Raw genomic sequence first — 72,089 nt, 5'->3', positions numbered from 1 at the left:
AAATTTGGTAGTTTTGAATTTTTACTGAAAAAGGAATACTCGGCACGTTTAACTGTGGAACTAGGTGCCTGTATAGAAGCACGTAAATATTGTGGATCTGCAGGTCTTTTCAAGGCATCAAGCTTCACCAAGGTGGTAGCAGAAATATTGATAACGAAAGAATACTAAGCTGCCATTATTTATGTGTTTAAAGCTGGTAGTAGTAAGATCACATGGAAATTATTATATGCTGGAAGAATTTGGCAGGCGATAGAATCCTGTAGTTATTTATACCTGACGTGCTTTCTCCTCAGAAATTTTATGGAATTTGAAGAGCTTAGATTTATTTGTACATACATGTAAATGCCATGACATAACAAGATGGCATTTAATAGACATACTCCAATTATTTGCGTATTACATCATTTATTTTAAACGTCCTTCAAGTTTTCTAGGTTGTGCCTTAGAGAAACAGAGGCAGCCAGTGCACTGTGCGAAGTGGCTAACTGCAGCTTTTCTGTCACAAATTATTTCAAAGCAAAATTTTAGCTAAATGTTATGCTTGGAACTCAGTTTATTCCTTTATTAACTGTTATATTTCTACATCTACTGTACATAAAACACTTAATAGTGATCATTTAAACTGACAGGACATTTAGTAAATTCTTCACTTGAAAATTAACCTCAGAAAAATTGGTTTAAATCAAACAAACTGAAGGAAAATCTGAAATGCACGTGGAAAAAAAAATATTGGTGAAGCACTTGTTGCCAAATTGGTGCTACGCTTTTTGCTCTCCCAGAAGGAGCAGTGATGTTTGCACCAGACAAGCCTCCCTACTGCCTACTTTGTATTTTAGCCACTGAGGAGAGTTTGTAAGAACTTGTAAAAAATATTCTGTGTTTCTTTTTCACTGATCAACCATATGTAGTTGCTAATTGAACCATTAGTTATGGGACTTTAATCACATCTTAGCTCCTAATATTTTCTGAGGTAGGTGATGGAGGGTAAGTCAAGTAGAAGTAAAGCATTTCAGAAAACCTAAAGGAACTGAAACTGAATTGGGACTGGAAAACAGGAATTATGAGAAGCCACTGAGGGAACTGGGGGTATTTAATCTGGAGAAAAGGAGGCTGTGAGGAGACCTCATCACTCTCTACAACTACCTGAAAGGCGGTTGCAGTGAGAATCATAACATCATAGAGTGATTTGGGTTGAGGAGGGTGTCAGTCTCTTTTCTCACGTGATAAGTGATAAGACATGACAAAATAGTCTCAGGTTGTGCCATGAGAGGTTTAGATTGGATATTAGAAAGAATTTCTTTATGAGGAGGGTGGTTAAGCATTGGAACTGGCTGCCCAGGGAAGTGGTGGAGTCCCCATCCCCGGAGGTATTGGAGAGCTGTGGACATGGCATCAGTGATGGGACTAGGTAGGAAGGGTGATGGTTGAACTTGATTATCATGAAGGTCCTTTCCAAATCAAATGATTCTAGGACTGTATGATGAAATGGAATGAACCTCTCCTTAATACTGCACGTTTTTAAAACAGTGAGGTCTATCTTGCATTGCATATGTAAATCAACCACTGTATTGTCTGCAAGCATCAATTTCACTTCCTGTGGTTGTGTAACATGAATGAAATCTTATCTGGCAAGGTTACCAGTTGTTACAAAAGTCCTTGTGGTTGCTTTAACTCACATGGCCTTTCCATCTTCTCTAATGACTTTGGTTTTCAGGAACACTTAGCATTTCAACAAGCCGGCAATTTTCCCTTTTTATTAGTGTAAAAGTTGCCGGAGGCTCAGATCCTCTGAAGCAGACAGACCAGCCTCTTGCGTCACACCAGGCTATGGAGGGCCATCAGCAAAAGCCAGTCAGCCTTATACCAAAAAAACCTCTCCAACTGTGCTGCTGAAACAGCAGGCAGGATAATAGGAAGTATAGAAAAAGTCGTGAAGAGAATCTTACTGACATGGCAACTCCCTGATCCTGCCATCGTGCAACCTGGAGATACACAGCTTCAGTCATTCCAAGACTGATTTCCACCTTTCAGGACTGATGTTCAACTACTTACATATTCAAATAAAGCTTTTAATACTGCAAGCACAATTCTTCCTATCCATGTGTTGTTTCATCCCCAGTTTAAGTGCAGGGACAGTTTCTTACAGACCACTCTTCCCATAGCCATCGCTCTGCCTTTTTTCACGCATGCATGGAATGCCTTCCATAAAGCCTGCATCCCTTTCTTTATAGGGCCCTGCTGATTTATCATTTCTATGAAGCTAATAAAAAATTAAGTAAACTTTCATTGTATTGCTGAGGTCCAAAGGGTTAAAAGTCCCATTTTTAAGAGTCATGGTGTGCTTTACTTGACTGATACTCTTTCTGCAACCTTTCCCTTCCTAAATCTGTCCTCTTCCTCTAGTTTGCTGCCTTTATCACATCTGCAGGCGCATTAGGGCAGGAATGGTGTATTTCTCTGTATTTTCTTTGGGAAGCACTTTTCAGGAATCTGAGCACATACAACAGTATGACAACCCTAGTATTTTCCTACATCGTGCCTCTTCACCGGACAGTTCCAGTAACACTTTTTGCACTGCCTTTTCAGATTATCACTCAGTGATGCTGGTGGATAGATACTGCAATCAAAAAAGAGAATTTTATTGCTTATGGCAGCTCTTCTCCAGACTTCTGAGGCAGACAACTGCCTCAGATATTTTTTCCTGAGCAGCTAGAGAGTGTAACTTAAAACACCGCAAAAGAAACCTTTACCTATAGGTCTTGAGCAAATCCTGGAACCACCTAGTTTCAACCCAGTTCTGTCATGCTTGGCTGTTCTTTGATAGTCTAAGCCACTGTGCCAGCCCTGCAGATCATAAAGGTTTTAATTGATTTAACAAAGGCAAGCTAGGGAGCATGAGGAAAGGGCAGCAATTACAGAGACAGAGAAAACACATCGTGCCTTCCCCAGAAGTGATGTGTATAGCAGGCATTCTGGAAAAGGGTCTTTTTTTTTTTTCTCCCTCTAGCAAAGCATATAAGTGCTCTCTGCAACCAGCTATACCTCACATGAAGCCAAGTGTCTCGTTTTTTTCTCAAAATGTTTTTAGAAGGCTTACAGCAAGGAGTTCATGCTTTGTAAACAGAAAAATCAGGGTAATTATCAAAAGCCAATCAATAAAGCACTGTGCGTAAAACCACATCAGAAGATGCCTTTGCTACCTCTCCTAAGAGCTTCTCGCTTTTCTGAGCCAGACTCTCCAGTCAGTAAATAGAGGTGGCTGTCTATTTATTCTGAGGAAAGACATTCATCATTTAATACTCTGCTTTCCAAATTTCTGGGCCACCTTCTGCACAGCAGCAAAAACGGACTGCTTCAGTACAGTGTGCTTAGTGTCTTTATCTAATATAGTCATCCATTAGTACTTCACCAATCATGGGTATCAACAATTTATTATTATTTTTTTTTGTGGTGGAGGATCACAGGTTTTCTAGAAATGAATCATCTAATCCTTGCACATACTGCCAAAATACATATTAAACTGTGAAACTTCAGAGCAAATCTTTCACCACTGCATGAGTTCATTGCATTTCTACTAAAGAATTGCCTCACTTAGCCTTATTTATTACCGTCAGAGAAAAACATGACCAGAACTCAGACAGGCCCTGCACTCTGCCTGATGTTATCTACTTGATCAAACGTTGGTAGTAAAAGGAAAAGGTAGAAAAAGGGAGGAGATCTTTCCTAAGAGGAAAAAAACTTATACACTGCATGATTTGTAGGGGACAAATTCCACTCCGTACAGCACCTCGGCACCCTGGTGACAGGGACAGGCATTATTACATTTCTAAGCAAACTTAATAGCTGCACAGCTGGCCTGGCAAACCTGGTCTTGTGCTGGTGAGTGGAGCAGTGCTGACTCCTGTCAGCTGCAGAGCTGGCTGTGGCTCTGTTTGACTGAACAGCCTGAAGCTTTGGCAGTTGTTCTTCAGGAAGCATTTCAGTCTAACTGAAGAAGACTGGGGAAGAAAGATAACAGTCCTCAGTTTTTTGGCGATTTGGGAAAAATCCTGAGGCACTGATGGCACATTCTAGACTTTAAGCCTGACTTGGTTGACTTCAGTCACCTGTAAGGGAAGGAAAATAATTTCAGAAGGGACTTTAGGAGAAGATAGGAAAAGAGATAGTTAATCTCAACGTGCAATTAGTGTGTATTGCATCTGGAGTCAGGAAGAGGCTACTGGGGCAGGAGGAACGAGGAGAATTAAATCAGACCATGTTTGGTATAAACGTTGTGGCATGCTTTGAGGTCATCCTTATGGGAGCAAATAACATCATCTTTTAAGATGTTGGCACAAACTTTCAAGTTGTAAAATTCCTTCCTCAGCAATTAATTTGTCCGTTACTACTAAATGTCTTCTTTGTTGTGTGCAATTCATTCACAACTTCTGCGAGCAAAAACAAAACCACTGATCCACTAGAAACACATATAAAATACATAAAAGCAGGGGGTGAAAATTCAGGGTACAGAAGTCACAAAATGCCCCAAAAGCAGGATGACTGAAGCAGCCAGAGACCCTGCAGATTTATCTTGGCACTTTGCAGAAGCAAGAAGCAAGTAATCTCTAACTGAGCCCCAAGTCTTCACCTGATGGCCACCTGGAGACAGACCTGCACCTCTAGTTCGATTCTACAGACCGTGGCCCTCTGTGTTCACTGAAGAGTTTTCACTTGAAATAAGAGCAGTCTGAGAAAGGAGGGGTTTAAGGTATTCTTAAAGGTATTTGGAAGAAAAAGTGCTATCTCCAGCAGTGCATAATGCACCTTGGATGAGAAAAGACTTTGCTGCAAATAGAGCAGTGTTATTCATTTAAATATTGCATTATTGTATTAAAATTAAAAGCAATTCATTATAGAAGCGTTCCCTTAGGGGCTGAGAATCCTGGAGCTGATCCAGTGAAGTACTTCTCTTTGAACACAAGTGGGCTGTTGACTTCATTCATCCAGTTTCTTCTATTGCTTGAAATAAAGCACATCCTTAACGTTTTTGCTTGATGGGGATTACAGTCCACAGCACCTTGTGGGACTGTCTGATGTGGCTTTTCTATTATTACGCCTTATAGAATAGCATGATCATTTTTCCATAGTTAAAACTGAGGAACTGAAGAAACCCCACAATAGTAATGAAATACTGTGACAGAAATGGAGCTAATACCACTGCAGCAGTGTTAAAATGTGTATGCAATATCTGTTTTCAGGTTACCAAGGCAGCTTTCACTCAATACAAAACTGTTTCCACTATGGAGACTGCTACAGAACAATGGACCAGTCTGTCACCAGTGATGTGCTAACAGGGGAATCCCATTGCTTCAATCCGCTGAGACAGAATGGCTATCACATACTCAATGCACCTTTAGCTTCAACAGGTAATTTTTTTCTGCCTATAAAGAATTACCCATATATTTTTAGCAGGAGGGGAAGAGAACACATTTTCAAGTCAGTACTATTAGAATAATATGTTTGCACTAGAAACTAAGTCACTGCAATTCATCTGACTCTATAAAAATCCCACTAGGAAAGCAAATTTTTCTTTAATCCAATATTGGTTTGACAGACAAATTCTCCTTTCATTATGCTGGATATTACAGGGAACGCACAGCTTCAGGAGAGCTGACAAACAGGACATTTCTCACATTCGTTATGGGGGGTATTCATAGTGCGTGTCTTCACATATGCTCAGGCAGGCTTTTATGATCAGACCGTAGTTGAGAAGACAGAAAAATTCTGGAGAAAACAGCAGCTGGAGCTTTGTGTCCATCTAAGAATAAATGGATGGCTTTGCTTTACAATACTGATGTTTACAAAATGGAAAGACATTGCTTTGGGAAATTTGGCTAAAAATATTAGTTAGTTCCTTTTTGTTTGGAAGTTCCTTTTTATTTGTGCTGCTCATTGTGTGTGCTGTGCGCATTCATTGCAGTTGTATTTCCCTATTCAGCTACATATTTGCATAGTGTAAAATTTTCAATAAGTTACAATAGCTGGAAGACTGTAGTACTTCAATACGTAGGCATTCATTTTTATAAAGCATTTTTCTACTTTTAAAACCACAATTAAGAGTTGACAGAATTACTGAAATCAAACAAAATGTGAGTATTGTCAGAGCCATGAAATAGTATCATTTATCCCAATCTTTACTTACATATCTCCAAGAAATTTTTCATGTTTGAATTCAGGAGGGCATCTCAACTAAGGACGATACTGAAAACATATGTTTAAATGCTTTTTGAAATGGGGTCTGAGTCAGACCACAAAATTAGAGTTGACTTTCCTGTTTGTTTTGTATTAAAGGAGACTCTGTTCAGAGAGAGCGTGCATGCATTTGTCTGGTGTTCCGTACTAAAAAGTGTATGCATCAGTGACTAGCACAAGGGAAAAGCTTAAGATGAAGTTTCAACTTCAACTTTGAATTCTTTTGTGTTATTCATAAGTTTGATGTTACTAAAACATAGTTTTTTTTATGTTAACATCAAATTTCAGGTTTAGATTGACAGACTGCAATATTTAAAGAACAGACTAAATAAACTTTCAAAAAGAAATCGTAGGAGCAAAGAATAATACTATGGCAAGACACCAACTTCAACAACAGTTGATTTTTCTGTCTGGGGCTAAACTGTTATGAAATGTTTCTGTGTAATATTTTTGTTTTTAGAGTGGTTATTGAGGTATTCAAATACTTAGAGGCTGAAACACATACATATATATGTGAAATATATAAATCTTATCTCATCATTTTGTGTGTCAAAAAGAACCATTGAGGTTGGCAAGATTCATCAAGGCTGTGTATTAATTTTTTTCAGGCTTTTATAGCACCATTAATATTAAATGAGTTCTCATCTCACAGGAATGCCAAATGTGACTGGCAAACAGCTGTTCCATGAATCACATTAACAGTCAATAAATTTTTATTTTCTGTTCAGGACTTTGGATAGTTTACTCTATCTGGAATCTAATAATGATTTCGGGGGTGTATGGTTATCTTGGGTTTCGTCCATCTGCGGTTGTGCATCCACCCTGTATACAGGCTCATCAAATAGAAATTAGCATAACATAAACACAAAGCTTTTCAACATACTGGTCACTCCGCTTGGACCGACACCCAGCACCGGGCAGATAAACAGGCTGACTTTGTCTTTTGGGGACTTTGGCCATATGCTGCATGCCAGGATTCTGCAAACAGCAGAATTTGATGCGTAAACTAACAGTAAATGAGTACGTCATAGGAAAATGCAGAAATATAAATAAGTAGAGAATTTTGTCTCTAATAACAAAAACAGACCTAACAGTAAGCTACCTGTCGTTATGTTCTAAGGACCAAGCCGACAGGACTCCAAGACTGCCATTCCCAGCAGTACTGCACAGCCTGGAGGCCTCACCTAAAAGCCTGGAGCAGTTAGGTTCTGGCACACCTAGGCACACACGTGTGCAGCGTTAGGCAGGCAGAAGAGATGAGAAACACTGAACAGAAGGAACAGCCTCATTTTCTAGAGGGGGAGATCCTAACAAGAAGGATCTTAACAAGAGAGGTCTTAACAAGAAGGATCATGCTCCATGTGTTTCCTCTGCTGACTTAATGCTGCTGATGATTATTGAAATTGTGATAGGTGGGCTCTGTGGGCTGGGTGCAGGGGTCAGAACCCTGTGCCAAAGCTCATCCAGACACTTCCTTAAAGACCCAACCCAAAGCAGGTGGTACAGGCAAACCTGTTCCTTACCACAGGGATGCACAGCTTGGGGTGGGTTACAACACCTGTGGAGGGTTTTCACTGTGAAAGGAGGACAGAGAAACTCCTTCCCACCACAGTGGCTTTCTGGTAGCCTGGTAAGCACCAGCTATCTCAGGCAGGTGAGGAGCCAGCAGCATGGTGAGCTTTGGTGGGCTGAGGACAACATGGTGCACAGCTCCTTTCACTTGTCCTGTGAGCCTGACCCAACCTAGACACCGATTCCCTGTGCTTGTCCAGACCTTGCCTCTGCAGTACGTAGGGATACAACAAATGTAGGATCCAAATTTCTCCAGGACCTTAAGCTTAAGAGCAGCTGGGAGACACATGGAACATTTTCGTAAGTGCCATTAAAAAGAAAAACATACAAAACAAGAGGACTACATCACTTTTAGCTCACACTTGCTAGGATCCTTGCCCATTCATTGTTTAGACATCCTATTCAGATAATAACTGTAAAGTCCCAAGGGAGCCATGCTCTGATACTTGCACTTCACTTGCAAATGGGTAGCCGTCCGCAGAAATGAATGGGAGCCTCATACACTATGACACAAATGCCCGTGGAGATTAGTTTGTGTATCTCCTGGGTAAGGCTTTGATGGTAAATCCTATTGTCTTGTCATTAGCACTGTGCCATGCTGCATAATCCCAGGCCTCAAACTATGCTTCCTTCCTTATATGTACTGCTGTTAAATCATGTCCATACCACTTGTCACGCTTGCAGGCTATGAGGCAATCTCTGAAGCTCAGTGTGCGTCTGAAGACATGGTGTCCAACGGAACTGACGAGAACGGATTTTTCCAGAACAGCGCCTTTGATCACTGCTTGAATCACATTCCTCCCATCTATACAGATACCTAAGAGCAGTGCTGACCTTCCTTCCTTTATTATACCTATAACTGTGTATGTAATAACAAAGGTGTTGCTCAAGTACTTTTATTTAGTCTGTATCCCTATATGTGCTCATTTAAATAAACACCTCACATTTACCAAAACATTTTATACATGAATAGTCTGTATAAGATAATATTGGAACCTGTTCCTTTGCTGTGGCACTTTGAAATTCATGCTTTAAGGGAATGAGGAGCATTTCAAGCAGCTTGTTTTGTAAGTTCTCGCCATAAAGTGTAAATGTAAGTTATATAATAAACTTGTAAAGATTTTTTTTCCTGAAAGGTATGTTTCAGTTTGAGAATGTTGGTCCCTTTAATCAGTTTTCACTTAACTCTTTGGTCAATTATTTTCTCTTTTTTTTTTTTTTTTTTTTAACTAAAAGGATTTTTTTAATCACAGACCTCATGTATATAAAAATCTTTTGCTCAGCTGGTTTTATATTTTCAGTTTTACAAGAAAGCATTAAAAACTGGAAACGAGTCTACTGTCATTTCTTACAATCATTGGTCTGCCTGATAAATCCTAATATCGCATTCTTAACATGCCCGACATGGATTTAAACCAAGCAGTGACATTTCAGCAAGTGTGAAATTAAAGCAGCTCAGGTGTACATGGGGAAAACCAAGGGGCCTGCAGAACCCCGGTGAAAGGGCCAGAAGCCACCCATGCTGGAAGCACAGCAGCCTGAGGCAGCTGTTCTGTGCCCGTCGGAGCCAGGGGAGCTCACCTGAAATGCTGCTGGTGCCCAGCACCACCAGGTAAATCTTCACAGGTACCATCACCAACTCCTGGACTGAGAATAGGGCACCATAGAAAAGCTCACACTGGGTCGAAACCTCCCAGTGACCGAGGGTGGTGCTTCTCCTCCTTTGCTCTGTCCTCTCCACTACCAGGATCTGCTTGGCAGCCCCGTGCTCGTGCAGTGCTGTCGAGGCCCTTCCCTCGTGCCAGGCATGCTGGTGCTATGCCCCATCCCTTTCGTTTTCAGGCCTGTAAACCAACTAGCTGCTCCCCAGAGGAACAGCATTCACCAAGGAGCAGCTACTAGAAGATGGTATGCCCGCCCCCCCCCCCCCCCAAAGGACTGGCAGAAAAATGTCAAGCACCTGGCTTCAGCAAAGTAGTAAATTCCACAGGGGAAAAAATGTGAAATTCGGTGGCATGTTAAGAAAATACCACATTTTGCAGCTGCATAATTAGAATCCACTGAGCAGCGCCCGAGCTGAATGGGGTGATTCTTTGGCAGCACTTGCAGGAGTGGTGTTAGCAGGTCCACAGAACTGCCGTTCTCCTTACAGTCACAAAGATGTACAACCACAGTGAATATATATATTTTAAAGCACAATTTGGTGGCAACGTGTGAACCCAGCAGCCAAAGTACTGGGGAAAACGCAGTAGCACTGTGAAACCACAGGTCTCCAATGCCCCAACCACGCAGTGTCCTTGTAGCCTCACCATGGGATACCAGCTGGAAATCTTGGCAGTTCCTGGCTTTGGCAAACATCTTGTAAGGAATCAGAAGGGTACCATGAGAGTGTCCCAGGCCTGCAGACAACCCTCAGGCAGCAAGTCTCGAGGGGACCGAGGCCATGCCCTCTGCAAAGGTTTTAGCCATGAGACCAGCCCACAGCCTTTTACCAGCACCATGCCTCTGTTGGGCACTTTGCAAACCCCTGTGAAGCAGTGCCAGAGCAGCAGCTGAGGAGAAATGAGAGAAAAGAAACACAAAAATGACACCGAAGGAGTACAAGCAACATTAAAGGCCCAGAAATGCAGGACGCAGCTCAGGTCCAACACAGCACCCGCTGCTTCAGGGGGCCTCTCCCTCATGAGCATTGAGCGCTCAGGTGCTGCTACAGCTCTCCTCCGCCAAAACAGCCTCTGCAAATGAGGGAAAAACCCTGGATGCCCTCTTATAGCAGCACGTGTAGCACCAGGGCTGGTTGGTGCCAACCACAAAGCCTACATGGATGCATTTTACTTGTTTCCCCAGAGCCTGGTTGCACCTTGTTAGTGTATGTGAGGGTGCCTCTGTGCCCAGTTTAGCTTTCTGTCCTCAAGAAATTTGAATGAAACTTAAGACATTCAGGAAGCCTTAGAGTTAGGCACTAAAGAACAAGGTGCATGGGGGAACCTATTGTAAACAGTTCCTCAAGATCTCTGGCTCTCAAGGACGCCCTGTCCCAGCTGCAAACCCATGAGCTGAGGCTGCCCTGCCTGCCACAAGCCGTCCCTGGCAGCACTGACTCACCATTCCTCTCCTGGAATTAGATGTAAAAAGGCTCCAATTTATGCTTTAAGCCTCTGCACACAGCTTTGCTTCCAGTACCTGCCACATTTGGCTGCCTGTCCCGTTCCTTACCTACTCAGATGCATCAGCATTTTTCATCTCAGACGTAAGCAGCCCAAACTCCCCCCTGCCATGTTAAGCAAGGAGGCAGGTAATAACAACTTAATGACTGCCCAGCAGTACGAACTGCAGAGCTTTCAAAGGAGGACTTAGAAAAATCATATCCAGAGCCCAAGAAAGCTGTAATGGCTGATACAGAAATCAAAGTCATTTCCATGTTCCAATTAGTTGGAGACATTAAAATGAAATTGTGCCTTAAAAACATGATTAATCTCATTTCCTAAAAATTAAAGAAATCCTTCTAAAAATTTAAAGTTAAAAATACAAACCAACCAAACCTAAACATATTTGATCAATTACAAAAATATTTATGTCACAACAACCAGGCTGTTCAAAACCACACAATGATTCACAAAGGTCTGGGAAACTTAAAGCGTAGCAGCTGGAGTGATGATTTAATTCCAGAATCTGTGTGAATCAGGTTTTCTGTAAATTAAAAAGATAGATTCAGAGAAATGCAAAGGCACTCATTTGAGTCCGTATGGTTTGGAAAGTTATCCATAATAAAACCATTAAAATACACAATAGCACAAGTTAATGGTTATTCGTGTGCTTGTGTACTTCATTATTTCCTTTTATTACATGTAAGTAGGGAAGTATCTCATGTAAGCTTTTCCTAAAGACACAAAGAAACCTTTCAATGGAATTTATTGCTTGGCAAGTTCCTCATTGTGGTGCTGTAAAAACCCCACCAACTAATACGTATAATAACTGGAGTTAGGCTTCATAATAGTAGAAAATTATTACTCTGTGGAATTAAAATGGAACTGCTGGTTCCAGTAGGCTGTCAGATACTTTTTCAATCTAGGCAACAGAATTCAAATAATAAATTACAGCACTAATTTATAAATAGCTACAAATCATTTCCCCAGTGAATGAAAACCCCATTTACCCCGTGCATGCACGCTGCATGTGTGCAGTACACTTTAGGAACAACTGAAATAAGATGACCTTCAGTGGCCAAGCAAGCTGGGAGAGAGAAAATGAATTTCAAGTTCATACTGAAGCAGCTAAAGAGCTTCCTTGCACTTTCCACCAGCTGGGATGCGAGCCAAACATTCAGCAGGACCACTACGTTTTTAATAAAATCAAGCTCAAGCTTTTCATTATATAGAAAACCAAACGTGTACTCTTTTCCTGTTTACTAGCTGTGATACTTCACGAGCTCTACGAGTTATCTTCCTTTCGGTGCTGCAGAGGTGCCTTTGCAAGTGAGCATGAGATGTACAGATGCGGCATATCCCAGCAAAATAACATTATTCCAGAATTCTGGTGTGCCTACATGACTCAGGAATGCGCGAGACCAAAGCCTTGGGTCTGCAGAAGGAAAAGTTACAGCCTGTGGCAGGTATCAGACATGTCCCCACAGAAAGAAAAGAGCCAGCGGTTTTCAAACCACATTTTCTGGTTCTGTACAGTGCAAACAGCAGGGACAGCTGCTGCTTGTGGAAGGGCTTCCTCGGTTCTGGGACTGCCCTTTCAGTTGGGTACATTTTCTAAATGGTAAAGGTCCAAAACACCAAGTTCCAGAGTACATTAAGAGCACCAGTTTGATACTGCAATACATGTCAGTTACGCAAGCAGTGCAGAAAAGAACACAGTTCTTAAAACAACAACCAAGGATGTGAAAATAAACAGTGACTGTAAATTGAATTTAAATTGCCTAAGAGTAAAATATTTCAATGGTTCTTGTTCTGATCTTATTAAAACCTTTATCAGTGTGATTCACTTCTCCAATAATGTGCTTGTATTAAATTAGAAGTTCAGCACAACAGAAGATGTAAAAAATAGCCAGCCTGTACCATTTAATTCACTGACAGTAAAAACATCCACTGGATATTCCCTCCTGAGATAAGCCCTTTTGCAATCAGCAATTACACTAAAAGCTCCTCTCTGCTTAAATTTCAAACAAACTGCAAGCTCTCTTAAGTGATTTGGAAGTCAGTAGAAAAAGAGCTGCAGCCTGCTACGTTGTGAAAGCCCGGCAAGGTTGCATACCTTGGCTTGGGGGGCTGTCAGCTGCACACAGCTGCAAAACCACTCAAACCCTGGTAGGCATTTTTCTTTAGTGTCTAAACCATAGAGATCCCCAATCCAGCTAAAGCTCTGATGAGATCAAGCTTTCTACCTGTGTTCTACTCAGATGAAGTTTGTCCGTTCCTTTGGCAAAAAAAGATTTCTGTAGTGGTGGTGAAGCCAGAAAAAAGTCAAATAACAGATTTTCTGGCCGGAGCCAGTAACTCTCACTCAGAACCAAGTGAACCAACTTTAAAAGTGTATTTCTGGCTTTGTGTTATATAGAAGTTCTCTTCAATTAATCAAGGACACCAAGAAAAACATGATTTTAATTTTCAGAACTTGGCCTGCTTGATTTCAACAGTTTTTTTCTCTTCCCTCTGGGAGAGGCCACATCTCTGCCCCCTCGCACTGTGCCCGAGTGGAGCGCAGGGCACCAGGGCTGGCCACAGGGCACAATGATGATACAGGGACATGAAAGGACATAGGGAGACACTGGCCAGGGACTGGGCTAGGGAGGGAGTGGATTAAGCTGGATTACTGGAGGCCCAGCCCCACCTTTCCGTGCTTTCAGCCTTCCTTTATTCAAGGAGGGCAGTGTAATCCCCCTTCCTGTGGCAATGGCAGCCAAGGGAGCCCCTGGGCAGCTCTGCCCCTCCCAGCGCCTGAGCTCAGGATGTGGTTCACACATTGGCTTCCCAGTTTTCCTCTTTAATAAGGGATGGCTTCATTTCACCCTGCTCCAGACATCCGGGAGTTGCCAAACCAGCCCCCTGGCTTCCCTTAGGGCAGTGGGAAGGGAAAGGTGCCGCCTGAGGGGAAGTCAGTCCATGGCAGGAAGGCACTGATGGACATCAAAATCCAGACAGCATAAATCCCTCACAGCACATCTCCTGTAACAAAGAAAGCTGAGCTTGTGCTTTGCCAGTGTCCTACATCCTTTCCCAAGCACCCAGTGCTCCTCTGCAAAACATCACAGCCCCAGCAGTGATCTGCAACACCTCTCTGGGCAAAACCAGGTACCGAGATATCTCTCTGAATGAGAGCTTGCACTGAGTATAACCCAAAGACGTATCATGGAATTATAACAGGCTGAGGGGATGATTTTTCAAAGGTGTCTGAACACCTGAAAATGAAAAAGGGCATTAGGTGGGATTTTTTAGAGCCGTCTTAATTGCTTTAATTTCACCTCCAGGATTTTGCTTCCTCCTGAAAATCCTCTTAGGTGCCTATTTGCATCTTTCAGACTCATTGTGCAAATCCGGGCTATATAGCATAATGAGTTTTCTTTCCTATCTCTTTGGGTTGAGAACCACACATTTGTCTATGGAATTCTCCGTGGAGCTGAAATCCGCTAGGATTATAAATATAGCCTGAGCTGGGAACAGGCACTGGAAACTGCCATGAAGCCCATGTACAGAAAACAGTGATTCTAGTCACACGAGATACCTGATATAGCTGGCAGAAAGGCAAAGCTAAACAAATGCAGGTTTACTTTTTACTATTTAAAGAATAAAATATTCAACTTGAGTTCCATTAACACCTGTCAGGATTTTGGTACATACTCAAATCCACATTTCTAATTTTACTGCTAAATAATCCCAAACTTGGCAGCTGGAAGGTAAAGCAAAATACCCAGGCTAAACATCTGAAGCAAATTGTAGCTCTCTGGAAGAGCCCTTCTGCTGTATAAATGAAGGTCATATGTATAAATGATTAGAAGCTTAAGGAAATATGTCTTCTGCTTCTCTAAATTGATAACACACACATATTGCATTAATATTCCCACATCAATTATTGGACATGTTCCCTGCTGTAAGAAAAATGGTAATTTTTAAAATAATTCCTTGGAATAATATTCTTACACTAGCACAATTAACTCTTGCCATGCACAGAGAAAATTGGCTGATTTGATAATCGACATCCCAGATGAGCATCCCAATGCCTCAGCGCCCAGAGGTGATGCTGTCTGGGTGTACCTTTGTTTTGGAGGCTTTGGGGGCTGGTAAGTGAGAGCCCTCCTTTCCCTCCTGGGGATGTACCAGAAGTGTCAAGGAACCCAAATATGTTGGGTTTGGTGTTACAGCAACAACAGCCATGAAGGCGAGGTCCCAGCGCAGCAGCAGTCCCCAGGTGCCCAGGTTTGGGCCCTGCAGGATGCGGGTGCAGGGCACACTGCCCAAATCCTGCCCCAGGACTCACCACCCAAGTCAGGGGAGGGTCAGGGAAGCCACGGCTGCAGCCCTCACCCCTTTGGCTGCCGCTCGGTCACGCTTGCCAGAAAGAACTTATTCCTAAGGCTCATAAAAATACTTCTGAAACACATTTTTTCCTCTTCAAAGCGCACCAGATTTCAGTGAATACCAAGTATTTTCCATAAATGTTCCTAGGCTAAAATACACCTGGAGCGACCTATAGGGGCTCCTTGCAGGCTGTTGTCTCTGGCGTGCTTCATGGCCAGGCTCCCCCGTTTCAGGTGGCGATGGTCTCAGGGGTGCGGGACAGCCCAGCTCTGGTGCTCGGCACAGGAGGATGGCACGAGAGTCACCAATTCATCACAGCTGATGCTGAGCACAGCAACAACAATGAAAGCATTTTAGTTCTTTACTTTTACATTGCGTTTATTACTTCTGACAGATTCCTTTATTTTCTGCTTTTTATTAGCAGACATAAAGTTAGGCTTCATTTATTTATTTATTTATTTATTTGTCAGGGACAGGAGTCTTGAAATGGAGGGGGAAAAATGACACTTCCTTCGAATGACAAACATTTTGTATTTTTCATTTTTGTCAAGCATCAGGACTGTTGCAGATGGCAGCCATGGAAAAATCTAAGTGCCAGTTCCCAATTCTGCAAGACTGCAGCCACGGATGCCCCATTTTCCTGCCCCAGTGGCTACAGGTGTGTTCACACTGGGAGATGCAGAGAAGAGCTACCGCCTGCCCACTGCACACCCCCTGCCCAGCGCATTTCCAGTTGGCAGTCCCAGACTTCTCTGACATTTCTCTTTTCTCACAAGAGGGAGCTCCAGCTCTGGAATAACGGTATGAAGATGTCCTGCCAGGCCCCACTGCCCATCTCTTGTCCAGGGCCAGGCTTACGGGGCTGTCTTTGCAGGTAAAAACCCAGCATAAAAGATCTTGAATCTCAGCATGAATTTAAATTATCAAAAAGTTGCCACTGTCATTAGCTTTTCCAGAGATTCTCCAAGCAAATCTGATGGTTTTGAACTGTGTCAGGGAGAGAAGAAATTGCCCTCCCCCCCCCTTTTTTTCCGCCTCAAAAGTCAGATGTCATTATGGCCAAGAGATAAATGCCAATCAGTCAGAAGTAATAAAAGGGCTGAGAAATTAAACAACAAGGGGCAATAAGGACACCAATAATCTTTATAATGTCCATTATTAGTATTTTTCTGATGTGAAGACCTCCCAGCAAATCCCAGATGAAGTAGCAGTGCACAGACTGTTCGCTTGACCCCCCCTTTGTAGAGGTCCATCCTGAGCCTCTTGCACAGGCTCACGGACACCTCCTTGGGTCCTGGCTGAGGAAGGGAAGAAGGAGATGTCCCTGCCTCTGGGCCGGGTCACTTTGGAGGTGAAACCCTCACACACGGTGTCTGTAAGGCTGCCTGCACTTGGCCTGACACCCACGGAGGAAGCTTTGTAAAAACACCACCCAGTTTGAAAGCCAAGTTGTGTGATGTTGGTTTCAGTGGGAGATATTTGGTACTTGCAGGTTTTTTGATCCTTCTGTGTATGGAAGCTTGTTCCACACCTTCCCTACAGCCATGTTTAGGGATGCTCTGCTGCCTCCATCCCATATATATGTATATGGGCACATCTATATGTATATATATATATTTATAAAATATATGTGATATATATATATTATAGATTATATAATTATATATATGTTATAGGCACAGTATTACACTTCATATTACTGCTTTTCCTCCTAACTTCTTTTAGTGCTTGCTTTAGGACCAGCTAATTTTTCCTATATGATTTTTCACTCAGACCTGGTGTCAGTCACCAGAGGAGCACGTTAACACACCTCAGTTTTCTGTGCTGAACTCATTATTAACAACATCAAGAAAAATGCCATCCCAAGGGGGATTCCTATGAGTAACACCTCACCCACTGAGGTCTTCTCCTTCCAGAACAACCCAGGAGGCCCCACACAGCCACCACACAGTTTGAAGGCTTAAAAATAAGTTATTGCCACAGCCAAAGGCAGAAAGTTTATGTCAAGAACACTTCAGCACCCAGAAAATCCTGCTGGTCTGAAATCCAAAATTGAGACTGCATGTCCTTGAGCTCCCTCTGCCGCCCCCGTGGTTGTCTGCATACACATAGACACATAGACACAGCGCTCTGCAGGCAATGCAACACCAGCACTGGAGGCACTGGATGTTACTCCAGTAACCCAGAGGTGTATCCGCAGGGAGATACCAGGTGTGCAGGGAGCAGAAGGATGTGCCAGATGCTCCAGTTTGATGGGGAAATGAACCCAGCAGGGCCCCCACAGGTGGACCAGGTTGGGACGGCTCTGGAGCACCCCAAGATCCAGCAGCACAGCCCTGTGGAAGCAGCCGCGTGGTGCCCTCCTGATCAGGATCAGCCCCCAGCAGCTGGGCATCCCCCAGGGGCTGCCAGGCAAGGAGGAACATGGCTGGATTGCAGGGGCAGATCGGCTCCTTGCTCTAAACAGCGAACGTTTCTTGAAAATGTAAAATCCGCAAAGATTTTCCATCACCAACAACCAAAAGAATTTCATATTTGTCTAAGCATAGGGTACGGACGGTGTAAAGGCTGCACTGAGGCAGCTCTGCCAGGGTGGCCGGTGCAGCAATCGTGGCAGCCACTTCCCTGTCCTGTTCTGTCTATTGCAAATAGAATCATGGTGGAGTAAATTAATGCAGTACATATCTGTGACACAGTGTGAACAAAAATATCAGAACGATTAGATGATGCTTGTGAAAAGCTTGCATGCTCCTCGCATAATTAAAACAAGTTGTTCAAAGGCTGCTGCTTGCTGGCTAGTACAGAGGCTCCAGGCAGGTTTGCAGGCTGGGAACAGCATCCTGCAGGCTGGGAACAGCCTCCACCAGAGCCACCAGTGGGCATGCAGGGTGACATTTGGGTTCCAAGCATCTCTCTACCTTGCCTTTCTTTGCATAAGCCCCAGGAAGTTGGTGATCTGTCTGCCTCAGTTTCCTTACACATAAAACAGATGACCATGCTCACTCCCAAATGTACAAAACACTTTTATATCCATGAGTTAAGGGTCTAAAATTACCTCACTGCCTTCCTATCCAGCTTTGCTTTGTTTAATTAAGACTATGATTAACTGTGAGAAGGAATGCAAGTTTGGTGTTGGCTAAAGGCTTCTTCCAGGCAGTGATAAAAGTCTGGTTAAAAATATCTCCTTTGCTCACAGCCTACTGCAAATAGTGTACTTAATACAATGTTTTTTGAAGTACTCTCAGCAACACATAGAATCATTAGCCATGCAATGGATTCCCTCTAATCCTAGCTGACTGTTTCTAAATATCATATGTTATTTCTGTAAAACAATTCTTATCCAATAAATGCAGAATAAATACTTCACGGCAGCAATACCTCTGAATTGACACTTACATTATGCAGTATCAAATTCTATGATCAACATAAATACATACTTCCATTTTATGTCAGAGAGATATTGGCTTAAAGGAACTTTCAAAATAATTTTTTCCCCCAATAAAACTAATGCCCTACTTCCTTTCTCGGTTCCATATTAAACATCCAGCAGATTCCAATAGTTACAACGTAAACATCTGAAAAAATCCAAAAGACAGAATTCATCATCTCTCTAAACTTAAGAATATAAAAACCACATGTTAAGATCTAAATAAAAACTGTCAAATGTTGATTATTATTATTTTTTTTTTGCCTAAGTGGTTCTTATATAAAAGCAAAGTGTATAAAAAGGGTAAAGCCCACTATGCAAAAAAAAAAAAAAAAAAAAAAAAAAAAAAAAAAAAAGCAGCTCTGAGTCACTTTTCTCCCCTTCAATTTGAAATTTTAGGGACCAGTTAAGTTGGCTGATTGCACATGGTGAAGCAGCTACCCGAATTAAAGTCAGCTCTCAGTTAGAATTCCACCGTACCCCCAATGAAGAGATCTCTTTGTTCATGCTCCCAGCACCTTGTGGTGATGCCCCGGCCGGCTTTCAGGACTCACATCACTCCGGGCCCAGCACCCACCTGAACAGCCTCAGGCCCAGACAGACCTGCAGCACAGCCATGTGGTGGCATTTTTTTCACTCACTGATGCAATGAAAATCAAAGGGAAATGGGCAAATTCAGACTCACAATGCTGGAAAACTCGTGATTTTCTAGTATGGCTGAAAGTACCTTGAGCAGTCCTCAACCAGGGACTAGCAGGGTGGAAGCAATTGCTCCTCAGGAGCTACCTGGATGGTTTGTGGACTTTGTACATGACAGCCTGCTGTGTGGGGTCTCCACTGCTTCCTTTTCCAGAGGTGGAAATTCATACACAGGCAATATCGATTGAAAAAGCTGGTGGAGTTCAAATGCTTCCTGAAACACGACCACCACCTCTCTGCCATTAAAGCCACTGGCCTTGCCTTCATTCCTTCACGGATGCCAAAACGTGCAGGTAGGTGATGGATCTGCATCAGCCAGTTCTGTGCTTTGGCAGCTCAGTTCCTTTATGCTAATGCGCAGCTTCCCATTTTGTAAGCTGGCTCTGACTTGACCGTGCAATGAGTAACCGGAGGCAGCGCCAAGCATTTCCCTTCCAACCACCATCCTGTGACAGCAGCAGTCAACATTTGCGCTGGAATTCAGCATTACAGCAAGAATGGAAAAAAAACCGTCAGGGAACAAATTAGCTTAACTGAAGAAATGTCCCCGATCCGTTCACTGCTCCAAAACAAAACAACTTTCTCTCTGATCCTCTGCACGCCCAGCTTTCCCATGAAAGCTTGTTTGAAAATCAGCCCAAGTGGGACACAGAAGTTTAGTTGCTGCTGGTTTTCCCTTGAAAGGCCTAGCAAAGTAGTTCACTTCTCAGAGATTGGTGGAGCAGAGATGAGAGCAAACACGGGAGCAAATTATTTTTAGTGAGGGAAGTAATTAAGATTATGAACGTACCTAACTGCACATGTGTGCTTCTATATTTATGTTCCTTTCTGTAACGGCTAAGAGTTATGCCTGGCACATGTATCTAAAAATTAAATGCCGCATTGCTTCTCCAAAAGAAACCATAATGGTCCTTTGTAAATAACTTTATCTACTGTTCAGCATTTTACTAGTCTTGCTATGTTATACTATAGCATTTATTGTTTTACAAGTGTTAGTGTTCTCTGGTGGGAAATGCTGTAAAAACATAGAAACTTAAATAATTTTTTCATCTACTGAATTTATAATAAACATGGGACTCCACAGACAGTTACTCAAGCTGTAAGCCATTTGGCTTGTGTCAGGGGAAATGCTGGTTAATCGGGACAGCCTGCTGTTCTACACTGCCTAAACTAAGGAAAACATACACAAAATTAAACCTCTTTTACTCTATATATGGGATTTTACAGCTAATGCAGTTTAGCAGATTGCCCAGCACTCCCCCAGACCTTGCAGCTGATCCTTAGGAATCATGTCCCAGGAGAACAAGGCTGACAAGCTTGGACAAAAGCTTTGCTTAGCTCCTGGGGATTTCTCCAGAAGTGTCCACAAGCTGTGTTTGAAGAAGTCTATCCTGCTCTGCCCAAGGTGCTGGTGGTATAAGCTCTAGATCAGCAGAAAATGTAGATCTTTGAAGAATTTACAGACCATGGACTCTCAAAAATGCCATTTTGTAGGAGCATGGGGTTTCTTACCACCATTTTTGAGGTTCACCCTGCCAGAGGGACAGTGTCACAGTAAATACACCAAAAAGCTCACAGCCCAGCTCTGCCAGAGTTCAGGGTACCAGCTACCTGGAGATGCCCAGACATTGCACCCGAGGAGGCTCATTAACAACCAGCAAAACATTTCTCTTCTGGTAAGACTTTTTCCCCACTGGATGTTGTCATTAAGGCCACCAGTGAGCCATCTGCCTTTCTTGGGGATGCAAAACAGGAGGGCAGGGCCTTGCTCTGGGATCTAGGGCTCGGTGTGCCACAACGGGCCCACGGCGAGCAGTGCCTGAGGCACAGCCCCAGGCAAGGATCCATTTTTAATCCTGTTCTTTGAAAAAGTTTCATTTCTAGTCCCTGTACTGCCACAGGGGGCTGCACCCCCCACCACAGCGCATATTTGCCAACATCTCATCAACTTCCTTTCTGAAATAGAAACCGTCGTTTTTATATGATCTCTCCCAGTATTGTTAATAGATTACAAACACTGATGTGGTGTCTGACTGGTTATGGTGCTCATTACTAAAGATTTCAGATCTGATTTTCAGCTGCCTGCTTATGTTTATTTAATTAAAATTATGGTTGATTTCAGGGTAATATTTGTTAAGCGTTATTTTCCAGTTCACTTTTAGATATTTTGTTAATGGAAAACACTTGACATTCATGGTGTGCACTACAGCCTTTGATTATCCCATACAATGTTCTATATTTATTTCATGTTCACTGTGTTTAATGCTCAAGCAGCTCCCACCTGAAGCAGAAGCAGCATTTTAGATGGCAAAATGCTCTTCATGTGAATGAGCCTAGGGAAGTGGATTTTTGTTAGTCTAAGTAAAAAATCGGTAACACTTGCAGAGATTGTTTTTCCCTCTGTAAATTGTTAATATTAATAAAAACAATACTAATTATTAACATCATGAACATTTTAGAAATAAAGAAACAACTCTGCAATACTTTCCCAGCGGCCGTAGGAGGGATTTTGGCATTCTCCTGATGCCATGAGCAGGAGCTATGGGTTACCAGTCCCAGGAACATTGAGCAACGCCTGCTTCACCAGCCAGGGATGGAAGCTGGTCCACAAGGTTCTCCAGAGTTGTGCAGCTGCATGATCTTCAGATATACCACTTTCCTCACTCACTATGTGTTCAGTAAGGAAAAGACATAGTAACTCAATAAAACACTGCAGGAGAACCACATCAGTATCTGTGTGATACTTTAAACATCTGGATATTAGAAGTTTTCAGCCATTGTTTTAACTGTTTGTTTCTCTGGATGTGCACACTCACTCTTTGGGATCACTTTACCCTATCACTTTGGATTACCTAGTCATCTCTCTAAACACTTACAAATAACAGTTAAAGTCAGTAACACTATTTAAAATAGCACAGTTCACAAAACAACCATAATGAAAACCAGCAACCTCAGTATTTTATTCCTTTCAGATTCCATCTCCTCTCTGCAAATAATAGCTTTGCAGGGATAGAAAGAACAGCATCTCACATGTATCTCTGCAGCAGTACCTGCCCTCTAGTACATTAAGCCTTGCTAGCCTTGCTTCTTGCAGAACTTTGTGCTAATGAGAAGCATGGAGCAATTATTGGCACATGTAAGTAATAACAACAACAAAAAATATATTAGTAACCCTGTTGTTCAGCCTGGCTCACTTGGACACACACACCAGAACATCACCTAAAGCAAATTGTGAATGGTCATCTCCTGGGAACAGACAACAAGGGCATGGGGGTTCTTTAGGGAGGTAATGCAAGAGGTAATTAAAGAAAATACAAGAGAGATTGGGGAAAAAGGGTTACAGAGACCTAGACAGTATAAGCAGGAACTGGTATGGGGAAGTTTGTGGTGGTGTCTAGCTAACAGCTTTCTTTAATGAATACATTATTAGACAACATTTAAATACAGCTTAGTAGTAGCTGTATGTCACAAATTGTCCTAAAAGCAATTGTTTCAGATCTAGCAAGTTAGTATTAGTTTCAGAAGGCCAAAACAATCATGCATGAAGGTTTCCAGAGATGCTGTGGAAAGATAAATAGAATTGCAGAAGATATTTTAAGGCTGTGATACCTTCTGTTCCCTGAGTAGTTTCTGAAATAGTTAGAAATACAGTACGGCAGCTTAGAAATATTGGTGGCAGACTGTGCTCCTTTGAACACAGAAAACAAACAAAAAAAGCACATTGAAAAAGGTGGGAGATGCATTCAATAAACTCCCGAAGTTACTTGTGTTGGTTTTCACTTTGGCTTCTCAAACTAGCTTAGCAACAATCAGCAAAGCCTTGCAAGTGCTAAAACTGGAAGGTACAGAAAGCAAAAAGCAAGGGAAGACAGTTTATGTCCTCCAGGCAGAGCTACATTCTGGCAGATTAAGTTGTAGTGAAAACATCTTGTCAATTAATTAGTGCCTTTATTATTTTAACTGACGTTATGCTGCCCAGTGACCTTTTGTTGAACATTACGTACTGAATAAAGCTATAAATACCTCTAGAAGCTTTACTTAACAGGATTAAAGCTGAGTAACACAATGTATGATTGACTCTGCAGGCTGGGACTCAGCATCCCAAACTTGCTCACGAGGCAGTTTCCAGTTACGCACAGACGTCATCAGCACCTTCGGTGAACAGTCAGCAAATGATGCTATCAGCAGTATTTAATGCCGCCACAGTCTTTGCCCCGAGCAGCAAGTTTTATGTATCTATGAGAAGTGATGCAACCACAGATGCAATTCCCAGCAGCACAGACTGGATGGATAAGGAGGGGGGGCAGGGGCTCATCCTGCAAATTGTTCCCAAATGCTCCTTGGACTGTGAACAAGTGGAGGAAAAAAAAGTACAGTGAGCCTACTGATACACGGGTTGTGGAGCAAGGCCCTGGTGGTCACTAGCTTTTAAAGGCCTAAACAGAAAATGGAGCCCCTGCCTGGAAGCCTGATGGGGAAATTCAGAGCAGAAAATCTGGTCAAGATAAAGCCGCAGAGGCCGCTGAACACCAGTCATTCCTGGGGAAAGGAATTGACACCAAGGCATGCTGTTCATTACTGTAAATACAACAGGCTACAAAATGGACATCCCAAATGACTAACCCCTGCTTTGTTCTAGAAGGCAGTCTGCAACAGAGGGCTGTATCTAAGACTTCTTTTTCAGAATACAACACTCTCCCTCTGTGTTAGGGTTGAACTAATTCCCAGTTCAGTGCTGGGGAAATTGAGCTGCTGGAAAGACAAATTTTCATATAAGAAATACAACCAAAATCTTGACCATTTATTATTCAGAGATCAATCATGGTAATTTAAAAGAAAAAGGACGAATTTTAATCCTATGGTCTTGGCCAACGTGCATTCTTCCTCACCAGAAGTTTCAACAAAAGTGATTTCTCACCGGCTGTTGGATGTGTCAGCAGGGGAGAGCAGCCAGCCCCTGGCTGGCAGCGACGCTCCCCTCCTCGCGGCAGGCGGCAATTTGCCTCAGGCTCAGCGGTGCCGTGCCACTAAAATGAAATAAATCAGCTGGTTTAAGAAACGGGATAAAGCAGGCTTCGGGCTGCACGGACATCAGCGGCTTCAGCACAGTCACTGGGTGACAATGGTGCTGATAACAGGCTACGAGTGGAAAAAGGACAGAAGAAAATGAAATGTATCTGGAAGGCGAAGAAAAACCTGTCAGTAATGAGGTTCCTCAGTGGCACCAGTTGCCCCTGGGAGAAGTGATTGAGAAGATGGTACCTGGAACCAAGGAAAAGGGGGGACACAAACACAAGCCCCAAACAGCTGTGATGCTGTGAGAAGCTCTGGGGAAAGGTGGGGAAAGACACAGAGCTGACTTGGAGAGGGAAAAACCAAAGGAGTGAATGCAAAGCACAAGGAAATGCAGCAGTAATTCTCTGACAAAGGCTGGCAACAGGTTGTCGTATTGAAACTACCAAAAGGAGCAAATGAAAACTTTTTCATGGAAAAGAATGAACTAATGAATGACAAGAAGGAAGGCTTACCTCGTCCTTCCCAAAGAAAAGTGCCCATGAAACTCCATACAGAACAAAAGCCAAGGTGATAGCCAGGCTGACCGCGAGCTGCATTGGCTCTCAGCATCCCACCCTGAGAAAGAACTAGGCACTGAGCACTGCACGGGACTCTCCTCCTGCTGCTTTGGGATGGCCACATCCATTTGGGAAGTTCCCTGTGTCCATGTGGCCCTGGGATTGCTGTGGGCACCATGCTAGGGCCCGAGGCTGGGCTCCCTTATTGCTGAGCTCTAGATGGAGCCTGAGCTAAGGAGCACCACAACCTTCACCCAGAGTTTCCCAAGTGCAGAGCGTGCTCTGAACTTTGTCTTCTCTAACAGAAATACCTATTAATGGTTACAAAACAAAAGCAGAGCAGAGCTTAATGTAAAATAGTCACCTCACTAAATAGCTTTTGCCCCAGGGTGAGACTAGGAGAAGAAATGCCATGTGCCCGATGCCAGCTGCACCAGTTAGTGCATTTCAAGCAGACATTCAGATGCTGCTCTAACAAGCCTGGTGTCAACACATCGAGTTAACCTGGCTACTCAGAACATCCTCTAGGCTCACAGGTGGGTGGGAGAACTTGGAAAATTTCTCAATTGTTAAAAAATTTCACTTTATAAATCAGAAGAGAGATGATGCTTTGCCCCTGCAAAGGCTTGCAATTGTACTTTCAGTCTAGTCTGAGCACAATTTTTGGTTATATATATTTAAAAAATATATTATTAATGTATACAAACTTTGGTTCCCATTTGTTTCTAGTTCCAGTACATTTCTTCAGTCCTCTGCTTGTTTTTTTTTTTTTGGTGTGTTTTTTCATTTTGTCTATATATTTCCCAGACCAAAAGGAGGGTGGCCTTGCAGCTTTGGCTTAACTGGGCCTTGGATTTGCTCTCACTGCATGCTAATGGAATACAAATAATAATCTTGTATACGGGAGCCTTATGGATGATGCTTTTCTGCTCAAGATAAGGAGCAAGCCTCCATTTTCAGGCTTCCAGATTTCTTCATAGCACTCAATTTACAGAAACTCAAAGAAATTTCAGCAGCTGCAGTAAATTCAGTACCTGAGCCCAAGTCCGCTCAGTGCCTGGGTCCAGTTGTTAACCAAGCAGATACTCCAGTGCAAACATCAGGCTGTGAAAGGGCTCACTACTTGCCAGGTATTCCCACTATGCAAGAGTTTGCATTACAGAACATTTAATTACGGTGTTTTGACTAGAACCAGCTTTTTCCTTTCCGCCAAGCAAAAAAATAACAGAGTAATTAAAAACGTAATGAAAACTCAGTAAAAATTCCTTAAACCAAAGGTCCGCGTTCGATCTTGATTTCAAAGAGCACATGTCAAGGAAGACTCCTGCTCACTATCATTTAGCAGGTTGTTAAAAAGTTTCAAAAATGAAATAAAATTTAATGAGTGTTAGGAGTTGTTTTTTTTTTTTTTTTTTTTTTCCTTTTGTCTGAATTTTTACCTATCTTTGCTAATCAGAGCAGATATGAGGGCACAAACCATAGGCAGAATAGTAATGAATGGCACTTCATCCAGTGGCTTACAAAATAATTCTGTGCATAGAGTCACGCTGGCTTCAGTGGAATAATTTGCTCAGCACGTACATGCAGGTGGCAGAATTCAGGCCCAAAGCTTTAAAATATTGATTACACTTACAGGTAGTTGCTTTGCAGGGAAATCTTCCTAGGAATCACGGCTGATATTTCAGTATGCCAGACTTGTCACATTGAAAGGCAGCGAAGAAAGCTTTCTTTCATGGCATTAAAAGGTGCTGAAAAGATGACGGTAATTTAAGCCATCATCACAAAATATATCCAGCATTATGCAGATAATCATGTGTATTTACTTTTGCTGTCAAAAGCTTGTTTTTAAAATAAGCCTTGACTTAGGATAGCATGTAAAATAACATTTTAGAACACTTTTCATAAAATGCAGTAATTAGAGTCCTGGTCCTCAATTGCAATCACAGTACTTAAAAACATTAATCTCATCTAGTGTTTCTTTCTTTTATGGGAATTTATAGAATATTATATAGGAGAAACACAGTAATCAGGCTCACCATGGAATATAATGGGCTTTTAGATCCTGTAATGAGTAGTGTAAGAATAGTGTATTAAGAAAAGTCATGCATGTCATACATCTCTCCCTCATTGTAAAACATTGTTTTTAGATTTTACTGCAGCCAAAACAATTTATCTTTTTAATTAAAAATAAAAAATAAAAAAAAAAAATATCCAATTTCACTGAGCTTATTCAGGGAGAATATGTTCCGAGTTCCTGAAATCATGAAATCACATTGCTACACCGGCGAATTAAAAGGAGCAGGAGCACAGGGATATGGAAGGCACAGGAGCAATACTGAGGCCACCTCAGCACATGCTGATGCCAGCCAATGCTTTCCTGTGAATGTAAGAGACCTGAAATGCCCGAGAATGGAAACACAGAGGCAAGAGCACCAGCCCCTAACCCTGGGCAGGCCAAGATTTTGAGGGAGCTAAGAACAAAAAAGGGCACAAAGTAAAGAGCTACACTGAGCCCAAGTCACCCTGCCTTCTGCCTGGGGATGTCAGGGCTGCACTGAGATGGTCTGGAGCTTTGTACAAACTAATGGACACAGCTCTTCAACAGGAAAAAAATGTCTGTACAGACACCTGGGTCCAGCCCAAACCTCCAGGCACACCCTGTGTCAGCACTCCCACTAGTTCTGTTTCCCTGAAGGCAGTGGGTTTTCCTGGGACTGGCACTCCTGTCACAAACTCTCAAACATTACGTTAAAAACATAAAATACCACTTTTTCCTGGTAAACGCTGTTCTATGCACCCACTGAATGCCTGGAGGAGTGTGCTGTAACCTCAGCATGCATCCCACAGCCTGCGCCTGCCGTCCCTGCCCAGCATCGCTGCAGCCACAGAGCCAACTTCATCTTTTTTTGGTTACCTGTGGTTCAAAAAGAGGCTGCTCAGCTGCTTCACTCCTCCAGCACGGCAGAACTGCCCTAGCTTTAGGTAGTGAAGCCAATTCAGGTGTGAAGCTGCTTTGCTGTATCATACTTCATGCTAAAAGTTTCTCGATTGTTTAGGACATGGGGCAAAAAAGAGGCATAAAACACTTAGTATGTGTTTAGGACTGTAAGACTTAAATTCTGGTAGCCACAAAATAAATAATAATTTTAGTTTTTGGGTTTGAGCCTACCACACTCTTAGAAACTGTGAATTTCTGCCTTTTTTTTTTTTAAGATTAAGTGATGAACACAGCAGGTCAGAGTCTGAAGATGGCATGTACTTGGAATCGTACGGGTATTTCAGGCAGACAGCTGCAGCGAACAGCTTTTTCTAGCAGGACTGGCTTCAGACTTCGCATACTTGTAGCAAGTTACAAGTTACAAGTTACCATTAAGAGGTTTAGCCCAGCCATGATTGTCAAAATCTGTCGATCACGCCTATTCCTCCTGTATTCAGAGAGCTAACAATGAAAGTAGTTTTTGACATGCTAAATGAGATTTGGGACACTTAACAAGAGCTGGCTCAAAACTGCTACCTCAAGAAATATAAAATGGCAGCAATGCTGACATTGTATGACAAATTATATGTTCCTTAATACACTGTGCCACTCCATTCAGGTTTATAATTGGCACTGACTATGGCTGAAATCTGATCCAAAGTATACAGAACTAACTGGCACTTGTTTTGTCCCTCTTAGTATTTTCTAGGCTACAGATCTTCGTAAATATTTACTCAACAGGGTGGCATACTAATTTTTCCCATAAAATATACGTCTGTATCTGTAATAATTACTTTTTCTTCTGTCGGATGACTGGCTAGCTGTGTGCAGCCAGCTTAGACTGCAAGTGACGGGAAACTACCTCAAGGATTCAGACAAAGAAAGAATCATATATAAAGATTATTGTACCTGTTGACTTCTGCCAGCCTCATTAAAACGATCAAAATTACAGGTTATTAGCCAGCCAATACTCGCTCAGCAGAACGATTTTCCAGGAGCCATTGTTCCAGAACTGCTGTCAGCATTAGCTCTGGGGACACCAATTGAACCTCCCATTCAATACCTTGTTCTCCTGCCCCGGATAGTGCTGCATTATAGCCCTCATGAGCTTCTCCCCATGATTTTGTCCAATTCCTGTTGGAATAATTTAGTCTTTTTGGTCTTGATAGCATTCTGCCACCTACCAGTGTATACCCCTGGGTCTCCTTACTTTGTGGCCTGAGTTTATTCTGCATTTGCAGGCTCCCTGATTAGGATTTTGTAAACCACTGTTAGGTCCGTTCCCACATTTCTTTGAGGACTCCCAAGTCCTAATCAGCTCAATCTCCCCTAGCATGGTAACACCTCTGTTGCACTGGCTACCAAGGGGAAAAAACCTGCATCCCAGGAACTGCCCTGGCGCTCTCCAGCTCCCCACGCTGGGGAAGAGTTGCAAGGACAGGCAACAAAGTGCCAGAAGAGCACAGATTCCTACGGATCTTACAAGGATCAAAAGTTAGGACCTCCTTGGTCCCTTCCCCATAGCAAATCCACATCCGGACATAAATGACTCACTAATCCTATTAGAAAACAGCATCTTAGACCCATGCTGCAGTCCAAGCTCCGACTGTATTCACAATAACGCAATTCAGGAGTGACCCAGATTTACAACAGATAAATGGTGATGTAATGCTGGTGTGAGAGAATTACACCCTCATATGTATATACACACGAACAACCACATATATGTACATATATACACAACAAAACCATGTCCATTTCTTAGAGAACATTGTAAACTCAGATGGCATCTCAGTAGCAAAATAAAAGTACACGCCTTGTTCTGTTCTGGAACATTAAAATGTTGTTTCCTTTTAAACAAAAGAAATTCAGACTATAGTTGGCTTTATTTTCTCCACAGCTGATCAGAGTCATTGCACAGATTTTCAGAGGTCTTGGAAGCTCAGAGCTCTCGCTTGCGCCCCCCGCTCCCGCTGGGATCACTGCTCACAGGTTTGTGTTTGGACATTAATTTTAGAACCATTTCCAAGGATTTTTAACAGAGCACGAGGATGTGCCAAACAAGTGAAACTTATTACAGACCCAAGCTCCTAGCATGAGAGCTATTTGAAAGGGGGGTAAACATCACTGCTTATAATTTACAATAAAAAGAAACAGCATTTTGGTTTCCAATATTTTCAGGAACTGGAATTATTCATATATACCTGACCTCTGAATGATGCTGGTCTTGTTGATACAAATGACAACTCTGATATTTGCTAAATGATGTTTTCCGCGTCCTTATTTCCTCAGCTCTTTCTCGTGCAATTATTTGACAGCTAACACTTTCTGGTAGTCCCGGGTCTGACAACACTTTGCAGTGTGTGATGATAACCTGAGAGACACGGCCTGTACCCAGGCTGTGTTAAATGACACCCAGCACGTGTATCCAGACATCTCCCCAGACACAAGAGGACCCATGGAAGATTCCTGGGCTGTACTGAAGGTTCATCTCAGTCCTACAGCCACCCCACGCCATCACTGTCTTTTTTTTTTGTTTGTTCTTTTATCATAATCACTTGGGCTTCTGGGTAATTGGAACAATTAGGTTGATTAATTGCATGTTTGCAGTAAAAACAGAATACTGGGGAGGGTTATATTACAGGCTAAATATTTTCAGAAAACTCTATCAGCTGGTAGACATAACAAATGTGATCAGTCCAATGCAACATGAAGCTGCACACGTCGTGCAAACTGGTTTGCTCTGGAACTTAAATCTCCTTAAAAGAGGCCAAAGTGTTTAAAAAAATAAACTAAGTCAGAGTGCATAGGGGGAAAAGAAATATTGACATGTGAGGCCACTGTACTTCTAACATAAAGAAACATTGTTTTCCCTTTGGTCCTTTTATTGTCTAAATAGAAAGTGCAAAGCATGGGAGAAAGCACACAACAAGGCAAAGTGCACAAGTGAAGGTCATTAGCTTTTGCTTGGAAGTAATGAGTTACATTGAAAGGAAAATTAGAAAAGCACACAGTGGGATACCCACAGTGCTGGCACATTCCTCAGTGACAGCAAGAAGGCAAACTGACCTGCCTGCCACTGCAACTGCAACTCCAAGGATTTGGGGGAGGGATGTTAAACCCCAGAAGCGAAGATATTCACCCTGAAAGTTTCATTCATTGAACCTTTGCCTATAGATCTGGGCTTTCATCTTCTGCTCATCAGTACGCTGTTGAAATGCTTCAATGAAGCTTCCACCAAGGTCTCTTTCTGGATTCTTTGCAACCACCCAGTCTCCAAAGATTCACTTTAACTAGACAGATCTCCTGTATCCCACACAACCACGCCAGACACGGCTCATCTCTCACAATGTCATCATGGCCACCACCTTTCTGCCTTTCTTCTAAAGACAACAACTGCTGCCAGCGATGTGCGATAAGCTCAGGTGTGCTCTGCAGAAGCGGGGCATGTTTCTGAGCAGGACATGGCTCCACACTGAGGCAGGCAGGCTGCTTTCAGTTCAGAAGCCACTGTTCTTGCTGTCACCACCTCTGAGATGTCTGCCCCACACTCCACACAGATGTGCCCTGAGACACTTCAGTCCAAAACGACTTTTAACATCTGTGACTATGTGGGATCCTGCCAAATGTGCTCATCAGTTGTGAGTCTTCCTTTCCGTCAAGCCTTTACTGGGCACTCAGTGAGGTGCACTATAACATTTCTACATCAGTAAAAAGCCAGGTTCTTATATTGCCCACTCTACCACATACCTGCTTCATTCCAAGGAGAAAGAACTGAACAGTGAAAGGTTTTATGTTCCATTTGCATGATTGGAGACTTTGTGCTTTAACACAGGTTCGGGGTCACAGGGCAGGAACACCCTGTTTTCTTTCCATTCAGCATGAAACTGACGTTTATTAGATGAGTGTTTTGTTCTATTTGTTTTTAGTCTATTACATTTTAACTCAGTTCAACAATGCTGGAAAACCTGACAGAATATTCCAAAGCCTTTAATCAATGTGAACTTATTGGAAATGTTTGACTTTTAAAACAAGAGTATATTGTAATATGTTATTTACACCATCAGATCTGTCTTTTTGATTCCAGTCACTGCCACATGCTTGCAATTCTGCATTGGAGAAATCCATGCTACATATTTCTCTGTTTGAGAAAAGTCTCCTCAAACATCAGTGTTTCCTGCAGCTTATTATTGAAGAAATTGATTTTTATTTTTACTGGTGGAGTTTTTAGGATTCATTAAACAGGTCATGATTTTATAGTTTGAGAATAAGCAATATGAACGTGTAAAATAGGTGGGGGGCAGAAGCGTGCTGAGGCACACATCGGTGGTATTTCTGTACATTACCTCCAGACGGGACCTGTTATTTTATATGTGTTTACAGGTTTCATCTCATTCCAATCAAACACAACCACAAAACAAGACAACTGGCTTTTCAAAAGGCAAATGCTTACAAAGCCCAGCTAGGTTAAATGCCTTACCTAAATTTCTGAATGCATTTCCTGGAGCCTCACTCACTGCACAAGGAGAGGCTTCTTGTATTTCTCTTCTCAGCTGCATTAACCCTGACCCACAAAGTGATTCAATGCTGCCACCACCTTCTCTGCAGCTAGGGACAGGAGGAGCTGCTGTGGCAGCTGAGGCCACCCAAAGTCACGCACTTCTGACAGCACTGGGTACAGCCTGACCAGGACCAAGGCTCCCAGGGTTGTGACACATCAGCATAGGTCAGTGCTCGCTGGGAGGACCCCAGCCATGCTGAAAGACTTGGTCTATCCTAATTGTCATCCAGCCACATTTGTAACTGCTCAGTGTTACAAGACATCTGTCTTGTCTTTTGTTAGCTTTCTCATTGAAGCACAGTAATTCGTCTTGAATTTGCTTCCTTCAGCTACAGGTTGTTACTTCTAAACACAGACTTGTTCCTGCTGAGGAAAAAAGCATCCTTCTACAGCTTGGACCAAACTTTGCATTCAAATATCCAGTTTGCTATGGTGATGCTAACTGCTCTTAATGCACTTATATCTTGTAAAATACTCCTTAGCAACGAATAGAAAGATAGCTAAAAATATGCTGCTTTTTCTGACTTTCATATGCTGTGAAATATACAGTAGCTCTGTTTAATGGGTGGTATTCTAAAACAGTGAGTAAAACTGACTCCTAGATGTTGCTCAAAAATACAAGAAAAATAAACCTACGGGAAAAGACCTTGTTTTGCTAGTCAGTACACCAAAAAAAGCTTCTCCAATATGAGCTTATGCTAACTCAAGCAGTACTTATTCATACAGGTAGTCTTACCTGAGGGTACCCCACTTTGCTGAGAAAAGTAACTTCTGATGCTCCAGAAATTCACTTGAGTGAGGTATCAGCCCGGCCTCTTCGCTTCTGTCACTGCTCAGGATGAACAAAAGCAGTCAGATCATCCCCTCTCAAAACAGCTCCATTACTCTACCTCCTGGACTTTTCAGTACATTGAGGTTGTAGTTACAAGCTTCTTTACTAACAGAGGTAGGAGTTCCAGTGAAAGCCTTGCTTTGATGTCAAGTGACTATGTTATGCTCAGACTGTATACAGAAACTGATGGTAACCAAAACACTGGAGGCAGCCTCAAAGCATAGTAACTTAGATTTAATCTGCTTCTTGGGTTGATGTAACATGGTGAGCTGCACTGTCATGATTCAATGGTTTCTCAAGTAAGACGTAGCTCACGCACCAAAGTCAGACACTTCTGCACTGTATAACTTCTGCATGCATTTTCCAAACAGTGACTCGGTCTTGCTCCTATTGAGAAACTGTCCCTCAATATCATCAAACGTGTGTTTTACATTTCTAACCAGGATTCTGCTTCAGAAGTTTCATTTTAGAGTAACACTGCTGGAATATTCTACTAAATCTTATACACTGTCCTTTGCCAGAGAAAAAATGCCTATGGTTTTGCATTCTGGATCACTTGCTGCTTTTTTTCCACAGAACCAACATCTTGTAAGGTTCAGAGCCTGTATTCTGACCATGGCTCAACACATAATTTTCTTTACATTCTTCAGAGTTAGCATGGTTTTTGTTACCTCTGGCTGAACATCCCTGAATGGAACCACTGAAAGGAACTAAACTCATTGGATTAAATACTAGCCCAAGTTAACTCCCTCCAACCACAGTCACTTTCTTTGCATGTTTCTGCTTTCTTTGTAAAATTTACTATTCTAAATTGTGGCTCTCAATCTGAACAGATGCAAAAGCAGTAATATTTGAAGAGGGAGAAAGTCTTGACTGGTATGGACGAAGTCCATATTCTAGAACTGTTGTGCTTGAATGCATCAGAGGAAAAAAAAAAAAAAAATAGAAAATCATGCTTGAAATACATTAAGTTGAAAAGTGAACTGTGACCAATCCTAAATAAGTTTGTGTGACTGCCAGCATGTCCTCATTTTAATTTGTAGGCTCCGAGCTAAAGTCATTTCCTCTGTATATCCTTGTTGGAGTTCCTGCTCTATAACGTGTAGAATATGTATTCTAGCTCTTTATCTGAGAAGGTTCTTAATTTCCTCATTCTTTCACTCAAGTTTGAAAACAGTGCCATTTATCTGGGTGGGAGGTTTATAGCCTAGGAGAAAACAAAACAAAACAAAACAAAACAAACAAACAAACAAAAAAAAACACTTTAGAATTCCTTGATTATAATCTACTGCTCTAGAACTCTAGCACAATAGATACCACACAAAACAAATCTGTACACTTGCTGCAATTTCCACAGCTTTATATTATATAATTCTAGCAGCTCTCAGGCAACATTTCAAGACCAAAAAAGGTCAGTAAAGCCATTGATCTGATGAAACCAGGATAAGAAGAGAATTAACTGCCTGACTTAACCTAGCAGGCCTGAGGTCAAGTACTAAGCAAAGCCTTCCTGATTCAGCTTCAACTACTATACCCCCTGCTGCGTGAATTATCCATTAAGAGCTGGCATATTTAACATGTACTAGGAATCTACTTAAGAGCTATATGACTTAAGCATTGTCTAATTACATTGACAAGCTTGAGTTTAGAGGGAGAAAACCAGAAAAAGAATAAAAGTATCTTTGACCAATCTTTTCCCTACAGTAATGCCAGGAAGTTTATTTCTTTATCTTGCTATACAAGCGTATGCAACCCTAGTGCAGAGGGGTCCTCAAAAACAATCTTAAATTGAAGGGCACACTGCACCAAGCACCTCTGAATATGCTCTAGAGAAAAAAATACGATGGTCTGACATAATGAAACAAATGTGCAGTCCCTGCAGTGCATTCTCCTCTTTCTCGTAGTGCTCTTTCCTATAGTACTACCTCTTGCAGCAGGCAGATCAAGAATCTCCTGCCCTAAAGGTGCCTTCCTGAGCTCTACTTTATTCTGTGATGCCAGGAGCAGTCATTATCCTCTGAACTATCCACTGCATGAGACTGACCACATTTCATTCAGCGTTCTTCAATACACCTACCTGCATTTCTTCTAAAGGAGCGTGCATATTCGTTTTAGACTTAAAATAATGGAAAATTCAAGTCACCCTGTTGGTAATCTGTTGCATTGGTTTACTGTCTTCTAAGTTTCACTTTTGAACTTGGAAACTGGTATATACAATCCAAATTAGTTTAGCTACTAAGAAGCACTGTGAAGATTAAAATTGATCTGAGACAGGCTTCATTTGACTTTGAATATTAGTCTGAGCAAATTTAACATGAATATGCACAAGTCTCACAGAGCTAACATTCCGGCTAAATGGCCATTAGGGCTAAATTTAAGTCCAAGGAATCCAAAACCACTAACAACTGCATTGGCTTGCTTTAAAAAATGAAGGTATTTTGGCTGAAGTCTCAAATGTTTTCTTTCCTTGTTTGTAAGCTACGGGGGTTGTTTTTTCTTTTAGATTTTCAAATGGTAAAAATATTCTGAAAGCAAGAACTTTTAAAATGGAAGTCAAACAAAGCTACCTCAAATACTGGCAAAATGCATTACAAGCTTCTTACTTGTGAAAGCCGATGCCATATACACCTTCCAAAACCTAGATACGGGAACTGACAAAGCTTGCAGGTGTGGGTTCAGCCTCTAGATGACAGTGCCCAACACAACTAACCTGCTAACATGCTAGAGGTCTCCTCCAGTGTCCCCTGGCATGGACAGAGCTGGGTGCTTGGTGTAACCCCAAGTCTCGCTCTCCAGGAGTAGTGGCAAATCACCACCAGCTCCCTGTTACCCTCTCAGCACAGGCAAACATTTTTCTTGGGATTTTCTTGGAGGGCTATCAGTTTGTTCTGTGAACAAACTGAGCTGCAGGAGAAGACAGGCCTCAGGCCTCGCATTGAGTGTTGTCTACTCTGCACGGGGGCAGCCGGCAAGGCCCACACATTCACAGTGCAAACCTGCAGCCCAGCTCAGGGTGCCCACGAAAGCATCATTCATGTTCTTATTCTCCACTCTCCCCCACACGCACAGCAACACACTGAGGAATTTCACGTCACACATGGCTACTGCAAACACCAAGAGAAGCAGGCCCTCAAACCTCGATAGGGGCACTTGATCCGCAAAAGTAAACGGGCAGACATCTCAGCGACACCCAGGCTGAGGCAGGGAGCTGGCCGGGCTCAGCACCGTGAGGCAGCTGGCCTCACAGTGGTGCCTCGGGGCACTCTGGCCTGCCTCATGGCAGCGCCTCAGCCCACCTCAGCCTGCCTCAGCCCAACCGCCACCCCGACATGCACGCATGAGGCGTGACCACTCCTCTCATTAGCGCTTGTTAACAAAGGGCTGAGCTTGCCCACCCCGTGACACCCTTCAGAGGTTCAAAGCAGGAATCTGTGACCTCACCGAGGAGACAGGGAGGATTTCCATCATCAACAGGGCCAGATAGGCTGGTGCCAGCATGAGCAAACACTTAGGCTGAAATACTAACGGAGAACTTGCAGGTGAAACGCATCCCATGGGAAACACAGGATCTTAACCAGGATGCCAAAAGTCCCATACCTCCTCTTGTCTAAAATTAAACAGATCTCAAAAAGCCTTTCAGCGTAACTGTGCCTGGTGCACTCCCAGACTGAAGACTGGGGACAAGGGGACAAAGGACTCAGAGACTGAAATCTGTCTCTGGCTTTCATGAAACCCTGCTTCTGGATAGTTTACTGGTTTTCTCCAGCAGTAAAATTTCCCTCTTCGACTTTTGAAATGCATAGATTCATAGATTCATCTGCTGCTTATAAACATGTTACGAAAAACACTCCGTGGGTCATGTAAGAGTTTGCAATCTGCCAGATACCTGCTCAGGGCAAAATTCATGGGCTAATCCAGTCCAAACACCACCTAGTTTGTTTTTCCTTCTGTGTTTTTTGTTTGTGTGTGTGTGCTTGTTTTTGCATGACAAGGTCATCATTTTGTTAGCATAGTCTTTTCAGTTCACAGCCTCTGAAATGTGCATTAGCTCAAGTGTACTGATGTGCCACAGGAAAAGGCAGCTCCATGAACTCCAGCTACTGAGGGCAATGAGCAACGCTCACTTGAATCCTGCTGCCTCAGGAAGGAGTGAGGGATCTCCAAGTATGTGAACAGAGCCGTTGGACTTTTCTGGGTGCTGATGATGGACACCAAGTGGCTTTTTCCTGTGTAGTCACTCCCAAACCCAACGGAAACATGAGTCCAGGTTCTGATTCTCCATCTTCCACTACAACTGCTCCTTTGAGTATGTATCTTTTGTTTCCTTAGATGAAAATTATTTTAATCTTCTCTATTTTGTTTAAGTTTCTCCATTTGATTCATTTGTATGCCATCATTGCACTGGCCATGAAAAATACTGTGAAGTGTGTTGAGGAAAACAAAACACAGCTGCAGATGCAGGAAAGTAAACCAAGCAGGTCTGGCCTCTGCAGATCTCTACAATGCTAGGCAGCTTGAGGGATGGTGTTACCAGTGTGCATGATGTTGGAAATACAGGCAGGAAGATGGCCAAAGTGCCTAGGGATATTTAGAGTAAATTTGTAATCCGAGGACTGAGGAACATTAGGAAGTACAGAACCATTTCACCACACGAGACAGTGGATGAGGAAAGGAATGTCAAAAAACAACTACTGCAGGTACGTGAGACTCTTGAATTATTTGAATATGAGTGAAAATTTACTGTGGAAAAGCATGAAGAACTGTCCATTTGCACCCTGATCGGAAGAACACATTTCATAATGGGAAGCAGAATCTGTCTTGAAAAAATAGGAAGGTACTCCAAGGGATCTATGCATGTGGCTGTTATTTAAAGCATGTTTTGTTAAAAAAAGTTTTGTATTGTCCTAGCTTATATGGCCTGCACACTTTTGAGTAGATTGTACAAGTAAGACTATGTAGTTCTGGAAGTAATTAGTAAATGAGACCAGAAATGCCTCCACTAAGGAGTTTCATGAAATAAAAGTGGAAAGTGTGAGATCACAACTGGCCCACCATTAGAGCCCTCATTATATCCATAGACTGTCCTATGAAAGTCAGTAGCAAGGTTGCTAGTGATGTTGCACAGATAATGTCCAAAGAGGCAGTGGGAAGGGCCAACAGAAAGAAATCAGGAAGATGGTACCTACTGCAAGTGAAATTATTACCAAAATAAGCCTGTTTCTTGTTGTTGTTGTTTTCCAGGAATGTTTTAGCCTAGGCTCTTCAAGCCTTACTGATGCCTAGTAAGAAAACTTGTAAGGATACTACTCATGGAGGTAAAGCGCATGAATAGGTGAACTGGCACATCACTGCCTGGTCATCTGTGATGGATCTGGAACTCTTTCAGTGGCCTTGGCTACAATAAAACAAGCAGTGACACTCATTTCAGGAATAGATTCCATAAAGTCTTTACATTTGGATTCCTATCCTACATTTTGGCAAGCTAAGTATAGACAACTCTGTGACTAATGCTAATGTTGCAGTAGTAAAATACTGGGCAAAAAATAGGAAAACCAGACCCATTTACCCATAAGAATGATTTAATTAGTTTCCACTGTTCCAAAGCAGGTATGTTTCACATCATAAAGAATTTTTCTGTCATGAAGATTATTTTTTTAAGGGGAGGGAGAATTTTGTTTGCAGCAAGCTGATTTTTATTGGTAGGCAATTAAAAATTTCTTTGGATTGCTGGTCAAAATTAATTACTCACTAATGTGGAAAAAAACAACTATAGTCTTACTGTGGATTCGAGGTTTCCAATTGGCTGCATCTAATTCCAAGAAGAAAAATAAATAAATAAAACACTAGTAAGACTGTCACAACCACTGTCACATAAAAACCTGCCTCCAGATGTGGAAGCCCACACCACAGAAATGTTAAGATACTGCAGTATGCTGTGGGGCAATGACAAATGTATCTTACATATGCCTGCTGAATGGATGTTATTACGTGATCCTTCTAGAATCCCTTGGGTTTGTTTTCCTTTTTCCAAAGCTCCTACAGAAAATGCAAATCTACAATAATCTGACATTTTGGACAGTGTCACAGACACCTCTGTATAAAACTTGGAGTGTAAACTTGCATACCTAATGAACGTTGTCAACTCTGTACTCTTGCAAGTAATTCCACTGAAACTAATGAAATTAGTGGTGTGAGTAAACCTTAAAGACCTGGCTCCTTATTTTAGGTTTTCCCCTTCAGTGTAGAGTCAAAGCTTGTTGTTCTGTGATGACCCAGGGGCTTGCAGTGAGGATAGAGGGTTGTCCCAAGTGTCACGTATTAGGAATGACATCTTTAGAAGTTCAGATTTAGCAAGGGAGTCTATCAGAAAATAGTGACATAAATCCTATGTACAGAATTCCTATTGCAGTGAGTAGCAGCTTGCATGCAAGAAGATTTCAGCAATGGGTATCATAGCTAGCTTTCCTTTTTCTTCCCAGGTTTTATGAATTTGACCAAAGTCTATGTGGCTTCAGCCTTAATAAAAACCAATAAAATTCTGGGATGATTTAGGTTGGAAGAACCTCTGAGTGACTTGTCTAATCCAAATCATTCCATTTCAATCCAAAATGATTTCATTATCCCTAAGACATTTATTTAAATAAATGGAGTCAGAAGAGATCACAGAGTTTAATTATTGGAAACATTGGTTAGCAGTAAGTTTGGAATGAAAATCATTTGCTTTGAAGTCCTTAAATGCACAGTATGACAATACGAGTTGTAAAGGAACATTTTTTCCTTGCTTAAAAAGGACAAGCTGAGCATAACATTAAGAATGACAACTTGTATCCACGTAAAATAATTTTACTTGTTAATAGGATAATTACTCAATTTAAATAATTTACTTTTCCACACAGAGATAGGTGCAAAAGAACTTTGGGACAGATTTCTTAAAAGGTAAAAAACTGAAACTTTTGGTCAGACACCAAACCGAGCAACGATTATACTTTTAAAACTGTATTTGTCCCGCTATTGATTTCCTAGGAAAGCCAATTGTAACTATCCACCTTTTTGACCTTAGACTGGGGTAGATGTCCATCATCTCATTACAGAAAGCAATCAGGCTGGTCAGACATCATTTGCCCATGTCCCAGGTCACCTTCTTTTCCCTCACATGTATGGAAATAATAAGGTTTGGCAATGGTTTTGCATATACTTTGCCACAGCTGTTATGATGTTGTAGAACTCAGTCATACCCCTCGTCAACATTCTCCTCTCCAAAATAAGTCTCTAGTTCTTTTTAAGTTCCCTTGTAAGGCAACTGCTTCTCTTTGTTCACTTCAGTTGCCTTTCTCAGGCTCTTCTTTAAATGGCTACATTCCTCCTGAGATAAACACTGGTGTGCAGCAATGCAGTAAGATCCTACTGGAGTGTCATACCATGATTCAAAGCCAAAGCTGAAGTTTTGGTTCACTGACAGACAGTTCAAAGTTGGAAGACAAGTTAAATAAGGAGTCTGGCCTGGCAAGCTGCAGGTGGTGACTGGCACCGAAAAACAGGGAGAAAACAGTACTGTATATGAAGTATTTCTGCAATGACTGTGCTTTACAGTCAGTGAAATGGGCTGGAATCCATCTTGCTTTGGAGATTTAAGGAGTGTAATACAACACTGAATATGACTTTGGAAAAATATCTGGGAAGGAGGCTATTCAACTGTTCATCTTGTACATTACCATTTCCTCAAATCATTATATTGTATTTTAAAAAATCAATCAACTCCATCCACAGAGGAACGTGCTTTGTGGGTGCTGATGATATTTCTACTCATAGATTACCATATTTTGAAAAGAGCTTTGCTCCATTCAAACACCTTAAAAAAGAGATTCAGATTTTCCCTAGCACACAGAAGTTTTAAGAGGAGGTTTGGGACGCTCCTGGGAGTGGATTCCTGTTGTAAATCTAGCATGTAACAAGTTGTGCATCAGATTATTTGTTATAGATACATGTATTTTTCAGTTTCTCCTCTTGGCAGTCTTCGACTTGCCACTTTCACTTACTTTCCCCCCAAACCATGGCTGTGTGCTGGAGAACATTCATCTACTACATAAAAAAATAACTGTCAGTTCAGGATAATTTCTTTACATCTTGCAAGGGATTAATAGAACCAGTAGCAGAAAATAATAATGTTTATTTTACTGCACTCACCTTTAGACTAGCACTCAAAAATTTGAGAAGAAAAATACTGAAGCCTAAATCTCACTCCAAACAGGTTACACCAGGCAACATCTGAAATTTAGCTAGAAAGATTACATGTAGATATGTAAGCCTCAAATCATCAAAACCAAACCAATGATTCCAAGTATCTTTTTTAATTACACAAAAGCCCCCCCCAAAAAATTCTACAAACATTAACAACTGATTCACTTAATACAAAACCAGTTCCTTTAGGCAAAGCAGTAGAGGAATGCACCTTTCATTTTTATTTAAACAGTATTATTGAAAATTAGAATATGTATGGGTTTAACTAATTATTATTCTAAATGGTGTTTTGTCCTGCTTTCCAAGGCAATCTCTTCACACCTTTAATATTGCAAAATGCACCTCCAGTACACAGGCATAAAGCTGTCTACACGAGTCCTTTAGAAACAAATGGTAGTTTGTCAGCTGCACTGAGTTACACAACATGGAAATAAGGTATAAACCAGCAAAGGCACTCAGAGTCTTGAAGCCTGTGTGACAAGAAGTGATTCCAAATCAGATTGTTCCTATATTGAAGGGCAGGTGCCTTAAAGGCAGTTCACCCAGAAGCACTGCAACTCAATGCAGAGGCACTGTATTTCAGCCTGTATCAGGCCTTTCTGTAAATTCCCACCATGCCCCTCTTGACAAGCATACCAAGCACTTGTTGCTCCCTTAGCCTGCTGAATCCAGAGAATTCTTAGTCAGCCAGGTAAATCAGCAACCCAGACTGTCTTCCCATCTTCTCTCACTCAGTCTTCAGGCTCTACATAACTTAACTCTTCCATAATATTCAGAACTAGGTTTCCTTTACAGCAAAATGATATACAAACAACACATTTTTCATTACCGTCATGAACAAGAGAAAGCTACAGTGTACATGGCTTGGAGATCTCACTCTAAAATCAAAGAGTCATCCAACCTCAGCAAAGGAACCCAAAATCAAAGTCATAATCCTTCCTGCTTCCACCTGCTTAGGGAGGATGGGATTTACCTTGGCTTTGGAAAACCTTTTTTGTGAACAAACTTTACAGCAGAGGAATGAGGAGCTCCTGGGGAGCAGAGCTGTGAGAGCTCTGACATGATCATAAAGTGAGCAGGGGACTAATCCCCTTCTTTTAGCTTTTGTGACTGCTCAGTAACTAACTGTTAGTCTAGCCTTCTATCAACTAACACTCTCCTCAATAATGAAAATAATGCTGCCTGCCCCTCAGCTTTTCTCCAAGCCATTTACTGTTTAGAATATACAGATTGGTCTCCACTTGCTTCTTCTGGGGACGAAGATGGCTGGCTAGATTCACAAACAACCCCTGAATCCTGGCTGTCAGCTGCAGTAGCTGGGGGAAAAAAAAAAAGAGAAAGAAAGAAAAAGGTTGAACACAAACAAACGCCCAAATCCCTGTATTTCAATTTGCCTTACACATATCCATCACACTTCCAGAGGTAAATTCCCAGGGCACTTTAAAAAATCCGGCTTGTTTCTCAGTGCAGTTAATTCAAAGGTGTTTCACATCAAGAGCTGCAGCTCTCCAAGCTGAGACAGGGTACTTCAGACAGCACTCCATTGTTTCAGCTGTGCTTCAAGAAATGTAGAAAGAGTGCTTGCTTCAAGATGGCAAACACTGAAGCTTCACTGGAATGAGGCAGGCTCTTCCGCACACTTAATTGCAGTGAATCTATGCCATGTCTTTTGAACACTGCTATGAATTTTTAAAGGCCTGGACTGACTGAGTAATTCTCTTCAAATCCAACTAGGATCTTCTATTTTACAAATTACCTGCCTCATTTTTTTCATGCGCCAATTGGGTTTTTGTTTCATTTTCTGTGGCTTATTCTTTTAGAAAGCCAACAACCTCCAATCAGACTTTATCCTGAAATGCCATAGTGGTTGTTTACTGGAGATACCTCTTTCTTATTTTGTCTGATCTCCATAACACTAAATACAGATTGAAATTGTACAACATGGTCTATACAAAATCACCACTGTAAACCTAACTGACCTCAGTCATTCCATTCAGCTGCAGTGCACTATTGACTTAAATCTTTCTGGCAGCAGCTTCTAGCCTTGGAAAATCTTTTTTTTTAGATAGAACCTGCTTTTTAAAAATAAATAAATAACTAAATATTGTCATCATCTTGTATTCCCTTCAGAGACTGCAGACACATCTTCTCTCCAGTTATCCCCTGCTGGAATTTCCTATATCCATTTTCTTGCAACTGTTTGGCCAGAAAAAACATTTCACTTCAACTCAGGTCTCTCTGGAGGAAGGATGTTTTCACGTCTAATCACAGATCTGAATCAGTCCCTTTCTTAGGCAGGAAGAGATCCTAACACATCCCTATGTACTGAGTGTTACAGCTTTTCTCTTTTTTCAAGCATCTTGAAAACCAGAGTCAAAGAATTATGAGTTTCACTGTAGCTTCCCTCTACATCTGTATCTTCTGCTGCAAGGCTATTTTGTATATGACCTCATACAGAAATATCCCCCTCACTGGGTCACAATTGCAAATTCCTACATCTCCTGGAGCAAAAATACTATGTAGTGGAATTAATTTGTACCTCATCCCTGGCACTAAGAAAACTAGTTTGTCCTCTGAACAGCACAATCCATGATGCATTGTTTCCTATGGCTTTATGCCTGGGTTGTGATTTCCCTGGTGTGTAATAAGGGCTGAGGTCATTAGATGGCATTTTGCTCTCTAGGGGGATGCTCTCATGACCTCTCTACCCAGTTGCCTGTTTTCACGATTGTTTGTCCAGTAAAGCTTCACTCTACTAATACAGGACTGTATTTCCCGTTTTCCTTATGTAATACACCATGTCCCCTACATTTGTCTGCTGCTCCTAGTTCCTTCCCTTTTCCACACACCCAGCAGAACAGCTGCAGTATCCCCCAGATTTCTTGTCCCCAGTAAACGACAAAAACCATCAATCCTCACATACACTTTCTGCTTTGCCTGCCCGCCCACATCTCCCTCTCTTCCCCTCGAACTCAGCCCATATTATTTCACCTCTGGCAGCCCAGTATCTCCTGCTCTCTGCATTAAAGTCCCAATATCTTTACCAATATCTTAAAACAGCTTCACATTTCTGTGATGTCCGTATACCCCCCATGCTTCCATATTCTTCATTTCCCTCTTGTCCAATTCTCCTTATTTTCCCTTGGCTTTCCAGCCAGACGTGAAGCAGCCTGCTCTGGAGATCCATGCCCACTGCTGGGCTGACAGGCAGGGACTTGGTTGTTGGCCAAGGTTCAAACACATCAGTTACGAATTCAGCACAAGCTGACTGCTGGCCAAACACCACGTCAATGCTGCAGAGATGGTTTTGTGGGAAGCATATGCTTCCCTTGCAGATCGATATTGTGTAGGCCCGTGATCACAGCAGATACGTTTGGCTGGAAGTAACTGATGGGTTGAAGAGTTATGAGGGGGCTAACATTAACAGAAATGAGACTTCACGAGCCTTATTTTGTTGAGAAACCAGACCAAAAAACCTCTTAATTTTTATTTTGTGCCATGTAACCACCACCATCATCTTTTAAATTCAAACGATACAATTACAGCCCTCAATTTCTAATCCCTCTTATACAAGAGATTTAATTTTTCACTGGGTGATGATTGTTATCTGTGTTCTGAACAGTCAGACTTACCATTTCATATTTTCATGTTCAAGAAGAGAAATAAAGTTTCATTTATTTATTTGTATTTTCAAAAAGAATTTAACATGAAACTGTCTATTCACTCATCACATACTAGTGGTTAATTCTCTGAGCAGCTCTACCCTCTTGTGGTCACAGCTAGCTGTAGCCAAATGAAAAACTCAGAAATATGCACAACACATGAAAGAGACACGAAATAGAGGGACACACAAACTCACCTATGCCAATAATTTAAAATCCTGTGAGATTCAATATAAACAATTTGAGATTTTGAAGAGTCAATCTTTCATTTACAGCAATTAAAATGAAGTATTTCCAGGTAAGTGAGAAATTTCATATTGTTCATGCTAAGTGTTAGTCTGTATTTTTTTTAACATTTTGCTTAAATTGCAACAGAGCCAAACTTTTTTTTTTTTTTTTAAATATGCCCTGCAGACTAACTATTTAGAAAAATATTTACATTTGGATCACATCAGAGATCATATTCTGACATGGCTTTGAGTCCTGCAGCATCCAAGGTCTGAGTGAGATTTGGCTGGAAAGACTAAGAATGTAAGGCTGCTTTCCTTAAGTCAGCCCAGTCTAGAGCTGTACAAGCTGTCAGTCTGCCCTGGCACCTCAGGATCTCAGTCATGGCTCCTTCACAGGGATCTGGGAAACCCTGAAAACTGAATTTAGAATCAGGGCTTCCTGGGGGGGTCGACCTTGGTTGTTAGGTTGGAACCAAGTTAAAACTGGATCTCCCAAGGCTCATCTAGTACTTCCTTACCATGTTCTTCCTTGGTTGTTTCAGCCAACATGTTCAGCGAAAGGGGAGGTGGAATGTAATGAACCCCTGGCAGAAAACTTGGTGGGATGAACTGAGGCAGAGGAGCGTAGTATCCTTGATGGAAATCTCCACCTCCATCTGGAATCTGCAGAAACACATAGAGCAGAGAACCTTCATTTAGAGACTCTCTCCAGGACACACCTGCAGTATCAAGCAATTTCTGTTTGAATTTTTACCTGTGACAATTCCAGAGTTTTGTCCATTTTGTGGCCATATGCTGCCATGTCTGTCCATATATTAGCACGTGCAAAGCCTGTGCATGGTGTAACATGCATGAACTGCAAGGTAGCAGCTTCTCAGACCATGTCTCAGCTGGAACTGAACTTTTAAGTCCTTGTTATCCATTCTGGCATCTCGTCAGAACACTGGGTTTAAACCAGGAGCTGTTCACCTTCACCACTGACCTGGTACACTTGCCACTTAATAAGTCTAAGAACCTTAATGCAACCGAGAGGCAATGTAGGAAAATGCTCCTTGCCACCATTTCCCTGATAGTTATGGATCCTTCTCCGAGCCCAGTGAAGTGAGTGGCTCTACCTTCACTACAGGGCTGGTGTGCACCACAGCATGCCCAACAGACCTTGTCTTCTGTGGTTACAGGACCTGTTAGAGCATGACAAAACTCATTCCACTTACAAGGAGAGTTTTCTACCCTTCAGGAACCATAGCATCAGAGAAATAGGAGCACTTCTCTGTTGGATTTGGCCATGCATCCTGTGACTCAGGGTACAGACAGAGCTTGTGTAAGACCTTTCTGTCTGTTTCAAAGCAGTTAAAAATTAAGTTCAAAACCACATATAGTGCTGGTCTAGAAAAGAGATTTCCCAACCTGTGCATATCTGGTCCACTGGGATAATTTATCTGCGCTACAGACTTCTTTCTTAATAACCCCTAAAATGTGTCACGGATTTACTATGTGAACATAATAAATTTGTTAGTTTTGAGGCAGACCACTTTGCCTTAACATGAACTGCTGAGCTGTACTCAATGCAGACAGAATAGCACATGGCAGCTGGAAATCTAATAATGTGTCCAACCATGGTACAAAAATTGGACAACACCCATATAAATCAACATGACTGAAAGGAACTGCAAGTGCCTACACACGCCATTACAAATGACAGGCAAATTAGGATCTTGCTCCTTAGCAAGTCTCTGTGATTTGAAGGTTGATATGAATATAGAACAAAACAGATTAGAATAGAACAGAACAGATTAGAATGGAACAGAACAGAACAGAATTGAACAGAATACAATAGAATAGAACAGAATAGTTTTAGTTCAGCTGGAAGGGAACTTCAAAGATCTTTTAGTCCAACTACAGCAGTACTTCTAGAATTAATTAAGAAACAAAACAAAACAAAATAAAAACAAAAACAACAACAGCAACAACAAAAAACTACTTACTGACACAGAAGCTGCATTCCCTGCCCCATAGTTGCCAGGAACATGTCGGAAACCTTTCTGAAGTTGTATCCCTGGAGGTGATGGCGCTCCCCTACAGCTTGGCTGATTGATGGCGAATCCCATTGGAAATGGGTGGTAAGGATACACCCCAGAACAGCCAGGGTACACTTTTGGAGGGTCTCTCTCCATGTATTCTGAGTTGACCATATATTCTGGAGGAAAAGCAGGGTGAGCTAGGAAACAATGAGAAAAGAACAAATAAAAGTATCACTGTAATTCTAAGGAGTTCAGAGATGTAACTGCAGGACTAAATTCCACTCTTAGCCAGGAAAGTTTGGTTCATGTTTAGCTTCCCATTAATTTATTTTATGATCTTTTAAGGAACAAAGGAAAAGTGCAACAGATAATGCAACACTGCGTAAAGATCTGCATTCTCTTCTGCCTTGTGCATTGTGAAGCTAGACCTTAGTAAAGCACTGTCTGCAAAATCTTCTTTCAGCGTATCTCCAACAGCAAGAAAAAACAACTTACCTTAGGACTTTTAACTAGAGAAATAGTAGGGTTCTAACTTCAGTGCTGTCACTTCATAAGTTAACAGAGAATGTCCTATTTTTAGTGACTGACATACCCAGGCAATTTCAAATGCAGGAATCAATTACTTCTTATGCTTTTTTACCTTGTGTCTGGGCTCTTATATGGCCCCTCTTAAGTCTTAAAAAACAGAGTGGCTATTTGAATACAAATAAGCTCTTTCTTGTCTACACATCCGCCTGCTGGTAGAAAAGTGGAAGAATTTGCTTCTAGAGTATGTCTACTGGAATACTGCAGTTTTATGGTCTGTTCCCAACCCTTTCTGAAATTGGTCAACAGATTAAAAAAATAATTAAGGGAAGGACTGATAGGCACTTATATGGCCAGCATCATATGCATCATTTTCTTAGGAAACCAACCTTAAAAATAAAGAGCAGCTACTGACAGACTAGGTGGGAACTAGAGATGTCTGAAGTGCCTCTTTCCTCCAGGCTTCTTAGACCAGCATTTTCTTTGCCTTGAAAACTGCTGTCAGAGGCCCAGACTAATGACTACTGCAGTCAGTAGGGATTTCCATAAAATTACTATAGTAAATAGTAATAGTATGAAGTTACTGTAATAAATAGTAATAAACTAGACAAGTTACATGAAAGACTCTATTAAAAGAAGCAATTTAAGAGGTGACAGACCATGCATTTTTTTCACCTGCAAAACCTATCCTCTGCTCTTAAAATCAAAATGTAGTTTTGCACCAAGTGACCTGACCCAAATTCAGTCTTTGCTGCAGGAATTAAGGCCAAAAGGTCTCTCTCTTTTACAGTGCTGTCATAAAACACTTGCTCCAGGCAACTGCAGTGGTAACTTCCTCATTTACTTGCCATCCCATGTTTTTTAACATTTTTGTTGCTGTAGGTTTGTGCCTGTGAATACAGTACTCTGAGAAACATGCACAAACACCTGTACTGCAGTCCATCAGAGTTTGATTTCCCTCCCTGATTTCCCTCCCAGAGAAGAGCCAATTGCTTGAGCTTCAACCTTGCAAAAAGCAGCAAGAGCTCCATGACCCGCCCTGCCAAAAGAAAACTAAACCTGGGGCTGCACAGTCAGCATGGGTACCTGCAATGAGGGAGGAAAGGAAGAACAGGCAGGAATGCCTTTTTGAAGAGCTGGAGCCTTACCGTAGTCCCAGAAGGGAGGGCCACCAGGAGGTGGTGGCAGCCCCCTGCGTGCCATGCCTTTGTCACTGCCACCGATGGGCTGGCCGCCTTTTGTTCCCTCATGGCTGCTCTGCTCAGGGCCAATGGCTGCTCCTGCAGCCACCCTGGGGCCTTCCCCTGGGGGAACAGGGCCCATGGCCGCCCTGCTCGGACAGTCGGGCACCTGCTGCCTCAGGGCCTTCTGGGCAGCCATGATCTTCTGGCGCTCGGTGATGAGGGAGCACTTGTCGCAGAGGCACAGCTTCCAGCGGCACTGCCCGGCGTGGCCCTTCACCGGCACCACGAAGCCGTGGTTACGGCAGCGGGAGCACTTCGGGGTCCTCACTGCCGCCTTCGCCACATTGGCCTCCCTGGCCTCCATAACCAGCACTCCACCTCAGCAGCCCAGCACACCCTAGCAGAGCCCCACAGGGCCCTTATATATAGGGCATGGCCACCTCCACCCCAGCATGTAGCAACTGGGACAGGCGGGGCAGGAGAGCCCATTGCAGGGGTGGGGAATGCCCTGATGTGTGGAGGCTGGGCACAGGGGCTGCCATGTCTCTCAGGCCTCCCCTCCCTGGGCCAGGCTCAACTGTAGGGGCCCGCCTCCCCCTGCAGCCCCCCAGCAGGGCTGGAGGCAGACCTCAGCCATGGGGGTTGGAAAATGACACAGGGAGGGGGCTGCACCTGCAGGAACCCCGGGGACAAGTGGAGCACGCTTTAGTTAATTTCCCTGTGCTGGTGCACATGGAGATGGAGAGTTTTGGACTGGCTGGGGTGTGCATGGGGGAGAAATGCACCATCCCTTACACCCTTAAGTGACAGTTTTCCCTTTTGGCACTTTAATGTCCCCACTCACTTTCATACATCTCATGCATTTGTTTTTAATGTGCACAGGATTCCAGTTCCATTTTGTTTCTAATTTGCAGTATACTTCTCATGATCAGGAGGAGTGATTGCTTCAGCAGAAAAAACACTGTTTCATCATTCTGTTTTTCAAAACAAGGTACTGAGATGAAGGCAGAAAGCACACGCCATTTGAAAGATCTGTCTCCTTTTCTCAGAACTCCTTCATCTATGGAAACAAAGACAGGCTTACAATTGGAAATAAAGGAATGCTCCAGTTCAAGTATTCATAATAAAGCACTTGTTATTTGTTACTGCTGGTAGCTACAAAACTGTTGTTTACACAGTAGCCCATTTCTGGGCAAAAACTCTCCACTTTGCAATGTGAGACATTACACCACTGATTTTTTTTTGCACACATGAAAGAGCTAATTCTGTTTTAAAATCCTGAGATACCAATAATCATTTCTGCATTTAAAAGAATAAAAATAAGCCTCAAGCAGATATGAAAAAAAATGTTTAACTCTTCGTTTCAAGAGAACCAGGTAGGGCTTATCTACTGCCCTGAAACAATTCTAATGTGCAACAGAGTATGTTTCACAGCAGCCTTGCAGAAGTCCTTCTGGTGGAGTAGATCTTCCTGCAATACTTCAGTGCCTTCACATCTGTGTGTATAAGTCCTGAGCTAGCAGCACCTTTACCACATTTGGCAGCAGTCTGGTTTGCTCTAGCAGTGAGCATCCAGCTGCTGTGCTCTGCAAACCCCCAAGGCTCCACCTAGATTCAGGCTTCTCACTTTGCGAAAGACCCACTAGGATTTTGCATCTGGGTCTCACAGGCTTCCAGTAGGACTTTGGCTCTTGGGGATATGTTTTCATGAGTGCAATACTAGCATACAAAGCCAGAGTTGCTCTGGAAGCAATTCAAACCCAAATCCTCCATGCACACACAATTCATTCCCTAGACCACCCAACTCACCAGCAATCCCAGGCTGCAGATTTTGCAGACTGTGACTCTGTTTCTTTGAAGGGCTTTCAGTCACACCATTCTCCTGCACAGCACACCGTTCAGGGGTGCTGTGCAGGAGCAGAGCTGAGTCTGCCCGGGCACACAGCATGTCATGGAGGAGAGACCACTGCAGCACTGTAGACACTGAGTGCTGGATTGCATGCACACCAGCAAAGTGGGAGACAGCAAAGTATGCCTGCAAATGTAGTCAGTGTCCTGTCTTTAGCTGCAGACTTTATCTTCTGGAAGACTTGAGCGCTGTCTGGAAAGCCAGCTTCATGTGTATAGGCCTGTGTGCATTTTGGCTAAATATCTTTGAAAATTTTACCTAAAGATGTTACTATTCGTTCCTAGTTCAGAAAAGTACATGGTTAATAACAACTACTTCTAAATGCAGTCTTGGTGCTGCTTGCTTGTGTCGGGGCTCTGATGTTTCCTTAATCATCTAGGCACTGACTCTGTATTACACATAGGCAGCTAATATGTTCCTAATCTTCGGCCCCCTATTTTTGTAGTATGTTCAGGATGTACATATTTAGCTGCAGATTCAAAGAGCACAGATGACACATTAAAAATAAACAAACAAAAAATTTAATTACATTTTATTGTAAATACACAGTCCATGCTCATTTGGATACTAAAGCAGTGGAGGAGAAAGGTAGGCAACATACATTTTCCACAGTAATTTTCTACTCTCAGTCACATAATACTAATATTCAAGACATTTACTCAAAAACACTTAAATTCATCACACTTCTGTCTAGAGAAAGTTCTACCAGCCATAGGCCTGGTAAAAGTTTCTCCGTTAATAAACCATGTCTTTGAAAGTCGTGGAGAATTTTTCTGAGCAATTTTCACCTCAGCATTCAGGATTTATTATACTTTCCATATACTTTGTTTCAAACAACTAGACATGCTTTTTACAGAAAAGTGAGCATATTATTTTGCTAGTGAGGTATTTATTGCAGCAAACAGTTCAAAGAATTCTGCTATTCCAATCCTGTTATATGATTATATAGACATTTGAATTAGCTTATCACACACCATTAGCAAGACTACCACACAGAGAAGACAGAACAATTTCAAAATAAATTTTTGGAATGAGATGAAGGATTGCATAAGGATGCAGCTTCAAGTCTATTACAGTTTTCTCCTTTATTTGTATGTGAAAGAAAATGAGGCATAATAAAAACTGTTTTCTCTATAGCTTACTCAGTTTAGTATTTTATGTAACATATGGTGGGACTGTAACATAAATTGTATACTGAAATCTGTATTAAAATAGCATTTATAAGAACTATTATCTTGCCATAATGAAAAGAAAGCAGCCCACTGGTTTCATGTTATTGAAATCAATACCAATAACGTCTCTTCTTCTTTCCAACTTCTGAATCATATAAAGTACATGATTTTGGTATGCAGGTTGCTTTGTAAGTGAAACAATGGAAAAACAGTGATTCCACTAAAAGAGGGAACAAATCAAAAGACTACCTTTAAACTCAACAGTAAATGCTTCCTGGCAAGGAGATAGTTCTGCTCAGATCTGACATTTCACAGAACAATAGCAACATAATCAAGAAATTTCCTCACTCTGAGATCTCCATTAACAAATATTTGCAATCTTGCTTCAAAATAAATGTTTTCTTATGCATAACAATCAAGAATGTCTTTTGAATTTTCAAGACATCACACGAGGATAAAACCCTCTCTTCAAAAATTATCTTAGTGGTTTGGAAGTATCCATTCTGTAAAGCAACCAAGTCAGCTTCAGATGCTCCCTTCCCCACCACACCCAGCACTCTTCTGTTACCTATTCTTAACAAATACCTTGCCTCCACCCACGGATTGGTAACTGATCTCTTGGCATCACTCACTTTTGGGTTTACAGGGAGAGCACTGTCACCCTTATGGCTTCCTGCACGGGCTGATGAGCTCACAGGTTAGTTTCTTGATCCATTACTGGGCATCTGAAGCTAGGTCTGGCCCACAGGGTGGCACACCAGGAGGGGTTATTCTGCAATTCATTTATGTCTCTTCTAGCCATCCAAGTGTCTAGAAAACCAGGCTTACTTTTACAGGTGAAACTCTGTGTTATGATCAGAGAAAATTGGATGGAGTTCATACATACATTTAAAATCTTAAAGAAGTATTTTTAATATATAACAGGAAACATTAGTTCTTAAATATTAACTAGAGAGACTTTATTAGTATTACAAACATTTGTTTGTTGTAAGAAGATCTTTACTAAAGAGAAAAGCAGTAATGATTATACTGAGAATTCTGTGACCTGGTTATTTTATGAGTACCAAAATGGCAGAATGGACCAGGAAAGAAATCAAACCTGAGTAGTCTGACTAGTCTGCAATATATAAGGATCATTGAAGTCTGATTGTTTCCTTACGTTTCCTAAGAATCTTATTATCCCTTCAGAAGAAATATTTTGTTTCTTTAGAAGGTCACCTTTGTAGACATTAATACAAAAGGGAAGCTGAAAAACCAAAGAATTGTCCACTCTGTTAGTGCTCTGACAGCCACAGGGATGCCTTAGTTACAACACCATTTTACTTCAGTAAGCTCCCAAATTTAGCGGGTTTTAGCCTGGATACCACTAGGCTTGTCAATCATTCTTCTGCCTGGAGAAATAAACACATTTTTAATCTAGAGTTCTGTTCTCCTTCCCCTCAGCTATTGTTCTTGTCATATTCTCTTAGACATGAATAACAAAATCACATTTGAATTCTCCCAAAGAGCAAAAAAGAAAAAAGAAAAAAAAAAAAAAAAGATTTTATGCAGAAATAACCACACTCACCACAGTAAGTGGGTGGCCTGTTCAGAGTCAGCTTTGCTTAGCACCTATTTTGTACTGAAATTGTCATATTACCTTGTCAGCAAGCCTCAAGCAGTGCTAATGAATAGATAATTCAGGAGACAGCTTAAAGACTACTACAGACAGTGAGTGTGCTTGCTGTGGGCAGGATTCCATTTGTAATTGTCAGCACTAGTATATATCCTACATCTTCTAGCTACATTTCTCCACCTCACATCTGAATTAGATTTCAGAATATCTGAAGTAGCTTAAACAATGCAAAATAAATAAAAACAGCTGCTTGCCATAATGTCTTCCTCATCAGCCTGGACTCTTCACACATACTTCAATAAAGCAACTGAAAATCAAATGACCAAATAGTAGTTACTTGTCAACATAGCATGAAGACCATCATCAAAATGTTTATTTTATAGAGAGACCAGACAAGAAGAGTGATGATTAACCTCTGGCATGCATGCTAGAATTTTTTTCCGTTATTCATACCAATAGCATATCATCTGCACTTTGGGTATAACTCTGGGGAATGACAGAACCCTAGTGAGATGATAAAGCCTTTTTGCTGGCTCCTTAACCTTGTTTGTCACAGGCAAATGTGGTTTGTAATACAGAAGAAAAAACAAACACTAACAATGATGTATTAGCTGATTCCAGCCAGGTACACTGAAGGATGCTGTTCAGAAGCATTCCTTCTCTTCTATTCTATTTGAATAAAATTATCCTATAGACAATAACAACAAATTTTTTCCAGTTTAGTTGAACCTCCCAAATTGCATATATATCTAATAATAATTGAAGTATGTTTTCACTGGAGAGGACTTCTGCATATATAAATATGAAAACACAAACTGAAAGAATGTTTGCCTGTCTCCAAATTGAGTAAGTAAAGCTATCCTCCCCTGACAGACTTACTTTCCTGCTGTGTTGAGAGAACTTGCATCTTTCTGTCTTTCCAACATGAAATGTGTTGAGCTACGTCAGCTGGCTCCTGAAGCTTCAAAGTCAACAAACACAGTGTGGAAAGTAAAAAAGTGGAAGTGAAAATAAAATGGATGCTTTGCAAAGGCACCTCCTTGATGCAGCAATAAAAAAAGGAGAGATTTATTCACAATGGACAGCAAATCACCTGCAGCAGCAGAGATTATGGACAAAGATGCAAAAATAGTGAACCAGCAGCTGCTGACCAGCAGCTCTGACAGATAAAATGATAGGAGGATGTTGGTGTGAAGCCATAATAAAGTAGTTTCACCATGGAAGCAAGAGGAGGAATAAAAAGGCATATTTTCTTGTCATTTCATCCTTTGTGATCATAAAATCAGACTGTCTTTCATCACAGTAAATGGAACAATTTGCAAGACAAGTTATTATGAAGCATAAAAATAACAGAAACACACCATAAGTTGTTACCAGCATTTTCTTAGCAACTAAAACAAAACTGATTTCAAGTCACAAAAGTTTAGTTTGATCAACTCCAGAAAACAAATAGAAAAAGACAATGAATCATCTCACAGTTTCCCTGAAGCTGTGGGACTCAACTGTCACTAAAGGTTGCCTTTTGCTACAGGGTTGTGCTGTTGGAAAGCTTGACCTGCACAGCAGTGGCTCCTCCAGGCTGTCCCCTATCTAGTTTTTTTCCTCAGCAGTGTGCTGTTTCTCCGGGTGACTGCTCTGCACTCAGACCCAGCTCCTCCAAAGCACCATGCATTGGGCAGCCATGGCAGCCATCAACACTCTCTGGATCTCAACTACTGCAGGAAACAATGAAGGAGTAGTTAAATGTCCAGCAGCAGACCACACAGCCATCACCCATCCAGAACAAAGATGTAATGTAGCTGCTTGAAACCCTTCAGGTTTACGCATCTTCTCTCCTGTGATACATGTGAAATAAAGGGAGTCAGCAGTGGTGGGAAGTCTTTGCTACCTGCTGAATAGTGGTAAGTGATGATTCCTGTTAATGATCCTTGGTCTTGGCTGAACAACAGCAGTCCTAAGTCCTTCCAAATGTGTATCTTCACCTTCCAAACAACAACTTCAACATGTAATGGAACAAAACCAGTAACATGACTACATGCAATAAAAGTAAATTAATAAATTCACAATAGATATTCCTGACTAAACCATGTACCACAGTTTATTAAAATTGCACATTTATAATATTTCTATTTTAACGTTCTTTGCCTCAGAACTTATACACAACCAAACAAGTAAGATATTTTTTGAGAACACTGTATTCTTAAAGGCTAAGGTATTAATGAGTATTACTATTATTTGCAGCTGGCAGAAATGTTCGTAGAATATTCACTGGAAGACATCCAAAGGTTTCCTTGCTCTTTAATATAAAATCTGCACATAAAATAAACCTACAATTTGCATACTGTATTATAAATGATTAACCAGAGAAAAAATAGTATGTATTATATGCACTAATTAGATACTATATCTATCTCTTTAAAAAAGCACAGCTTTTTAAAAGAAAAGTTAAAAACAATGTCATTAGTTTTCTTCAACAAAGGAATAAGGGAACATCATAACTCAAGTAAAATATTTGTGTATATTCTTTATTCAGATGAATCCCAGTCACTGTATCTTAAGCTCTTCTCTCAAGAGTTATTTGTGAAGTGTAACAGATTTTTAAATAGTTAAAAAGCAAATAAAAACATCATTTTCTGTAGGAAATATTAACTATAGGACTTCCCATCACTGTTAAAAATAGAGGTTATCATGAATATTTGTGTTGAAGTAGTAAATAAATTATGACAGGGTGATTACCAGGGCCAGTAATTAGGCCCATCCTCCACAACTCATATATTTTAGACTTGATAGGCTACACTATCATGATAGTGAGCTACCCAACAGTTTTGTGATTCAAAATGGTCAGCCAGTGAATAGTACATACTGCTAGCAATTTGATAACAGGCCTGGGGACAGATGGCTATATTTTAAACAACTGGACTATCTTTATTACCTCAGTAAGATAAACTTTCCTATTTTTCTAGTAGTCCTTCTTTCCACCTGACCCAGCACTCAAACATGGAGACTAAAATTGAATATTTGACATGAGATGTCAGGAATGCCTTACACCATGGTAATAATACCTTCATATATCTACTACCTACACCAAACCTAGTACATTTTAGGATTGTGCTTACCTCTTACACAGCTGTGTTCTCAGCAGCTGAAGCTGTGTTCAACTAATGTATCTCTTCCTTGTTCTACATGGTTCTCAAGCGCTGAACTCCTGATACTGGTTTCTCATACATAGGTTGCATGCTGTTAGATTTCATTCTATTTCAGTTATTCAGGTTGTCACAGTATCCATATCTATCCTAAATGAATTTTTAATGCTCTTTTGTATTAGCAATATCTCTCAGTGTTTGTTTTCAGCAAAATTTCATTAGCATATTCTTCTTGTGACACATTCATTATTGAAAATATTAAACAAGATCTAATAGTGATCTTTAAAAAGGATCACTTGAAATCACTTTAAAATCCTTTAAGATTTACAGTAATATCCTCCCTTCAGACAGCAGTTCATCTTCTAGCACAACTAGGATTTTTAGCATTTTCTTCACAACTTATCTTACAGAGGTCTAATAGATACCTACAATGCTTTCTACTGATTACAAACAGTGGTCTTAATCAACAGAAATATATTCACTCAACCTGTTTTACTTTTGCCAAAGTTAGGTTTCACTTTATGTCTTCTTACATAGTTATTTTTCTTAAAAATACATTCTAGAGCCGTAAATATTGTTGAGGCCACTCTTACTTTTTCTGGTTATCCTTTTCTCCCCTTTCCAAAATATAGGCAAGAGGCTTGCTTTTCAGTAGTGATATTCTACCAGTTGGCAGCTTTATTAAAAATCCTTGCTGCTGGACATGCAATTTCATGTGCCAGTTCTTTCAGAATCCAGGGACGGAGATTATCCCATCCCTCCAATTTCAGAGCTTTAAGCTCTTTGAGTTTTTCAAACTCAGATATGAAAATTTCCATTTCTATATCCTCATTCCATTTACATATTACATTTCTCTTTTCTGGATAGTTTTATCTTTAATTGCAAAGTGCCTGGGAAAGCAATTCTTATTAGGTCTTATTTTCATAATAAATGTCCTTTGATAAGACACAGTTCTATGTTACTTATTAGACGTTGCCACGATAAATAAAAAAGACAGTTTTGGGGTTGGTAGGGGTTTCTACAGCCAATTCTATGTAAAAACTTTACAGTGAAAGGAGAGGAATAGTTATGCAACCATGCATGTAATAGTGCTATGACAATATTATTGCTATCAGACCATGCACTGTTTAGAATACAAATAAATCACAAAATAGCTGGATTTGGGGACTGCAAATGGCAGAATTGAAAAGAAAACACTGCAATTAAATGATTTCAGGATCAAGTCGTCTATAAGATTATTTAATACAGGAGCCTCCACTACATTTCTCTGATCTCCACAAGACAGAGTTAGGTTTGGGAATTACAAAACTTCACAAGTTGGAGTTTAGGATTGTGTGTAGCTTCTCCTGGTCTAAAGCTAAGCAATTTCCAGGGTAGGGTGAGTTCCTGTGGGCTCTTTCAGATATGGTTAGAATTAGACTCTGAGAGTTTTCCAAGGTAAGGCCTAGGGCTATGAATTAGGACAGTATAATTTTTAGTAATTTGTCCTAACAAACTGCACATTGATAAACAGTCTGTTGCTTTTATATTTGTCATATGATAACTAGCTTCTATCTTGTCCTGCCTGTACTTGAAAAGTATGTATAGCCACTTGGCTGCTCCATTGCTTTGGGTTATCAAAGAACCTGATGTAAAAAACAAACAAACAAACAAACAAACAAACAAAACAAGCCTGGGACATCCCTTTTTATTTTTTTTTATTTTTATTTTTTCAAATTGTGCCTGTATTTTCTGAGTGCAGATTATTGAGTAGCAATAATGGCAAGTACAAAATTTACATACTGTATACCTAATAACATGGAAATAAGGAAGAATTGCAAGACTCTGTTGGCTGGCAGGAAGTTACTCAAAGTACGATCTAAATAAATTATATTAAAATTTATTTTTTTCAGTTTGAACTCTGTGCACGTGTATGAAAAACAAATAAATGGTGTCTCCTTTCTACACTCACTTACATTGTGAAAATGAAGTTCATAAGGATGAAAGCAGGAAAAAAGAAAGAACAGAAGTTAGATTTACAGAATGGAGTGAAAATGAGAGACACTGAGCTCAAGGTTTTAGCCTGATTTTGGTCAGTCCTACAATAGATGGTTGATAGAAAAATAAAATTTAGGTGGGATATTGAAAGAGAAAGGAATTTATATTTTTAATTTCTTTATACTCACAATAAGTCTTCCAGAAAACAGCACTGTATTTTTAATAAGAGATACAATAAGTCATCCTAATTCACTGGCCTTTGGATCTCATCACATGGAACTCCATAACAATGCAAACATTCTAGCAATTCATGAAACAATAGACTTTTTGCTCAGAAAGAACTTCCCTCTAAATCACACCCCTTGCTGTCAGAAGAGAGCAACTGTCAATGCAATGCTATATTACAGTCCTGGTGCTGTTAACACTTACACATACAATTTAGGCAGTCTTAAACCTAGCAGAAGCAGGGATAAGCTTCTTCTAGTGAAGGCTGGAAGTTTGAGCTGGTGGATATGCATGTCTTTCAATAAAGACTATTGGAATCAAAAACAATTAAAGCTAAAACCTGTCATTATTTATGATGTATTTAGACTGACATAATACAGAAGAATCTGTTCTGACTTTTCAGGAGAGTGGAAAAAAAAGGTCTGCGTAATTTAATGAAATTACTCTAAATTGATATCAGTGTAAGCAACAGCAAAGAAAAACTCATGAAAGAAACATACCAGTGTGTTTTTCCAGCAGGGCAGAATCTGGATCACAGATGTTCATGTTCAGGCAGATGGCATGCATACGTAATATGTGTACAGGACAGATATCCAGGCATATAGAGTGACCGTCTAAAGCATAATTGGACTTCCCAAAAGACTTAAAAGAAGGGTTTCAGTATATACCCATGTGCTTTTTCTAAACTTCTGTGCCCCACAAAATCTTTTCAGGACTCAGAGTCACTTGACTGTAAGGACAAGGACCATCCTGAACCATGATATTTTCTGAAAGATAAGCCTCTTTTTATGCAAACATGGGACTGGGGCATAGATTAGCAGGAAATTTTAGACTAAATGCTATAGAGGAAACCACAAGGGCATCTGGCTCCTCCTCAAATCCAGCCCCCCAGTTTCACTCCTCCTCAAGATCAGCCCCCCAGTCACTGGGGGCATGCATAGCTCCTGCTTCTCATGTCACTGCTTCGTTGTTGGCATCCTTTTGTTCCCTGCTGTTCTTTGTTTATGATTAAACAAAAATAGTTGTTTTCTTTTAAAGAAAACAGTACTGTATCAGCAGATAGCCTTGCCTGTTGTCCCCATCTCCATCATGGTGTTCCTTCTCTGCCCTGGGGCATGGCAGCCATTTTGCTGCACAGAAGCCCAGGTGATGAGGGAGCACTTCCCTGTCCCCATTGCCCTCAACTGAACCTCCCTCATACCTGGGGGCTGGTGTGTGCCTTGGGATAGGCTGAGGGGGATTCTCATGGCCACTCCTGCAGTTGTGTGTAGGTTGGGTTTACTTAGGGATCCATGCATCCCTGCCTGCCCAGGGGCCTCCACAGGGCTTCTCCTCTGCTCCCCTTCCTGCCCCTGCACCACAGCAGAGGGGCTGAGGCGGGAAAGAGAACATGGCTGCCTGAGGGAGAACACAGGGCCTGGTGCTGCAGCTTGGGCGAAAGAGTTGTGACAGCATCTCTGAAGTAAAAAATGCCCACGAATAGAAAAAGAAAGAGGATAAAGGACACCAAAATATAGTGTAGTTAAAGTGGGCATTGTGTAGCAGGGTTCTGTTAGTCACCCTCCTGTATTGAGGTCTTCTGTCTCAGCCCAGTGCAGCTGGGTCAAGATAATAGCTCAGAGGGCCAAGCCCACACATCAAATAGAAGCTGCCATTGCTGGGGGTGCACTGAGGGAACATGAGCCCATCCTTCAGAGGAATACTGTCCTAGGTGATGCACAACATAGCCATCCCTGAGGTGGCAAGAGAAATACTCACACCAGCCTGGCAGACGGTACATGGCAGCAGCACATAGGAGGCGCAGGTGCGGCACTGGAAGGATCCAAGGCACCAGAGGAAGAAGCTGCTGAGGAAAAGGTTAGTTTTATTTAACTAAGCAGGGTTGCTCTATGTCCCTTCTGGCACAGCAAGGGTCCCAGGTGCAGTTGAGAACTTGGTACTGTCATTGCACCTACTATTCTTCTGGTATTTTAGGTTGTGGTGGTAGCTGGTGGCTCCTGTGGCCCCTTGTGAGTGAAATTCAGAGGCAAAAATGAGGGTGAAAGTGGTGGCAGGCAGATGCCGACACCTTGTGGGCCAAACCTCAGGAGTTATATTTTTGTCCAGGGCCACCTTACCAGGCTTGGCGGGGGTCTGAGATGCTGTGCTGCTGCTTGCTCACTCTTGTAACACATGACAAAGTTGTATTAGTCATGGGAAGTTCTAAATAAAGAATTCATGAAAAGTGTTTTTTTTTTTTTTTTTTTTTTTCTTCTGTATTTTTCAACAGAGTGCTGTTTCTAGAAATTCAAATTAAACTAGACAGTTCTGTCAAGAAAATATAACAAGCTTCTGCTAGATCTTATTCCTTCACACCAAGCATTTATGCTTTGTTTTTGCCATAGTGGCAGGTGGAACTTTCATATGGGCAAAAGTAGTCTTGGCAAGGACTGATTAGCAGGATATTAAGGACAAGGTAGGTGTTCCTTGTGCAAGGGCAGAACCAAAGTAAAACTCATAAGGCAAAAAAAAAGGCTGCAGTGATGAAATTGTCAACACAGCTTTTAGTGTTTACAGTGCATAAGGCATATTAATAAAGAAAAATGTAAATGTGCAATACATTTGTATGTTGAAAGTGCTGTTTCAGGAAATACAGCCAGGTCCAGAAGATAATTCTGCATTTTGCATGCACTCTCTATGTACATAGCCCTGGTTTTCAGAGTACAGCATGAGTGCCCAAGGGGCCCTTGATTTACTGGGTTCTTGTGATGGCTGAAAATCATCTAGTTAATGTCATTATTGATAACAAAGGAAACGGATATTTAAATCGCTTTTCAGAGAGAATAAAAAGCATAATTAAACATTTTTCAGACTTCTTTTTAATTATATGGGTCTACTTTTTATCTTGAGCCCCTGGAATTCTTCGTCTGTGTAAACATACAATATGATTTTAATTAATAGCCCGTAAAGACCTCAGGACAGAAATAGTATCCTACAAAAAGATTTCTGTTGTGCTTTATTATATGAACAAATCTCCTAAGGAGACTTTTAGTGTCCTATTTTTTTTCTTTTTGGATATTGAATTATTCCTCTGGGACAGAATCCAGTTTGGACAGAGGATAGTGCATGTCTGGGTCATCCTGCTGGCACGTATAACTGCACATGCCTGTAGCATTCTTTCTCATTGTTGGTAAAATGGTGTATTGCTGACCCTTCACATCCCTTTTTCTCTCTGTTGCTAGCAGGCTGTGTGCAGCAATAGCACAGACAGAGAAATTCCTAAGATTTTCCTGCAGTGAATTCCTCATGAATCTCAGGGTCCAGCAGGGCTCCCCAGGCTATATAGCAGGGTGTTGCTGCCATTTCCTCGGTTTGTACTGCAATGGTACATGTTCCTTTGTGGAGACAACTCAGTTTATGAGCTGTTCAGGATAGCAAAATATTAAGGCCTTTGGGCACTTTGCATGCATATAAAGCTACAGGGGTACAGGCAACTGAGTTGCAAACTGAAGCAGCTATCAGAACTTCTGTAGCCAGTGATGGATGCTAGGATAGGGAAATACAAGCCACATCTCATCCATTCTTACACAAGAATAGGGAGCTGATAGGTTAAATTTAGCCCCAAATCTCAGTATACATTTACTGCTGTCTCGACATGGTTAATATTATAGAAAAAGTGTGTTCACTCTGAATTGTTTATAGTGTTTGAAATCTCAGATGTATTCTATTTCCAAATGCCTTGTTATGACTTATACAGGTTTAATGTTCTTTGGTGTCTCTGTAAGTAATGCTGTGTAGCTTATCTCAAAAAAACAATTCTTTTTAAAGAGAGCTGACATTAGACCTCTTTTGTGTGCTTTTCATACTGCATACCCAAGATGATGTCTGTGAGTGACTTCTGTTTTCTAAAATAGAGCACTGAATCTCTTTTTGTGGAAATGATAGTGGGCCAAAGAACAATGGTTTTATTCTGCTAGCTCATTCAGTCCTACTGAAGTGAGGGTGGAACTTGAACTGTATGAGTAAAATCTAAAGCAAAGATACTTGGCTTTCTGCAGAAGGAGGATCTATTTATATTCATCTTCTAAAGATGTGTAACAATGCATGACACACCTTATTTCAATTATAATGCACAGTGCTTTTCTCAAACTGGGGAGGAGGGCAGGTTAACCCGGGAAAAGGTTGCTTCATCCCAGAAATGGGCAGCAAAAAAGATATTGCCTTGATGTCACCGTCAGTCCTCCGACTTATTTGGCCCTCCTTCCAGTGGGATTTGCCTTGATTTGAAACAGCTAAAACCTGTGTGAAGGCTGTAGGATGTTACCAACGCTCCTAACAAGTTGTGCCACCTTTGAATCAGTAGATGGAGCTCCAAGATAAATCGTTCGAGCCCTGAAGCTCGAACACACAAGTCAGTTGAACACACAACTCTTCAGGGGAGACAGTAATTACAAGACTAAATTATATCCTTAAATAATCTCTAGGGATTTCTACATCTTATTTTAAAAATCGTATCATGCATACATAGATGTTTGATAGAGGAAAAAAAATCTGTGCCTCTCTGCCAGATCTCTCTGGTGTCTTTCAAAGAGGTTAGAAGGGTCTGAATGATAGCCAAAGTCATACATGTACTCTTGGCTTCCATGCCTTATGTGCAGCAGCCTATTACAGTCTAGTTTATAGAAAGCTGCTCATGATACTGCGCTTTAATTTTCATCTTGTTACATTGATTGCGCTACTCCCATAAAACATGAATTGTTGGCACTGACTTCCATGTATTTCCGTATTTGACCATTTTGGCCCTTGGTCTCCCAGCCATGGTCTATATTTGGTGCTGTAATCATTGTTCAAAAATCTGACCTTCTAGTTTTGTGGCACTTTCTATTATTCTTCAAATTGTCTTTGACCTCTACTGTTCACATATTTGCTAATTGTTCCCACAATAGCTGAGTGCCCAATAGCTGAGTGCCAATTGTTCTGAGTAAAAGAGAAGAAGAATCAACATCACCAAAAAGAATTACCGCCTGAAATTGCGGTGCCCATGAAGCATGCTATTTTCCAACAATATTTCTACTGTGGCATACAGCAGTAAAAGATAAGCTGTCAGAGCACAAGCATGAGTCAGAGCACAATGGTCTTAAAATTAATACATTATTGAGCACAATGGTCTTAAAATTATTAATAAAATGATTGAGGCTATGACAGGAATGACGATTTATTTTAGGAGAAGAGCTTCAGAAATAATTGGCAGAGAGATACAAATTGGTTATAAAATAGCAGGAAGATTGCCATGCAGCTTCTTGCCAGGTAAGTGAAATTGCACACCTTTGTGGGAATGCTTAGGTGATAAGACTAGGCCCAGCCTTTTGGAGAGGAAAAGGAAGATAAGGAGTGACTCTTGTAAGAAATCTGGATTAGGTCTGAATTAATGTCTGTGTGTTCACAGCATGGGATGGAAAATACTGATGGTTTTGTTTTGTATTCGTCTGTCTGATAACTTCATGTAGTACCAGTAAGGCCAGGACCACTATGTTAATATTCTGAGACTGTGTCTGCATCCTGGCAGTTAAATAAACCTGTATTTGCTTCCTCTGATGTATAAGAAATCCACAGAGGAGCATTAGCAACATTATGCATTAATGTGAAATGAAATGAATAATGATGTAAGCTGACAGGCTGGGCTCTGAACTTTGGCTGCAATGGGAAAGACTTCCTACTTGTTTTTCCCATGTGGGTAGAGGGATACTAACCTTCCAGCAGGTGACAGATGGATGCTGGGACTTCTAAGGTATTAAATCCTACAACATCAGGTTTTGGAGACGGTGAGTTGGTGAGTCACACAGCTTGGGGACCTGGTTATATCTTCATCTAAATTCTTTCTGGCGATTTTCCTGAGGCTGCACCTTGCACTGCATCCCCACTTATTTTCCTGTACCCTTGGAAGAACAAAACCCAGCTTTGTGGGAAAAACAGACAGAAATGGAAAATGATCAGACACAGATTTCTCATGAATGTTTTTTGCAAGGGACATGCATTAGAGCTTGGGGGCACACCTGATGGTGAAAATTGAGATAACGTTTATTCCCCTGGGTGGTGAGCTGTAGAGGCCAGAGCCCCTCACTACAAAAACAAAGACCTGCAAGAAAATGCAGATCTGTAGCTTTTGAAGAGACTGCTGCAAAATGGCCATGGTTAAGGGGACCAGTTCCGTCCCCTTCCACTGACCTGGGAGGATGCTGGAGAGTTTGTGCACATCACAATCACAATGGCTGGTCATAAGCTATATTCTACAGAGTTTCGCAGAGGATTTTTTTTTTCTGAGGGTCTGCAGAGTTGCCCTGCTGCGACCTCCTTGCAATATTTATGAAAATGTTTGGCTAAGCTTGTGAGGCCCTGTAAATCCCCAAGAGATCTGCATGCAGGATTTCCATTGATGCCCCTTGCAGTTAACTTTCACCAAAATCCTTGAGTATCCAAAATAAAGACCTCAAAAAGGAAAATAAAAGAAATTAATTAGGTAGAAAAACACTTTATGTTGTTTGAGAATTCAGTTTCCTATAACAGTCACCCTTGGTACTAAGAGCAGCAAGTTAAATCAGAACTGTGGCTGATTTTTTTAGATATGTTTTGTACTGCAGTCCAGCTCTGCTATTAAAACCCACTCTTACATTATGCCTGGGAGGAGAGATGTCTCAATTGGGAATAATATGAAACATGTATGTTGGATTTTTTTTATTTTTTTTTTTTAAAGAGGTTAAAATAGCAATAGCAGCCTCATCACAAAGCACTGACTGGGGAGCAGCTTGCAGGAGCTAATAGCCCTTGGCATTGCCTTCAGTGATCCAGTCTCACAGGTGGTTGTCAACTCTGTGGAAATACTCTCAGTATTGGTTGTTATTTTTATTTTTTAAGGTAAATATTTTTATTTAGATGAGAGCTAAGAAGGACAACTTTTCTGTTAAACTAATTATCTGATATATATTAGTGGTGGAATGTCAATCTTTTCAAATCCTTTGGGATTTTTTGAAAGAAAGGAGAGGACGGACACGTATCTGATAAAGTTTAAGCAAAGAAGCCATAGGATTTTGATAAGAAAGTGCTATGGAACACAACCAGAATTCTTAGACCAGCACAAATGGAAATGAGTTTGACCGTGAACTCCATGATCAGAGCTAGTTTAGTCTCCATGTATCTACTGAACAGCACCTGCAAAGAGGAAAAGTAGATAGTGAAATGCTTTCTATGGAAACACTTTTTTCATTCCTTCAAGATGGACCAAGTTTAATGAATTGGAGAAGTAAGCTGGGTGAGAGTGATATCAAGATGTTTCACATGAAAAAGGGAAATACTGGATAAATTGTGAGTCTTTGACATTTCCCTTTACAGCTGGCATAAACCAGCAGAGTAGCAAGCACTCATTATAAGCAGTGCTCTAGGAGAAATTCTCCTGGAAAGATAATGAATGTTCATTTTTTTACATTGCAACACCAGCCCCAAGGCCAAACCTGTCCAGAATTTTAAACAAGGAATACCAGGCTAAAGTGTTAAAACCAACTATACAGCAGGTTTGGATATGGCTGTGGTTTGAGTAGGTGCAGCTTGCTCTCAGAGACTGAAGTTGCATGCTCATTTGCATTTGCTTTTTAATGTAAGCAAAAATTCTAGTATTGAGCCAAAATATAGTAGCATTAGGAGGGAAAGGATAAGGGGAGGGGACCCGTGTGCCACTGATGAAAAAAAATACATTATGTACCGTATCCTTTCTTCTACATCCTATAAACAGGACTCACAGAGATTGAATGCTCTCTGGCCAAAAGGCAAGGAAGGCAAAAAACTGTAGTACAAAACAACAGAACCATCACTCCCTCTTCATGCTTTGTCTTTCTGCAGCCTCTGTCCAGGAGCCCTGGAGCCCTCTGATCACTTCCCCATTTATCATCCTTCAAGACTGCAATCGCTCCCTGGAAAGGATTCAAAGGAATTAGGGAAGAGCAAAGAAATAAGGAAACAAATCTAGCAACAGACTTCCAGCTCCTCTGATGAATTACTTGCTAGCCTAAGCTTTAGCTGGAATTTCAAGGCAAATGTTAATGGTCTGATAAGGATTTTTTAAAAAATAGAAATAGCATTGATAATACAGTGAATGATTCAGGAAATGATCCACTTTACACTAAAACTTCAAAAATAGGTTAGGTTCATTTTCTGGAGAAACCACCCATTTAAAATAATATGCCTGAAATCTCTCTGGCCACAGAGACAGCTTATTTCAGAGAGAGTCATCCAAGACCTCAGCTAGTTCAAATTAAGCACAGCTTGACTGATTGAATCCTGTAAAAACATAATTAGGCAGTGAGTCCTCCCCACTCCATTTATTGTAGAGAAATAAGGACAGGCCTAGTTCTGGGGGGCTACAAGGAGAGGAGCTGTCACAAGCAGGAGTCTACAGTGGTGAAATAATCAAAAAGAAATAAATTTATCTGTGAAAGGATTCAATACAATTTGCAACAATAAAAATGCAATATAGCTGCTCATTTTCAGCAAAGTGTCACAAAAAAGCTGATCAAAAACTCCATCCCACTTTGCAGTACAAAAGCTTAAGTAAAATGAAACCATTTTTGGTGGAAAATTGTAGAGAGAATAAAGCAAAAGACCTCAGCTCTCACTCTGCAGAGTAATTACTAAAAGATACCTAGTCAATAGCTTTGTCCTGTCAGAGTTCATGATAATGTACAAAGATAAAGCTAGACAGACTCTTTGGCTAGACGTCATTAATATAAACCCCATAATATAGAAACTACCTCTCCAGATTCACTCTCCAGATAGAAACCTGCTAATAACCATGATGCAGTTACATTCATAATAAGGAGAATTTCTTTCAGGCTGTATTCTGACTGGGCAGTATTTTGCTTTGTATGTCCCAAAGACCAATTAAGCATTTTGTGTGCGGCTATGCTATAGATAATGAATGTACCATACTAAAAGGCTTAATTCAGTCTTCAAGGGAAAACTAGCTCATGTTCTGCTTGTTTCGGTAAAAGGCCAAACTGGATGATTTACGGGATTTCTCTAAAATGGAGTTCTGCATGGAAGAGAGCAGGGCGATTATAAGCCTGGGTGGCAGCGTGACAGGGAGCGAGATCAGCCATTGAAGAAATTGGTGCCTAATCTGATTTTGCAGCATGTCAGTCACAGTATGCTAATGCTGCGGTCTTCAGTGGGCCTCCACCAGAGATAGATTTGGCCCACTTAACTTAGCTAGAAGGTCTGGAAAGGGTAAAGTCCTAGCAGTAAAGCCTGGAAATGGCTGGGAAGCATAGATTCATCCACTAACATAAGCCAGGACTTTGTAACTACCTTCTGTCATCACAGCCACATGGATCTGCTCTAGGCAGCTTTGTTACCACGTCTGAACTCTGCTTTAAAATCTTCACTTCCTGAGTTTAAATTAATTCCTACCCATCCTTGCAAAGAGAAAATACAGAGGAAATACTAAAGCAAAAATATCCATATGGTTCAGAATCAATCTCTGCACCAGACTTCAAACAGTGAGCTACTATTTTAATAAATACCATTTTGCAGGAAGATCAGTAAAAAGCTCTTACAAAGGTTCTCTCTTTCTCCTGGCATAAGCAGGCAAACCATTTCACTTTAGTCAAGAATCATCGTATCAACATCTTAGCATTAGGGCTTAATTGACATCAGACCACCCATCAGTCCACGTTTCTCCCAAAAGATAACTAGGTTTATAAGTTTGGCCATAAAAGATAAAAAGAGTGTGTGAGAGGAGGGGGGAAAAAAAAAAAAGCTCTTTGTTTGTGAAGACCTTTTGTTGCCAGATACTTCAGAGCATCTTACTTTTCAGACTGTTTCCTGATGGCTTGAATCCTGATTGCTTGTCCTCAGGACATCAGTATGATATTAGTTCCACTGATCTTGTTGACTTTGCTTTCATGTGCAGTGGGTAACGCTGGGGAAAAGCAGAAAAGATGGAGTCATTATGGATTCTGAAAGAAGTGAAAACAAACATCCACCACAGAGCACTGTGAAGAACATCGAAGACCCTGCAGCACAGCTCTGCCATAACAACCCACTCATCCCTGCAGGTTTTTATCTTTCTGAGTGGAAAATTTGCATGGCAATACAGATAAGCCGGTGTGAAAGGTGCAGAGTAAGCCTCCAGGTAAAAGCAAATCAGTGCTTTCCAGCAAAAGAAAAGACAACTAGGAAACACACAGTGCTGGACAGAAAATCTTGATGGATTCTAGCTCCCTGATCTACCCAGTCTTCAGGGAAATTGCACTCTAGGAAAACATCATGCCCTGTCCCCATCTATTCAGTCATTGGCCCATACTGGAGTTTTATGAATCAGATGTAGAATGGGCAATCCTTGTGGTGGTATTTAGATGCTGGAAACAGCGGCTAGATAAATGGTCAGCTTTTTCAAAATGTCTATGCAGATGCTTAGTTTTGATGCAGATCGGGCAGGTCTTTCCTACTAGGAAAAGTATGACACTGGATGCATATCTGTGTGTTCTGAAATGATTTTGGAAGTGTGATCCGTGTGGTATTTTTAGCTCAAGCTGCCAAGGTCCTTGTACTAAGCACTGAAGCTCCCAGGGTGGAGTAAGTAAAATCTGTTAATCAATGTTGATCAGTAACGTGGCTACTAGGAGATACAAAGCAGACACACTCCCTCCTATTCCCATGCCTCTCTTATCAAATCCACGTAGAGCATGCCACACTTATCTGCAGGTCTTCTTATAACTAAGTGTAAAACATAAGGAGATACTTTCCCTCAGGATGTCTGGGATTTTGCTTTCTTATTATGCCCTATAGGTTGTAGCAAATTTCATCTTCTTCAACTGTGAACTCAGCACTGCAACCCATTAGTTCATCTTCACTGAGGCATCCAGGGGTTTCTTGGCCTGAGAAGGTTTCTGGCTGTGATCATTTTTAATTCCCCACAAATTAAGGCTGCTTTATATTGCAAAGGAAAATCTGTTTTCTTCTCCAGCTTGCTTTTATATGTGAGATAGAGTGCAAGGGAGAGAACAGGACCTTTGGTACTTAGGGAGGAGCATGTAGATGACCTTAATTTTGTAGATCCCCAAGGTATCGATAACGTGAAGTCCAAAGATTTTGCAGCAAAACCATGGCATACAAGGTTTACATAACAGTGGAACCAAAGTTGAACAGTGCAGCAGTTACCAGTGTTCCCTACAGAGTGCTAAAAAGCAAAGGCACTGGCAGTGAAAAAACAGTATGGAAAGTAAAGAGGGAAAACATGCACACATATCTCTGCATGTTTCAGATGGTGGAGCTGGAAGATCTTATTCACAGCACATGCTAGTAATTGCTATTTTGTGGCACTCCAAACTACATCAGGGTTTGCTCTGATGCCTTTGCACATTGGTAGCTTTGCACTAATGTACAAAGACGCTGCTCTAAAAGCAGCATTTCCCCCAAAACCTAATATTGCAAAGGAGAGAGGTGCCAAGCTATGCTGTTACATGGTTCTCACAAAACACACACTGACATTCTTTTGACCCAATCATGATTTTGTTGGCTAACTGCCATGTGAAGACATTGAGTGCTAGTTTGATAAAACCAGAAGATGGAACCAAGTGTTTTGATACTTGCATTTGACAGCTGGATTCATATCCCATCCCAAGATCTCTCTATTAAAAGACATTTTCAATAAGGAAAAAACAAACAAGCAAGCAAACCAAACAAAACAAAAACCAGAAAGACAAGGGCAGAACTTCTTATTGAGAAGAGAAAGGTGAAACAAAGACAACACAATATTTTGCCTAGCTAGCATACAGATGCATAATAATTGGATTTGAGTTCAGAATGGGATCTCCATATGCAGAACTGAACGATCAGGTATTTTGGGGGCAGATTTTTTCCAACCCAGGCTGTCAGAAAGACTGAAGCAGGCAGACAGGTGTGTGGTCATCCTCACCACTGCGGCTAAAACAGCAGCAATGAGGGGGAAACTGAATTTGCATTGACTTGTATTTACTAACCCTCCCCAGCCTGGCAGGGTTCCTCTGCTGAGTGTAACAGGAATATCTTTATTTCCTCTGAGAAATGATTTGAGGCTCCTGCAGAATTCAGAACAGCTGTGCAATGTGAAAAAGAGAAGGGACTGTACAAAATGCAAGGAAAAGGCAGAGTAAGTGAAAATAAAGCTGAGTGGGGTGATAGTGGGGAGCATAAGGAGATACAAGCATGACCCTTGCTATGGCTGTGATCCAGAGCTTATTGATTTCTGCAGAACTTTCCCCTGGTATTCAGAGGGCCTTTAACCAGCTCCACGTTTGCATTTGGAATCAATAGAGCTTCTTTTTACTGGCTTCCCAGTGTATAAACACTACTGGTACTAATAACCAGGAATGCAGGGCATAATAATGTTGTTGTTCCCTCACAGAGAAGGGCTCTGTGACGCTGTGGAGAGCCGATCAGTCTGCTCAAGGGAGATCATGTGGGGTGTCAGCATAGCTGCATGTCAGGGAGTGGAAGGACAGAGTAAGTTATTGAGATAGATGGGCAAAATTTGCTTGAGGAACTAACTTAACTACCCGATTCGAATGTGTTACATAGCAGATATGCAAGGCAAAGAAAATCTGGAAGCATACTGATAACCTGCTGAAATAAGGGCTTTTTGATGAGCAGTATGGATTCCCCCCTTCTTGGGCCATATCCCTTACCTGATCATTCTAGTTTCCTGTCAAAAATCCACAGAGAAGAAATCCAGAAATAGAGCAACTTTACGAAGAAAGGACTCATCAGCTAATGTGGAGAGGCTTTG

At 41.4% G+C, this 72,089-nt stretch overlaps 2 protein-coding genes and 1 long non-coding RNA gene across 5 annotated transcripts in view; 2 read left to right on the top strand and 1 right to left on the bottom strand.

Annotated features, from left to right (window-relative positions):
- GLIS1 (GLIS family zinc finger 1) overlaps positions 1–9,153 on the top strand; it is a 189,512-nt gene extending 180,359 nt beyond the window's left edge. For 2 of the 3 annotated variants that reach the window (XM_035333436.1, XM_035333434.1), the window contains 2 exons: positions 5,238–5,405; positions 8,488–9,152. In XM_035333436.1, coding sequence (XP_035189327.1) covers positions 5,238–5,405; positions 8,488–8,624 — 305 coding nt within the window. In that variant the 3' untranslated portion in view covers positions 8,625–9,152. Of the gene's footprint in view, positions 1–5,237; positions 5,406–8,487 lie in introns of all 3 variants that reach the window. The other variant, XM_035333435.1, reaches the window with a different exon arrangement.
- Positions 9,154–22,641: 13,488 nt separating this feature from the next.
- LOC118170472 lies at positions 22,642–24,015 on the top strand. Its single transcript, XR_004752736.1, has 2 exons — positions 22,642–22,750; positions 23,538–24,015. It is a non-coding gene; the product is annotated as an uncharacterized LOC118170472 (long non-coding RNA).
- A 17,905-nt stretch (positions 24,016–41,920) lies between these two features.
- Positions 41,921–49,636, bottom strand: DMRTB1 (DMRT like family B with proline rich C-terminal 1). The gene is made up of 4 exons (XM_035333758.1): positions 49,220–49,636; positions 47,511–47,743; positions 46,044–46,188; positions 41,921–42,949 (listed from the first exon to the last, which is right to left on the bottom strand). The coding sequence occupies exons 1-4, from the start codon at positions 49,617–49,619 to the stop codon at positions 42,843–42,845; spliced, it is 885 nt and encodes a 294-aa protein (XP_035189649.1). The 5' UTR covers positions 49,620–49,636; the 3' UTR covers positions 41,921–42,842.
- Between the last annotated feature and the right edge of the window lie 22,453 nt (positions 49,637–72,089).

The sequence above is a fragment of the Oxyura jamaicensis genome, chromosome 8 (genome assembly GCF_011077185.1).
Source record: "Oxyura jamaicensis isolate SHBP4307 breed ruddy duck chromosome 8, BPBGC_Ojam_1.0, whole genome shotgun sequence".
NCBI classification, from domain to species: domain Eukaryota; kingdom Metazoa; phylum Chordata; class Aves; order Anseriformes; family Anatidae; genus Oxyura; species Oxyura jamaicensis.
This window is presented reverse-complemented; position numbering and strand designations above follow the sequence as displayed.

What these genes read in the sequence shown, in the direction of transcription:
- DMRTB1 (XM_035333758.1), bottom strand. Translation starts at nt 49,619, where the DNA reads ATGGAGGCCAGGGAGGCCAATGTGGCGAAGGCGGCAGTGAGGACCCCG. An exon ending in GGAATGCAGCTTCTGTGTCA is followed by an intron (nt 46,189 to 47,510) that starts GTAAGTAGTTTT and finishes GTGTTTCTGCAG; the next exon opens with ATTCCAGATGGAGGTGGAGA. An exon ending in AACAACCAAGGAAGAACATG is followed by an intron (nt 42,950 to 46,043) that starts GTAAGGAAGTAC and finishes TTTTTCCCCCAG; the next exon opens with CTACTGCAGCTGACAGCCAG.